At 32.8% G+C, this 71192-nt stretch overlaps 8 protein-coding genes and 1 non-coding gene across 12 annotated transcripts in view; 5 read left to right on the forward strand and 4 right to left on the reverse strand.

Moving 5' to 3' along the window:
• The first annotated feature begins 1706 nt into the window (after positions 1 to 1706).
• LOC110693599 (CBS domain-containing protein CBSX5-like) lies at positions 1707 to 5152 on the forward strand. The gene is made up of 2 exons (XM_021870735.1): positions 1707 to 2154; positions 4154 to 5152. The coding sequence occupies exons 1-2, from the start codon at positions 1832 to 1834 to the stop codon at positions 4974 to 4976; spliced, it is 1146 nt and encodes a 381-aa protein (XP_021726427.1). The 5' UTR covers positions 1707 to 1831; the 3' UTR covers positions 4977 to 5152.
• A 634-nt stretch (positions 5153 to 5786) lies between these two features.
• Positions 5787 to 9927, reverse strand: LOC110693598. 2 transcript variants are annotated; one of them, XM_021870733.1, is made up of 3 exons: positions 7903 to 9925; positions 7343 to 7433; positions 5787 to 6545 (listed from the first exon to the last, which is right to left on the reverse strand). In XM_021870733.1, the coding sequence occupies exons 1-3, from the start codon at positions 9784 to 9786 to the stop codon at positions 6355 to 6357; spliced, it is 2166 nt and encodes a 721-aa protein (XP_021726425.1). In that variant the 5' UTR covers positions 9787 to 9925; the 3' UTR covers positions 5787 to 6354. The 2 variants fall into 2 exon arrangements, with proteins under 2 accessions (XP_021726425.1, XP_021726426.1); XM_021870734.1 differs by lacking the exon at positions 5787 to 6545 and adding an exon at positions 6554 to 6912 and having other exon boundaries at positions 7903 to 9927.
• A 9412-nt stretch (positions 9928 to 19339) lies between these two features.
• Positions 19340 to 25919, forward strand: LOC110693601. Of its 2 annotated transcripts, none has more exons than XM_021870738.1 (5): positions 19340 to 19837; positions 21063 to 21213; positions 21312 to 21378; positions 21479 to 21713; positions 24987 to 25147. In XM_021870738.1, coding segments are annotated over exons 1-5 (537 nt in total). In that variant the 5' UTR covers positions 19340 to 19754; the 3' UTR covers positions 24988 to 25147. The 2 variants fall into 2 exon arrangements, with proteins under 2 accessions (XP_021726430.1, XP_021726429.1); XM_021870737.1 differs by having other exon boundaries at positions 19348 to 19837; positions 25020 to 25919.
• A 2483-nt stretch (positions 25920 to 28402) lies between these two features.
• Positions 28403 to 30962, forward strand: LOC110693600 (sphingolipid delta(4)-desaturase DES1-like). The gene is made up of 2 exons (XM_021870736.1): positions 28403 to 28628; positions 29890 to 30962. The coding sequence occupies exons 1-2, from the start codon at positions 28470 to 28472 to the stop codon at positions 30706 to 30708; spliced, it is 978 nt and encodes a 325-aa protein (XP_021726428.1). The 5' UTR covers positions 28403 to 28469; the 3' UTR covers positions 30709 to 30962.
• Positions 30963 to 31906: 944 nt separating this feature from the next.
• On the reverse strand, positions 31907 to 34126 carry LOC110693602 (tetraspanin-19-like). 2 transcript variants are annotated; one of them, XM_021870740.1, is made up of 6 exons: positions 33868 to 34126; positions 33312 to 33414; positions 33116 to 33196; positions 32746 to 32850; positions 32163 to 32458; positions 31907 to 32080 (listed from the first exon to the last, which is right to left on the reverse strand). In XM_021870740.1, the coding sequence occupies exons 1-5, from the start codon at positions 34044 to 34046 to the stop codon at positions 32192 to 32194; spliced, it is 735 nt and encodes a 244-aa protein (XP_021726432.1). In that variant the 5' UTR covers positions 34047 to 34126; the 3' UTR covers positions 31907 to 32080; positions 32163 to 32191. The 2 variants fall into 2 exon arrangements, with proteins under 2 accessions (XP_021726432.1, XP_021726431.1); XM_021870739.1 differs by having other exon boundaries at positions 31907 to 32458.
• Positions 34127 to 34356: 230 nt separating this feature from the next.
• Positions 34357 to 34429, forward strand: TRNAV-UAC. Its single transcript has one exon. It is a non-coding gene; the product is annotated as a tRNA-Val (tRNA).
• Positions 34430 to 35323: 894 nt separating this feature from the next.
• Positions 35324 to 44104, reverse strand: LOC110693603 (RNA polymerase II transcription factor B subunit 2-like). Its single transcript, XM_021870741.1, has 16 exons — positions 43946 to 44104; positions 43678 to 43809; positions 42018 to 42185; positions 41686 to 41754; positions 41031 to 41121; positions 40678 to 40778; positions 40414 to 40459; positions 40277 to 40336; positions 39186 to 39254; positions 38905 to 38988; positions 38744 to 38827; positions 38324 to 38409; positions 37846 to 37936; positions 36511 to 36591; positions 36051 to 36125; positions 35324 to 35956 (listed from the first exon to the last, which is right to left on the reverse strand). Exons 2-16 carry the CDS (start codon positions 43788 to 43790, stop codon positions 35822 to 35824), a joined length of 1353 nt encoding a protein of 450 aa, XP_021726433.1. The 5' UTR covers positions 43791 to 43809; positions 43946 to 44104; the 3' UTR covers positions 35324 to 35821.
• Positions 44105 to 45817: 1713 nt separating this feature from the next.
• LOC110693604 lies at positions 45818 to 55408 on the reverse strand. Its single transcript, XM_021870742.1, has 5 exons — positions 55014 to 55408; positions 51438 to 51491; positions 46817 to 46920; positions 46480 to 46518; positions 45818 to 46343 (listed from the first exon to the last, which is right to left on the reverse strand). The coding sequence occupies exons 1-5, from the start codon at positions 55105 to 55107 to the stop codon at positions 46206 to 46208; spliced, it is 429 nt and encodes a 142-aa protein (XP_021726434.1). The 5' UTR covers positions 55108 to 55408; the 3' UTR covers positions 45818 to 46205.
• A 15160-nt stretch (positions 55409 to 70568) lies between these two features.
• LOC110693605 (allantoinase-like) overlaps positions 70569 to 71192 on the forward strand; it is an 11311-nt gene continuing 10687 nt past the window's right edge. Inside the window, exon 1 of the mRNA XM_021870744.1 lies at positions 70569 to 70707. Within this exon, the coding sequence (XP_021726436.1) occupies positions 70624 to 70707 (84 nt within the window). The 5' untranslated portion in view covers positions 70569 to 70623. The remainder of the gene's footprint in view (positions 70708 to 71192) is intronic.

Raw genomic sequence — 71192 nt, forward strand, 5'->3', positions numbered from 1 at the left:
TAAATGGTATTTTAGGTCGGTTTACTTTAGCTTAATTTCACTTCAATTCAACTCTTAATTTCCTTCTCTCATAAAATATTCATTTCGGCTCAGTTCAGTTCATTTTAATTCAACACCAATCAGTTCAGTTCAGTTCAGTAAGTGTGAACAGACTATTCATAAGTAAAATTTATTTTACATATAATTACATGATTACCTTTATTAAAAAAAAAAAAAAAAAAAAAAACTATGAGTACGACATAGTGGCACATGGCCTGGTTTTGGACTTTACATATAAAATTTTTGTGTGACATGAAGGAGTGAGCTTAAACATAACGGGTAAGTTTATTGCAAGTTTTGAGCAAAGTCTCAACATGAGTCTTACTCAAGATTCTTGCAATAAACTCATCTAAGACTCATGTGAGTCTTACATGGAGTTTGGAAATCCAAACCCATGTCAAGACTTTACAAGGCCAATGAAAATTAGCCACCTCACCAACCAACAATTTACAATAATTTTTAAAAAATAAAAAAAGATATTTTACAAAAAAATAAAAATATTTTGAAAAGGATTAAATGAGTTTGGAGTGAGTCTTGAGATAATGTGTAAATTTGAAGAAAGTCTTGTATGAATCTGAATAATATATAAGTATTTTAAAGTAAGTGGAAAGCTGATGTGGCAGAGTCTGAAGTTTGGGTCCGAGTCTGGGGATAAACTCACCCTAAGCATGCATGGCTTGTACCATTGGCACTCCCTCTTTTCTTTCCTTCTTAGGGTATTTGAATACACATAAGAGGTAATATGTGTTTATTTATGGGGATATAAAAAGAAAATGGATAGGTTTATAATGTTTGTTTAGAGGGATCGAATAATGGGGATTATAGGTTGGATCTGGATAATGAGATAATCCCCTCGTCATCTCATAGATCCTATACTTGTGGAGAGGTGATGTATGTTATATGGAGGGAAATGGATTGTGAATAAAAAGTCTTATATGCCTTTAATGAAAAGTAAAGGAAGAAAGAAAGAAGGAATGCATTAAATATGGTGTATTAGTAACTTTGCTACTTATCTCATTTTCATTCTTAACTCATATCAAACTTAGGATTTTACTTATCCTCTGCATTTCTATCTTTATCCCACTCACCAATTTTATATTTTTATTACACACGCTTATATATCTCTCTTGTATTTTTATAATTTTATACTTCTATGCCAAATGATTTGATATACAATAAGTAGGTTGCCAAACAATAAAAGGCCAAACTAAAGTTAATAATTAAAAAAAAAAAAAACAAGTTCATACATACTTTCATCAAGACTAGATCATAGAAAAAAGTCGAAAAGAGAACCAAACCCGTTCAAATCAATCTGACTTATAATCATAAATTATTTAATTTTAATCAATTGGATTTCAGTTTCAAGATTAAAATATTAAAAGAACAAACCTAGCAATAAAACCTTGATCGAAAACGCGTCTACTCCGTATAACACTATTACCATTTCCAAAACTTACAAGTAAAACGAAGGTGATTAGCATGAACACAACACATTAGTACATTAATTAATTAAATTAAACAATAGTTAAAAATAATTTTAAAAAAATAGCCCAAAAAAAATGTTTACAAGAAGAAGGGCCCACACCTTTGATGACCGTAGTACGTACCTGTCGTCCACCCTGTGACAAAAAAACCCAAACCCCCCTTTATAAATATCCTTCTTCATTTCTCCTCTAAATTCTCAAATCCTCTAAAAAAAACAAAAAAAATTTCATCTCCAAGCTTCATTTCCGCCATTAATCCTTTCTTCAAGCTTTCTCTCTCCTCTCACTTTCTCTCTCTTCTGTAGTGTATGGCAGTACAACTATTCTCTAATGAAATATCTGACCTCTGTCTCGGGAAGCCGCCGCTGAGGCCTCTCCCTGCCTCCGCCACCGTCGCCGACGCTCTTTCACTTTTCCGGCGATCTTCCGGCGATCCTTCGCTCAGCGTTTGGTCTTCTCCGGTCGCCGGAGAAGCTTCCAAGTGCATTGGCAAGATTTCGATTGTTGATGTTTTGTGTTTTCTTTGTAAGGAAGAGAATATCTCGACTCCTTTTGTTGCTTTGATTTCTCCGGTTTCTGTTCTTCTTCCTGACGGTCCTCCTCTCGTCAAGCAATTGGATCCTACATCTAGGTATTTTGCATTCTAATTCTCTTGTTAAATTGTTTTTTTAATTGATTTGTGATTTTTGTTTTGAGATTTGCTAAGAAATGAATTTGTTGGTGATTAAGTTTTGTAATTACGATGTTAGATTTAATGCGATGCGTTTGCTTTTTCGAAGTATTATGAATAATTATTTAATGCGTTGTACTTGTATATAACATTGATCACTCTTAATTTTGTGTGATCTTGATATAATTTACCGCATACATAAAAAAATCACAGTAATATATTTCATAAATTAATACTCGTATTGATTTAAGAATGCACGACAAAATCACGATGGTCGATTTGTGATTTAATATTTGATCTAGCTACTCCGTATCACTAATTTGAAAAATGTGAACTAGTTTGATTTTACACATCGAGACCTATATTTTCTTGTTGAAATTGATTACAATTGTAAATTGATTGGTATTTTGAGATTTATTGGTGAATTTGGAATAGTTAGTCGATTATTAGACGGGATAATTGACTAGGCCTTTTATGGACGTAGGCCTATTCTCATACGTTTATTTTATTTTCAGTTCAGGTCAGATCCTAATTTTCTTCTCTTGTTAAATATTTATTTCAGCATAGTTACAAAATATGTGACACAGTTACCTTATTAGATTGTAGGGTTAAAATGGGGTTATCAAAGTAGCTTTAGACCTAATTGATAGTGATTTGATGGGTTATATAACTTTTATGTGCAAGCATGCAATGGATCACATAGAAGATTTGTTGTTCTAAATAAATGTCCTTTTTAGCTTTAGTGCAAGTTAGGTTCATATTTAAAAAAACTTTTTAATTTCGATGTTCTCCTATTAATTTTAGTGATTGTATATGTTTTTAAAGAGCTATTTAGATTCGAAGTTATTACGACACTTATTTAGACTAAAAAATATTACGACACTAATTTAGATTTACGATAGAGTGTACCTACACTCTAGGTACACCCACTTATTATAATCTTATTATAAGTGATGGGGGATCATTGGATCAAGTTCAGCCTTTAATACTTGTTGTACATCTTTTAATTGGCTTTTCAAGGCTTTTTTGGGTCAAAATTATCACAATTTGAATTATTGTTGTTTGGTTCGCTTTTTGGTGACTTTTGGGTCAAATTAGTGATAAATATTGTAATTTTGGATGTGGTACCACAAAAAATAAAGTTCACATGATGGAACACAAAAGAAAAAAGGACATGCAATCTCAAAAAAATCAGTGACCTTGTCTTATGAACATGAATGCATCATGTTCCCTGTCAACTGTCTCCCAAATTTCATAAAAAGTCCATAATGACAGCTGTGTATCATACCAGAAGAAGACAATTCTTTGATGTATGATTTGAAATTTTGCAACATTTGTGGCAGTGAAAAACAAAATTTCATTTCATCTGTTTGTATGGAAGATTTATGCTAGCTTTAATGGGAGTTTTCCTCTTCATTTCCATCAGATAGTAACCAAATATGAGAGAAGCCATCAGGCTAGTTTATGAAAGTCTGGTGGTGCATCCTACATTGGTTCAAGTACGTCTTCTTGCATTTTTCTCGTAGTACTTGAATTTCAATTGCTCCATCTGTCCTGAAGTAATTGTCACTTGTACAATTTTCCAATTTCTTGAAAATTAAGGCGATATTTCATAGATTTATATCACTTGTCGGATCTTGGATTCCCATGACACCCGAACTTGGAATAAGTGAGGAGTATACCGTGGGAAGGGACACACCTACACAACTATTACAAATTGTATATTGAACCCTTACAAGTAAACCTTTAAAATTATGATCAATTGGGACAGTGTGACAATTATTTCGGATGGAGGGACCAGTTATCATCCTTTGAAATATTGTACTAATCTGCTAAATTATTCCAAGCCTCTAATTGTGAAGATGAAATTCAGCAAATTTCTCCTGGATCACCATGTTTATACCTGTATGCACAGAATTTTTATCCTGACATTGCTCTTGTTTATCCTTTGAACTTGCAGTATTCTTGATGCTGTAGATTGCATCCTCGAAGGAGCTCAGAGTCTCATAGTTCCAAGGAAGAGCCGCAACTCTGGCAGCCCAAGGCAGAAGCTTTCTCAGAAACCTTCTGTGGGCCGCACATACTGTTGGATCACCCAAGAAGATATAATTCGCTTCATCTTCAATTCCATCAACCACTTCTCTCCCATCCCATTTAACTCAATCCAATCTGTCAACATAATTGAGGAGAAAATCCCATCTGTACATTACGACGATCCAGCCTTGTCTGCCCTCAGAGCAATCAACAACTCACTCTCCGGTCAAACTGCTGTGGCAGTGGTAGACGACGAGGGTAGATTGGTTGGTGAGATTTCACTTTATACTCTCGCTTGCTGTGACGAGACTGTTGCTCCTGCAGTTGCGACCCTTTCAGCTGGCGATCTGATGGCTTACATTGACTATGGTGGTGCGCCAGAAGATCTGATTCAGTTGGTGAAGGCAAGGTTGGAAGAGAAGAAATTAGATGGATTCTTGGAGCTCTTAGAAGATGATCATTCGACATTGTCAGTTTCTTCCTGTTTAAGTTCAACGTCTTCTTCCTCATCTGATGATGAAGCTGTTGTAAAAAGCATGCGCTCCAGATCAAATTCTGCACGATTTGCTAGGGGAACTGAGCCCATTGTTTGCCATCCTGGGAGCTCTTTGATTGCGGTGATGATACAGGCATTGTCACATCGTTTGAATCACGTTTGGGTTGTCGAAGAAGATTATAGCTTGATCGGCATTGTCACTTTTACTAGTATGTTAAAAGTTTTCCGGGATCGTGTTAATTCCTTTTCCTGATTTTCATTACGACTTATCAACCGTTAATCCTGTCATATTATGACAACGAGATTTATTGTACTATTAATATTGTTTGATTATTATTTGTTCGAATTAAGTACGATATGATTATGATATTGTGCTGTTGCTGTTGAGGAGTTCATCCGTAAAAGCTTTTGTCGTCATTTTAGAGGTAACTCCAAATGTCATCCTCCTTTCTAACATTGTAGAAGTAACTCAAAATGTCATTCTCCTTTCTAACTTCATCTTCAATATTTGAGTTAATATTGAACTCTCGTTTTCTTTGTTAGGTTTCTGTCATACTCGTAACTGATTGACAATAGTACAAAACTGAATTGTCATCTTCAACAAAAAAACCCATTTACAGCTAAACATTTATCCCAGAAAATTCGAGATCTTCCTAGAACATTTATCCCAGAAAATTCGAGATCTTCCTAAATACATCTCAGTCTTTTTCTTTCATTTATCAGATTCACCAGAAGCAGTGTTTTAATCACACATTCATGATTCATCCAATTCATAGATATTTTTATGAGTAGTAATACACACAAATCCGTCCCTTAAAAATTGTCTTGGTTGATTGGTTCCTTGTTAGTTTATCCTTTCGAGTTTTACATCTAGCTTCACATGTTAAAGATTGAAAGTCGAGGCGGCTTATGAGGCAAATATTGAGGAACAAATGGAGAGCCAAAATTTCTCCCTAGTAATATAGTAATTAGATGTACTTAAAAATAGACAATAGTGTATACCAAGCTGACACTCAGATATCAGATAGATACTGTCTGCATCAAGACCCTTTGGAGCTTAAGATAAAAGAAAATGGTGTAATTGACATTTGATAGAGCTACTCAGCTACTAAACAGTTCATCGGAAAAAGAAGAGTGATTTAAATTGGATAATCTATAATGTAACAAACTAAAGATCTATGTATAGTTTTAAAGTAACGAGCATCTTATAACAAACCAGTGCAATGTTTACTTGCAAGATCTGGCAAAATGTTTACTCACTGTTCTCCATCATAAATACAGTTTGCTATAACAATATTTAACCAAAAAATTATTCTCCACAAAAGAAATCCTGTTATGGAGTAATTAAATTATCTCGAGGCTCGAGCAGCAGCCAGAACTTGATTTGTCCAGCAGTAGTAGTGCTCAAGATATGTCCATCTTATTCTACAGTATACTTGTTACCTATGTTTATGTGTATATGATGTATATCTCTAGCATCATACCATGCTAGCATGGAGATATCGACAAATACCGACTGGAATTGAAGAATGGGAAAGAAGTATGGAGGTCTTGGCAGACGAGACTCATGGGAGTGTGGTAAAAGATGCTATAGCTCAACACTAACTACTGGCTTGTGATCTGAACGAAGATCACTTGTCAGTAAAATTGATCTCAGATATGCATGAAGATAAGGCTTTTCTTACTTGGAGATTATTAGACCCCATATTGACAGCATCCTCATAAAGCCTCTTAGCTTGCTGTAATAGCTTCACCTTGTCCCTAATGTTGTCTGATCGCAAGCGAGACCTTTGCTGCAAGGCCATACCCCATCTGAACAGAGCTGCAGCGTTTTTGTAAAATAAATAGAAACTTAGAATTATTATGTAAATAAAAGTTCTTGGTAATTTGAGACGAACATTCACCCAAACCTCACAGAATTTGAACGTAACATTATAAGCTTGTTGGCAGAGGTTGCCTAATTAGTGTCAAAGCCCCACAGGAAACATTGTCATGAAAGTTTTCAAAATTATCTTCAAAAGCAATCTTGAAACGAGACTAAAGAATTCAAAAACCCCAGCAACAGAAGTACCCATCACACTAAAGAGGTCATCTAGTTTTTTGACTGGTTGATTCTCACTTCTTGAGCATCAGTCGCCTAAGAGCAATCGCAGCAGCATGAATGTGCAGAATGCCAACACTACCAAAGACTAACAGAGATGCACGAAAGAGAACATGTTTAAGTCAATCATAATCTAATTATTCAATAAGTAAGAAACGCTCTAACTTATAAGTTATGACAATCATAGACACTATTATGATCTTCAAGTTTAACTTTACAAACACAAACATAGCACACGTCACAAAAATAATAATTAAATATATTAAGAGGTGGTAATTAGGAGCCCATCTAGATGTCTCACCTGCATAATCCACACACATTGTGACTAATAACATATAGAACTCAAAAAACATAATAATAATAACATTGTGACTGAACAATAACAATAACAAAGAAAAGATGAAAACTAATATATACATGCATACGGCGTGTAAACATATATAAATCACACAAACATGCAGAGACTCACACTTGAGAGGCTCCAAGATCTACATAAAGGAAGCAGAACCTTTGCTTACCTTCTGGAGCATAGTCATTGCTTCTCGACATCATAGCATTAAATTTGTCAATAGCAGCCAAGAACAACTTGTCAGCATCAAGAGCTGCTTCCTGAATTTGGGGCAGAAAAGACAAACCCATATTAAAATCTTAATAGAATACAAAAATCTATAATCAATGATCTACCTAATAGCAAAATGCATGTTCAATGGACTTTCCGACATGCAAGTGACACATATGAAGCTTAGAATCATTTGATCATCCCATTTTTGGGACCTATTGCCCAAGTGTCAAGAAGTTGTAATTCACACCTCAGCAAATAAGAAAGGTTTTAGTTTGCATTTGTTCAAATCAGGATTTCCAAGTTCATTCAATAGCTAACATAAGTCTACATATGTAATTTTAGGTGAAAATTATGGAGCCCAAGTGTCATACTCTTGTCAGAATACAGAGTAGAGTGTCTAGATAAGTATCTTAAGGAGAAAAATAAACCGTGTATCATAGAACAACAAACTTGTAGAAATAGATATAGGAGTGAGATAAATGCACAAAAATGGGTGACTTATGAGAGAGTTCTTACTGGACCAACGTCAGCAATCAGTTGTGCGCGGAAGGAAAGAGCAAGCCCCCAATTATACAAGGCTCTCACATCATTTCCATCAATTGACAGAGCCATCCTATATTTCCTTCCTGCTTCAACAAGAAGTGATTCACACTCTTCACATGCACTAATGAGACTATCTTCAATACGATCTTTGTTCTCCTCTAAAATGAATAAATTACTCCTTTGTACATCAAAATCATTACTACTAGACAGATGAGCTCTCAATTCTCTGCTAATCTTCAATTTCAGCTCTCCATGAAGAAGGTAAGTATTTCCCAACTGACCTATAGCCAGTAAACTCATAGGTTTCAATGCAATAGCTTGACCGAGCAACTTGGCAGACTCTTGAAGCATTTCCTCTGCGAGGATTTCATCATCTCTAGCCCTCAAACACTCCTTGGCTTGTTTTAAAAGATCTGTAGCTTTTCTGAGGCATTTATCAAACAACATATCGTCTGAAACTGCTGATGAAGAAAAGGAACTTGTGTCATTTCTTGATTGAGAACGATACTTTCTCGAATAAAGTTCATCATCTACATTCATCCTTTCTTCATGCAACCTCTCTCTGAAACGGCCAAAGTTAATATCTTCCCTTCCTTCAAAAGATTCATAAGCTCCATTTTGATTTTCGAAAATCTGTTGATTCTTCAAGGAACCCTCATTTTCCAGATGTTCTTTTGTAAAGTCAAATTCTGTATTTCTACTCATACTATCCTCTGACACCCAATTTTGAAATTCTGACATATTAAAACTGAACCGCTGATCACTAGTGAACCTTACATTTTGGTAATTATACTCATTAGAATTGTGAAGATCTTTAGTATCCATATATGCATCCATTGTATTCGTTTTCCCTCTTCGCAAATTTCTCTTTGTTTCTTGGTCTTTACCATCTAACCTATTCTTTCTACTATTACTAATTACAGTTGCCCTATATGGAACACTACCATCCACAGTAGGCACCACCGTGTCCGGTGCTCCCTCAGCAGCTCGCGAGTCCTCTTTGCCTCGGTCAGCCACATCCTTGGCCAAATTTTCCCTCTTGACAAAATTAGTTTTGTTAGATTTCAATCCACCAGCATTATTTCTAAAAAAATTCCCCATAAATCCAAACAAATCAAACCCTATACCACCATTTTCTTTCTTCCTCCTTCCGTTCTTATGATTCGGATACTTTCCCTTCTCTTGTCCTTCAATCAATATACCACCAACACAATCTTCAACTAAATTTCTGGCATTTGCAATCAAACCATCCATTGTCTCAACTGCATTCACACAACTCTCCAAATCACCAAAATCAATCCTCTCATACTCAATTGCATCCTTCATCACATTCTTTAAATCACTAATTTTAACATCAAACCCATCAAAAATCTCCACTAAACTTTTCAATTTTTCAGCATAGACCCTTATTTTAGACCCATTTAAACTCAAATTTTTGTGGGGTTTTCCATTAGAAAATCCAAAAGAAAACCCAATTGCAAAAACAATAGCAGCAGCAGGAAAAACAATGATCGATGAAACTCTGACCCTAGAAATGGCTAATGCACATACAAAACCCAGTATACACGTAAACACATACTTTTTATCATTAATACCAGATGAAATCAGAAATTTTTTGAAGTAATTGGACTCACCCAACTCGTCTGAATCAACCCAGATCCTGTAATCGTCCCATCCATTGTAAGAGGCAGCTGAATTTGTAGTACAAGAGGTTCTGATTGAGCTAAAGATGGTATTTTGAGGATTCGAGAGGCATCTATAATGTAGAATGAAGATGGATTTTCTGTATTTCAGAGAAAATGAAGGAAATTTGGTGAAAATTTGAGGTTCTAGGTGGTGGGAAATTAGAGTCCTCATTTGAAGGTGGTGGTGGTGGACCGGTGGTAGTGAGAGTTCCTGTATTACATTGCATAGGAATTTAGGATGGTATTATTCATTTTTCAGACCAACCGTTCTAGTCCTAGCACAACATATCAATTATCACAGCCTTTGATATGACACAACAACATGATAAAAATTGTGATACAGAAATAATGGTTTGATGTTAAGGGTTGAGAGAGCCCCAATTAAGGCCTATTTTCATTAACTGAATTGAATTGAAATGAGCTGAACTGAAATAAAATGAATATTTTATAAGAAAAGAAAATTAGGAACTGACCTGAACTGAATTAAACTGAAAATAAACGTATGAGAAGTTGAGAATAGGCCCTTAATCTATGATACTCTGTATTAATATTCTAGTTTATCTTCTCTTACAACTTTATTCATTGATTTTTGTGTCACTCTATTATTTTACTTTTATCATTTAAAATATAAAAGAAAATTATTAGACTGTGAGAGGAGAAGTATTCAGAGAGAAACTTAAATTTACCCGTAAAAGGTTTTACATTATTTTTAATTAAATACGGAGTACAAAGTAGGTTAATATGACTAGTGGTGTCAATTCGGATAACCGGATGGAGTTTGGGTCGGGTCTATTAGGGTCAGGTCTGTTCGGATCGAATATATTCGGGTCAAAATTATTCTTTTAACTCGGATCAGATCGGGTCAAATTCGGGTCGGATCAAATCCGAGTCATGGTCAATCTATTGTCGGTCGGATATGGGTCGAGTCAACTCTAGATCGGTTCACTTTCGGTTCGGATATATTCGAATCGGGTTCAGAGTGAGTTTAACCAGGTTATTTCGAGTCGGATGGATTTGGGTCGGGATGATTTCGGTTTAGTCAAGTTCGGTTTGATTAAGATAAGGTTGATGCGTACCATTGATTCATTATTGTTCAATTTCAATTCAATTCTTTTTTCAAAAAAAAAAAAATAAATAAATTCAATTCAATTCCTTTTTGTGTTTGGCTGGATTTTAGTCGAGTTGACCAAATTCATATCCAAATAAGGTTATTTTTAAACTAGAGTTATTACTGAGTTTTTACCTTATTATTAGGTTAGTATCAAGTCGTATCATATATTTTTATCGTTTGATTATTAATTACGAATTACGAAATTTTAGTTTTCTCCTTTGATCAAGTTATGTGTAATTTCTATCTTTGAGACAAATTGAAATTGTATAATTATTGATGACTTATAATACCTATATAAGTGAAACGATAAATAATGAGCTAGTGATATATTGACAAATGATAGTTACATATGGTGATATATATATATATATATATAAAAAAAAAAAAGAATGTCATCTTTTCAAGGTTATTATAAATCTTCAATTGTACAATCTTCAATGTCATCTTTTAGATGAGACGAATATAAAGCTTAGAAAGTAATTTTATATGATTGGTATGTACATGAAGTAAACATGTTACTCCAGATTATTTATTTGTAGTAGAATAAGTTAACTTATTAATAATTAGTAAATATAGTAGTATAAGAACTGGAATAAAAAAAGACGATAATTAATTGTGATCGGGTTAAATTCGGATCGGGTAAAAATCAAATCGAGTTAAAATCGGGTCGGGTTGATATCAGTTCGGGTCAAAATAGATCAGATTAGATTGGTTATTTTTCGGGTCAATTTCGGATCGGGTTGAGCTCGGGTCGGGTAAAATCGGTTCGACTTAAGCTCAGGTAGGGTCAAATCGGATTCGGGTTGTATTCAGTTCGGATCAAATCGATGCCGGGTTAAGTTCATATTGAGTCAAGTTCGAATTCGAGTCGAGTTTGATTGGGTTACATATCGGGTTTGGGTCTTGATTTTCTCGGATCAAATCGAATCTGTTACAGTTCGAAACGGATAATTTTTTTCGGGTTGGTTCGGTTTTGACAATACACCTCTAAATATGACAACCCCTCCACTCAACTCTTGGTTTCTTAGTTTCCTAAAGAACGCCCCTAACTTTTATTTTTAAAGTTAAGATGAAAGATCTTGCCGAACCAGCATCTTTTCTAAGTTTAGCTACCCCATCTTTGCAGGGTTAGCGTATGAGAGTAGAGGAAATAAGTAAAGTAATCCTTTACTCCCAAGTGAATGTAGGTGATGAGGCTTGAATTGGTAGCTTAATTGGTTGAAACATTTATTATTGTATGTCATGTATACACCACAATTCTACAAGTCACAAGTTCGAAATGAATAGGTAAGGTCTCACCGGCCCCTCGGTTCTCGAGTCTTGGCTCAACTCATGTTTATGTGTAAGAAGGTTTGGATTTAGGTCAAATACAAACTGATCCGAAATAAAATTTGGTTTTTAATTTTCAAATACAATATATTCAAAATTTCCTCATCAAATCAATCCGAATTAAAATTCGTTTATTTGGATCCGATTTGAAAACCCAAATTAAAATATGTGACAAATTTTTAAGGCCTAATACGGTTATAAAAATGAAAATGCGATTATAAAATTTCAAATCTTGAAAATATAGTTGTACATGATTAATACAAATATTGAAAACAAAATTTTACTTGTTTAATATTATATAATTTAAAAACATAATTTTACATGATTAATATCGACATTTTTTTAAAAAAATAACACTTTCATATTTAGATTTTTTGGATCCAAACAAGGTCAATTGATTCAGTTTGAAAATCCAAATTTGAAAAAAATTTCAATCCAATTTGAATAAGTAATTCGATTAGGATTTACAGATTTTCAGTTTTAATCTGAATAATGAACACTCATAATTTAGACCCTTAAGGGGTTGTTTCGATTTGCTGAAAACAACTAAACTGAACTAATTGTGGATGAGCTAAACTAAATAGAGTTGAAATGAATTGTGTATGAGAGAAGAATAAATTAGGAACTAAACTGATTTAAGCTGAACTGAGCTGAGCTGATTGGAGCTGAACTGAAATTAAGCTGAACAAAATCGGGCTTAAGTATTTAGATTGAGAAAATTTCTTAGAAAAAAGAATAATTATACGCAAACAATGTATTATTTTTTTGTCAATTCCAAGCTCAATTTGGATCGTTAAGGTCCAAAATGACCCATATCTTAATGAAATATTTTTTGGCACGCAAATCGAGGATGAAAATTTAATGACTGGCTACTAATGGAACTCTGACTAAAACCGTTAAGTGGTACTTCCTCCTTATTTTTTACTTGTTCCATTCTCCATGCGTAGAGTTTTAGGAGGTTTAGTAAAAATAAAAAGTAATAAAATATGATGGAAGTGGGGTTGGTTGAAAAAAAAAACCCTTAAAAAACACAAAAGTGGTTATAAGTAGACAAGAGAGAGTATGAAAATACTAATAAATTATATTGTTATAAAAGGACCCCTAGTGGGGAAGAAAATGGTAAAATATTATTAAAAGTTTCCAAAAAAAAAAATAAAACGGAGCAAGTAATAAAATACGGCCGCAAAATGAAAGTGGAACACGTAATAAAGTATGAAGGGAGTAGCAGCATCTATTTGTAGTTGTGTTTTTGTTGGTAGTAAAATAAATAATAATTTTAAATATATACCAATAGGTGAAGTAATACTATGGTAATAAAAGTATAAAAGTCGTAGAATTGGCCTTTGTCTTTTGTTCTTGGTGTTTAGAGAGCCATAAGGATGAGTGATGAAAATCAATATGAAATTGGGAAGGAATCTCTAATCACTTGATCTATGCCTTACTTTTTGAATTGACCTTTGATCCTTAATAAAAAATAAACCAACTTTTCTCGTAAACTTAAAAACATAGCGTCAACTCTCACAAGAAGGGAGATAAAACCGGTTTTAATTTTTTTTTTGTGTTGAAAAAAATAAAATAAAACGGGTTTTAACTCCCTCCTAGTGAGAGTTTGATGCTATGTTTTTAAATTCGTGGGAAAAATAACCCATTTTATTGGATACGCCACTTTCTATATATGAATTTTTTAATTTAGATGCATTACCTTTTATTTTTCTTTAATTTGTATTTCTATCACATAGAATGTTCTTTTTCTGTAATCTCCATCTCTAAAATTTGTGGTAATCGGTGACCATGATAACCGACGTCCAAAACCGGTCAACCGGTTACCGTCCCGGATGACCGCTTTTGCACGATGATTGACCGGTGTCCAAAATCGGTTACCCTGATGTTCAATCGGTTTTGCGTGCCAGTGCTGAGCGCCTGAAGTTATTAAAAAAAAAAAGATCGAAGCGAGGTGACGAATGAACTGGTTTTTCCGACCACTGCACCTGATGCCCTTTCATCACCTCCGTTCCTCGTCGCCGCCGACGTACGATCGCCACTTCTCTTCGCCTGCGGCCGGCTGCTGTGGCTGATGGTGGTTGGGAAGTGGTGGTTATGGCCTTTATGGGTGATGAGAGAGATTAAAAAATAAAAGAGAAATAGGGAGATGTGGTGGGGGGGTATAGTAAGGATATTAATGTCCGTTCACCTTAAATGTTGACGGTTTTGATAAAATTGTTTGCGGTATTTAACACCTCCTATAAAAAAGGCATCTAAAAAAATGAAGAAAATATATGCATAAATTAAAACAAATAAATAATAAAATAACAAAAAATTAGGGGCTTATTATCATCAACCAAAAAGTCGATAGCCTCTCGAACAAGGTTTTTTTAAGGGTTTTAAAGGAGGAAGAGAGAGAAGAGCGAAAAATAAAGAGGGGAGGTGGTTATTGACAATAGAGTTAATCAACTACAAACATGTTGACATCGAAATTTTATTAATTTTTAGGTATCAAATATATGTAAATAAAGAGATTATATTAAAAAAAAATATGCGACATTTATCTTTAGAATCTCGTAGAATATATGATTAATATTTCGTTAATTGCTTTACGACTGTCTATATTATAAAGAGGGTTTGGGCCCCGTTCACTTTACCTTATTTTTGCTTAACTAAAATTATTTTTACAAAAATAAAATTATTTTTACCGAACTTAAATTATTTTTACTGAAATGAAAGTAATATTACTAATATGAAATTAAATTTTTAACCAATTTTCTATTATATTTCTTCTTTTTAGGTACTAAATTTTACTGAACCGAACTTATTTTTACTGAATTGAAATTATTTTTATTGAACTGAAGTTATTTTTAAATGAACTGAACTTATTTTTACTTAAATAGTATTTTTTCTTAAGATGAAGTGAACAAGGTTTTAATGAGAGTCAGATTAAACAAGTCACAAAAACCCCATATCCTCCCTACTACCAAACATTGTAAGTACATAGTTGAATTACTCATTATTCCTTTGTATTTTCTTATAATACAAGTTTGAATTTTTATGATTTATATGCCAATCCAAATTTTCGATCCGAGAAAATGATTAAATGAAGAAGATCATCTACTAGTATGTAGTAGTAGACTAGTAGATCGCCCTTGTGCATTATACTAAGACAATTTGGGATTTTAAAATAAAAATTTAGACACCGGAAAAACTGGAATTTTTATGAGAAATGAAAGACAAATTGGAATTAATTAGGTGATTTAGTGACTTTTTTGACAGGAAGTGATTTAGTGACTTAATGAGCTTGTACTTAGTGGTGAGCTATCTGCCACCCACAACTAAATTGATCCAAAATTATATATGTCCAATTATATATGTCCAAATTAATCCTAAATTAAACCAACTGCGGTTGCTGGTTTCAAGTGTATATGAACTCCTGTTTTCGATTATTAATTGTTTTTTCGTCAAATTTTTTTAAAAAAATCGATTTTTTTTTTTTTTTTAAAGTAGTATGTCAAAAAAAGACGTCAGAGATGATGGCATTTGGACACCTCGCAAAGTTGACAAAAACAAACCGCAACATTAGTTGTATATATCTAGTATATTCTCGATCCTCCTTGTTTAATTTGACTTGCATTTATTAATCTTTGAATAAGATGCCATTAAAAATAAATAAATAAAAATAAAAAGTAGTTAATGAATGTTTAATATTTGAATTTGTAAAATAGTTTTTGATGAATGGATTTTATAATAAAGAATATTGTATTTATGATGAAATTCCGATAGTTAATTTAATAAACCTAATAAATTTTGAAAATCTATCACTTATCCGTTCTTAAATTTTAGTCCGCACCTAGGGATGTCAATGGGGTGGGACGAGGCGGATGTTGGCCTTCCCATCCCCATCCCCACCTAACATTTTCATCCCCATCCCCATCCCCATCCCCGTGGCGGGTCTAATATTCATCCCCATCCCCGCCCCGGTGGGTACAACTCCAAAATCATCCCTGCCCCACCCCCCCACTTGGATATCCAGCCCCGCCTAATCCCCACCGAATACCCGCCTAATCCCCACCCAAGACCCACCAAATTTCCGTGTCTCAAATACACAATCCTACATAATTAATACGGATTATAATATTAAAAAAAAATTCTTAACATTACACACATTTTTGTTTATAATATAAGTGCAGTACAAATATTATAATTAATATTTATTTCACGTAATTATTTTATAAAATAATATAAAAATATATAGATGTGGGTATGAGGTGGGGATGGGGCGGGTACGAAGTGGGGCGGGTGGGGCGGGGCGGGGATAGGACGGGTACAACTTAAAATCCACCCCCGCCCCATCACCCATGGCGGGTATCGTTTTCATCCCCATCCCCGCCCCACCGCCCGCCAAACCGAGACCCATCCCCGCTCCACTGGGGCGGGTCTCCTACTTGGCCCGCCCCACTGACATCCCTATCCGCAACCCTAGTTATATTACTTGATTTTTGCATTATTTATATATTTACCTTGACTATCATAATTTTTACCAATATATGAAACATGTAAACTTTATTTGGATTAGTCTTTATTTACATTTTCATTATATATTCAACTTTTATATTTTTTACATATGAAGTATTACTCATGTAATTACGACTGATAATAGTCAAAGTTGTACATTACACGTGTCATGTGTGCCAATCTTAGCAATTAACGAAGAGAATTTTTTTTAAAAAATTTGTTTTTATTTTTAAAAAAACCTTTTTTAAATTTTTTTTACCCTAATACCAAATCCGTGCGCCTTTGGTTACCTAACCGCGCCCACAAGAAGAAATGTCAACTTTAATTATCACTAAACAGGGAGTAATACATAATTTGCTTTAATTTTGATTAAGAAACATCAAACATGCATCATGCATGTGCTTCATTATGATCCAAAATTCTCTATAATTCCAATGGTGGTATAATGATGATTGAGTAATTTACAACCCAACTACTAAAAATAACGTACGTACTACAATTTAATATTATATATATAGATTAGAATTATATTAAATTGTAGTATGAATATAATGTAATTGTAGGGTATACGATTATTTTCAATTCAATTCAGTTTCAGCTCTAATAAATTTAGTTTAGTATAGTTCAGCTCTTAATTTCATTCTCTTATAAAATATTCAGCTCTAATCAGTTCAGTTTAGTTCAGTTCTAATCAGTTCAGTTCAATTCAATTAAGCTTAGTTCAATTTAGTTTAGTTTAGTTCAATTCAGTCAATGAGAACAGACACATAATCTAGCTTAATTTGGCGAATTGATGAGTTTTAGAATAAACGGTGCGGTGATTTTGAGTTGCGAGTGGTTGGTTGGGCAATTCATGGTTTTGGTGGATCCAAAGAATAGCTGCAGCAAAGGTGCATGCATGCATGACTCATGTCTTTGTATGTTTGCCGACTTGCCGAGTGCAATTGTGCTAGTTTTAAGAAGATATTGTATTTTGGGATAATATTGTAATGATTGAATCATTTAGCTAGTACTCCGCAATATTAATTCATATATAACTTTATAATTTTGAGTTTAAAAGGAATTGGCCAAGTAATTAAACACATTTGATACCCCACTTCTTTTATTTATTTATTTTTAAGGTGTATCACTTAGTATAAATGTTAATTAATAAGGGTTTTTTACCAATAATATCTTAGAGCGTGAGAGTACAATATTCGATGAATTTGGGGATGTTCGCATTTACTGAAATGAGATGAAATGGAATGAACTGAACTGAAATTGAGCTGAACTAAACTGAACTGAATTGAGCTGAACTGAAACAAATATTTTATGAGAGAAGGAAATTAAGAGCTGAACTGAACTGATTTGAATTGATTGGAGCTGAGCTGAAACTGAAGTGAACATGACCTTATAACTATAGAATTATGTTGATAAAAGGAGTGGAAATCAAAGTAAATAAGAGGATTTATCTAGTTCTAGTGTTTGTATTACTCCTACAATGCAAACTGATGACAACTCAACTTTTCATTTATCTATGTCTATTACCAACATCCTTACTAAAATTGAAATGCTTAAATTTCACTTTTGAATAACGCAGGAGAGTGATAAAAGGAAAGGGATAGAGATACCGACGATGTAATAAAATAAGTGTAATATTTTTTTAAAATGCTTTAATTTGATTTTTTTTATTATTCACATGTTATATTTGCCTTAATTTTTTTGCTATTATAAAATAAATAAATGTTATTATATAATATATTATTAGATTCGTCACATTGTCTACTTTCATAAAATATTTTTGTTATAATTTTTACTAATAAACAATTTAAAATATTAGTGGTTAAATTTACGTCTACAAATATACCGATCAAAATGATGCATTTATAAAAACAGAGAAAGTATATATAAAAGGGAATATGGATTAAAGGAGGGATGAGAAAGTATATCCTATCTCTCAAATTAAACCCTGTAACTAGAGAGGAGTATTAGTGTGATTGGTATAAGGAGTAAAGGAGAGATAATAATAAGGATTGGAAATTAAATTAAAGGAAGAGAAAAAGGAAAAAAAAAATATATATTTTAACCTTGCTACTTATTACATTCTTATTCACAACTCATACTTCACCAAATATGAGATCGATAATACATGTTATAACTTTATTCATTCATCAATTTTCTTATATTTTTTCATTTTTATCTTTCTTATCCATATCCCTCATGTCAAATGTACGTGGATTAGTAAGTTGATGATAGCCATTATTATAAACAAAATTTTGTAAGCATTACACTTTATTGATAGAAATAGACCCAAATAAATATCTCCATAGACATGATTAAGAATTTCAATGAAAGTATAATTTATAAATTATGTTGACAGAATAACAACTTATATAAAACTATATGACATTTCACATAAAAATAAGAAGCATCCTAGTCACCACTTGTCTAAGATATTTCTCCAAAAGATATTTATATATCCTAAAAATCTAAAATAGTACAAGTAAAAGTCAACAATAGGAGCTCTTGAAAGCAAAAGATAAGCTAAGAATCAAGCCACTAAAATAGTGGGGTGGCTTGTTTTGAAAAGTTTGGATAAGGCAATTCCACCATTTTATCATTATCCATCATAATTATTTTACTAATTTATTTACCCTTCATCATTATTTTATAATCACTATTATCATTATCAATTTTATCTTTATCATTTTATTGTTATTACATCAATAATTATTGTTTAAAATATTTTCTGACAGGTGATTTTTTATTTTCTTGAGTAAAACCTCTCAATGACATTTATTGCATAATTCCACTTGTCAACTTATCACATCATCCACCTTTTTTGTTTCTCCTAAAAAAGAAATAAAAAATCAAAATTACAAAAGAAGTTCAAAGAAGAACCCAGAAAAGGGCTAAGCTTTCCTTCTCTTTCAGAGAGAGAAACCTCATTCAATTCTGGAGAGTGAAAATAAAATAAAATTCATGTGTACTTTTTGTTAGGGTTTTGTTCTGGGTTTTTGTATTTGAAATTTTTATTTAAGTAAATTGAAGGATTTTTGGTTGAAAATCATCAATTAGTTGATGGGTTTGATTCAAATTTAATTTAATTTGATGGTGAAATTCTGGGTTTTATTCTGTTTTTGTTTTTGATTATTATTATTCTGGGGTTAAATTTGAGGGTTTTAAAGAAGAAACTGAGGAGATAGAAATTATTGGAAATGTATGTGGCTTCTCCCATGCGAAAGTCGTTCAAGGATTCTCTGAAAGTTCTAGAAGCTGATATTCAACATGCTAATACTCTGTAAGCCATCAACAATTACTTTTTTTTTTTTAATTATTCGAGAAATTCATTTTATTTTGGGATATATTCTGAATTTTCTGGATAAAGTTTCTTTTTTGGGATTTTTTTAATGATTGATTCCCCATTTACCCTCATGAATCTTATGATTCTGGGTTGTTTTTATTTTTTAATTTTTATTTTTTCTTTAGTGTAGAGAGAGTCGCAAAGGACAATGTAAATATAGACGAGATTCGATTCCAGGTCCTGGGCAATAGGCACCACCCCCGAGACTTTAACCAAAAGCTCTTATCCACTGAATTGTTGTTATTTTAGTGTACTGTAGTTTTATTTGTGGGTTTTAGATTGTTCTTAATCAGCTCTTCTGGTATATTTGGTTACAAAATTTTAGTACCTTTTGATCAACACTTTGTTGTGAATTGTATTCTATTTGATTAAGCTCATTAGTTTTCACAATTAACAATGAATTCACTTCCTTAAAGATGATATTTGTGAGACGGTGCAGTCGGCGAGCTGTCGGTTTGATGAATTGTTAAGGATAATATGATGATGATGTTCATTGTTTTTGAGTTATTCATGCATACCCCACTTACCTAACTGTTTGAACTTTCAATGAAGTGGGGTTGTTGAGGATAATGACATGGGAGATTTGTTTTTGAAGTTTCATAATTATGGACTTATGGCGTTATCGCGGTGGAGCCGTAATTGTTTGGTGCTTTAAGTTAATTGTGCAATTGTAATGCTGACCACTGTGGTAACTTTGTGGAGATTAATTTGCATTTGCTTAGAGTTTTCGATATTGCAGTCCCATTGGAATCGAGTGGTAGAGCATGTGTTTTGTTGAGCAATATGATCAATATCACTGAATTTGAGTTCTACATATTGTGATTGTGATCAATGTCACTGAAATTGATATTTGTATAAGATTAAGTTTTAAATTTTAATGATGGGTTTAGTTGGGGTTTTGGTTTTGGACTTTTAACTTATTATGGATTTAAAGCTAGTAATGCTTGCTGATGCCTATTCAACTGTCGGATTATCTTCAGCAGTATTCTAATATGCTTTCTTTTTGTGGTCATTTACTGTTTCAAAGATAGTGAGAGGTGCAAATTCCTTAGTTGACCAAGTTCAAGTATTATCTATGTAAAACGATGCTTGATATTTTGCTAGGTTGACAACTATATATATTTTTTCTTATTTGATTTTTGTTTTGTTATTGGTTTTGCAGGGCATCAGAATTTCCTAGAGAATATGATGGTGCTTGTCTTCAAATGAGAATGTCATATGCTCCTGCTGCCCATTTCCTGCTTTTCTTGGTCCAGTGGACTGATTGCAACTTAGCAGGGGCACTTGGTTTGTTGAGAATTTTAATTTATAAGGTTGGCTATTAATCTTCTAAATTGGTTTTTACGGAGTGGCTGTTTAATGATATGTGCAATGTTTTAACTTGTTGCTTAGCTGCCCTCTTTCTATGCAGGTTTATGTGGATGGCACCACTACCATGTCAACACATGAAAGAAAAGCAAGTATCCGAGAGTTTTATGGTAGGTGTGCTATTGTAGTTTTGTGTAATGCAAACCTTGAGCCACATATATGGCTGCTTTCCTCTTCTTTCGTATGATATATGTTCTTTCTTGTTGGCAGCGGTAATATATCCCTCATTATTACAACTTCAAAGTGGCGTTACTGATACCGAGGATAAAAAACAAAAAGTTGTTTGCATGGAGAGATATCGGAAAAGAGATGAAGAGGAATATAGGCAGTATACAGATATGGATATTGAAAGAGAGGAAGAATGTGGTATTTGCATGGAGAATTACAGCAAAATTGTGCTGCCCAATTGCAACCATGTCATGTGCCTAAAGTGTTATCGAGAATGGTAAGTTCAAAGTTTTCTGTTGGAGGGTTTTGAGGAAAAGTTGATTTCTTGAAAATATATTTTGTTTTGTATACACAATTTCGATAAGAGTCTAGCCAGCTAATCTAACAGCTGTGAAGCCTTCAATGTTAGTCTGTCTTTGAGACAGCTGCAGTTCTTACTTCTCTTGAAGACATTCTCTAGGCCCAAACCTTTTTGTTTTTTAAACATATAGTTTGCAAATATTAGCACATCCTCATGCTCTTTGCGGAAACCATCACCATTGCCCAAAAAGAGTATTTTTTTTCCACTTCCTGCCTCCCCTATTGAAAAGTTTTTATAGGTGATGGTGCTTTCTGCTATATCGGTCAAGGTCAGAACCTCTGCTGTCAATTTGCTAATGGGGTTTTTTATTTTTTAATTCTCTGTCTATTGATTGTTGAGGCTCATTTGGTGGATCTGTCACGTTATAGAAATGATGCATGTTCACTGTCCTATGTTCACCCACATTAACACTGGAACATCTCTCGAGATAATTTCTATTTTCTTTGACCATAGCTTTGTTGATCCCTTTTCTTTTTTCCTCTCACATTAGTCTATTTTAGTTGAGGGCATTGAGGTCTTCCAAAGCTACCTGGTCCTTCGAAGCTTCTGTTGGAAACAAGCCTGACTTGATGGTATGTCAAGGCTGTGTATATTATGTCTTCCCAGTTGTAATAGTGGTTAGCTGCTTTGGCATGCTGCCTTGGAAGTAGCTATTTTCAGGTGCTTTTCAAGCTTCTAAAGTCGGAGAATTTATCTTATTAGAGGTTGCTAACTGATCAAGTTGTAGGGGCCTTGGATGGTTGAACCTGATCTTGCTAAATAAATCATCTGTAGTTGGGACTTAAGAGTGGAGTTTATCTTACTGATTCTGTTTCCAAGTTGTTTAATTGGGTCATGACATCATGAATTTATGAGAAAGAGTTTTTTGCTGCTCTAGTTAGGTCATGGCTTTGACGATGCTGTGCCACTGCTACTAATGGGAAAGGGAAGAAGTGAAGGGAACTTGTTTTTTAGTGCAAATGGAGCACTAGAGCTATTAGTTGAAGAATAGTGCCCTTCAATGCTACTTGTTGGAAGTCTGACTGGTCTTTTTCTTTAATCCTCCCATTTTCGTCTGACTTTATCAAATAGAGGTGTAGCTTTTCTTAGGTGGTTTTTCAAATAAATTTGTTTTTCTGAGGCACCAACTATGCATTTTGATAATAAAATATCTATTATAAAAATGTTTTTTTCTGAGGCACCAACTCTGCTTGCTGAGAAGGATCTTTTAAAAAGGTATTTTTGGCCTGTCAAGAAATGGACAGATTGGCCTAGCCCATGATTCAATGCTGAGGTAACCTCTTTGCGCCTATAGTGGATTTTTCTCTCTCGTTTATAACCTAGAGCTGTTTCTCGTATCCAGCTTTAACTATACCACCAGAAAGTGGTTGAATATGCACTTATAGTAGTAGAGAGCAGAGACTCTAGGCTAGGGAGCTCTAAAATTCTGTAGATGGAGATGGCTGTTCTTTTGTCCTCTACTTGCTTACTTAAGTGTTACCTACGTGCCTGATATTGGGGTATAAGTACATGAACTGATTATATTAAGGTTTGTAACTCCTTCAACTCTTTGTTACCTTGGAAATTTTTTCTACAATTCAAGGTTTGATTGAAGTGCTTTGATATGTTACCGTCAAGTGCTTACAAAACGGCACTGTTGTGATTCTTGTGCTCAAACTGAGGTGACTGCAGCAGCCTAGTTTTCATTTTATTATCTCCTTTTCTTTGGAGCCTTTGTTTGCCGTTGCATAACACATAACAGCTGCACTTCTTGTAGTAATAGGCCTATTCAGTTTTATGTTGAGGTATTATTGCTGCTCAATGTGAGAAGCTGAGTTGACTTTAAGTAGGAGGCTGAAGCTGTGTAAATAAAATGTGATGTACTTGATGGTTCAAAGATGTTAACCAAGGGATGAGGATGAAGTCAATCAATCAAAGCCTTAATCCTTTAAGTGGGGTTGGCTATATAAACCAAATATGATTATTCCGTATTTCCGTATAGTCATCCACTAAAATCTTCCTTCTCCATCCCTTATGATCAAATGCCTCATGCTCATGCAAATCCATATACTTAAATCAGTATTTTTATTTCAAGCATATTGCTTGTGCATCGCCAAATTACTTCTATAAACTATAGAGTCGACTGACATAGGTACACCAGTCACGGTTGGTATATAGGTATATTGTCCTTTAAATGTTGAGGCCTTGAACTAATTTTGGATCTTGGATTAACATGCCTGTTAACTGTTCTTGAGGCCTAGAAATTTTTAAAGTTTTACTATTCAGCTTGTATGGTCAAAATAATATTTATGTATTCATTTATCTATTTTTTTCTTGGGGAGGGGTTGCTAGTCTGGTATTTATGTTTCACTTCATCCAATATTCCAATATACATGTCACAGGCCATTTTGTTGCAAAAAGGTCACCCAGATGTTTCAAAAGTTATAGAATAGAAGTTTCATAGCATCTCACTTGAATAGCCATTAAGTGCCACCCTAAGAAATAACAAGCCTCCCCATGATGTTGTAATAACTAATCTTAAGAGGGGAAATTCGGGAAGTTTAGTATTATTAGGTTTATAGTCCTTAGCTTTTGTATAAATAGATAGAGGGGGAAAAGGTAAAGGCAGGCATGAATTGGGTTATTGGAAATAGAGAGTGGCAACCTCAAGTTGCTAACAGGAGAGTTGTAGGCTAAACCTACTACCTTTGTAAGCTTTCAGCCATTATCAATCAAATTATCAAGCCTTCATCTTTATTCATTTGTTTTGTTAAATCAGAAATACTAAGCTAGAACACCAGTTTATTACAGATATCCACCACTAGTTCCTTGATCTGTGGCATGCAACATAGCGTGCCTTATTTATGCAATTATGTTGTGTATATTAATTATACAAGATCATCACATATTGATTTTTTTTGGCTGCTCATTTTGAGTCACATTTTCCTTGTTGCTGTTGTCAATGGGTTAAAAGACTTGATTGGTGTATGAAGGTTTTTTGAGTGAACTTATCAGTCTGCTACAAAATGGTAAGGCCATTTATGTAAATGAATTTTGGCAACCTTTGTATTTATATTAGGATAGACGAAACTTGGAAGTAGAAATAATTAATCTAAGAAGATTAACCTTGTTATTTTATAATCTCTGCTGTGTACTTCGATAGTTATTTCTCCCCTGATCACTTGAAATTTTCATCTGTGTTATCTTCAGAGCAGAATTGAGAGTGATTATTACATGTTGCAGGCGCTCAAGATCACAATCCTGCCCCTTTTGCCGAGATAGTCTGAAGAGGGTGAACTCTGGAGATCTTTGGGTGTTCACTGATAGTAGAGACGTGGTTGACATGACAACATTGACGAAGGAGAATCTTAGGAGGTTGTTTATGTATATAGAGAAGTTGCCCCTGATTGTTCCGGAATCCCTATTCGATGCATATGATTCACACCTGAAATGAAGGAAAGGACTATGGTCTGTTAGCCTGCAGTATTCTCGCTGTCGCAGCTGTGGTTAGCCTACAGTATTCTTGCTGTCGCAACAGTTGCTTTTAGACTATGGTCTGTTTAGATTAGTTAGAAGTGCAAATGTTCTTTTAAATGACTTTGCTGTCTATTCTGTGGTTAAATCTCATGCCTGATTTATTTGAAGGCAAGAGAAGGAAGGTTGGGGTGGTTTCCTGTTATGGGTTCCGTAAATTTGTATGTAGGTAAATGTGTACATGCTTGTACAGCTCTGTTATTCAGAAAAAAAAAAAAAGGGTAGAACTCCTTTCTTTTGTTTATATTCAATGCAGGAACCCAAGGCACTCCTATATTATGTTGTGATCAAATGCCTTTCATCTCTTTAGTTCTGCTGCCGCCAATGATGCTGAGCTCGCCAAGATATCGTGTAAGGCTGTAAAAATTATTCGTCCTGGGCGGCGAATTGGGTATACAAAAATTATAGATGTGTTGTACTGTATTGATAGTTCCAAATTTAGGAAATCTGAAAACTTCTGATTTTAAAATAGGATTCCTGATTTTATTTGGTAGAAGTGCTTTAATCAAACTTTGAAAATTCCTAAAAAGAGAAGCCATGTAGTATATGTCACATTTTTTACAAGGTGGTTTGGCCTAAAAGGTCTAGTACTTGTTCTCTTCACTTTAATTCGGCGTATGATTTTGTAGAATTCTTGCTTAATTTACATTTCAGTATGATTGTATAGCTATTACTTAATTTACACTTCTATTACGTAAATAAAACCATCTCAAGTGAGATATTACGGAGTAACTACTACCGAACCATAGAAGATAATTAGTACTCTGTAATAAACAATGAACTAATGATTCGCCTCTAGGCTTGAGTGACAATGGCAAGTTTGTAAACTGTAACAAAGTACCAAGAAAGATTACACCGCATCACACACTAGTATATTACGGAGTACTAGAAGAGATGAAGATTACACCTTTACACTTTATAATCAATCAAATTTTTTTTTTGAAAGTATTGTAAGTTAAGAGCAATGACACGTACCTCGTTTTAAAATGAGTTTGATGGTGTTTTATAAAGGGAATATACAAATTCAAATGGATTTTGAATACTTGGAATTGATTTGGGTTTTTATTTGTTTTTAGTGGATATTAAAAATTGTAGATTCAAATTCCTTTGTGATGGTACATTGATTTTGTGGTCAATAAGCTGACATATCTCTGTTTCATATTATGGAGTATTTGCAATGATTTGACATAAAGTTTGAGAGAAAAATGTCAAATTGTTGCAAATAATATGAAACGGAGGTAATACAAATTTAGTGGTCGATTGATTGGCGAAATGTATAAAGTTGTGCAACTTGTGTTTTGATACAAATTTTGATAAACCCTGCCTCTCACTCAATCACATTACTCCGCAAAGGCTTTGTTAAAGTACTATCTCTGTTTTAATTTAGTTGACACTATTCTATTATCATGCTTGTTAACGCACTTTTTTAACAATTAATATCTTTAATTCTCGTCATTGTAAAATCATAAAGTGTATATTAATAAAATATACATTGAGACGATTCAAACAAGATCCCACTTCATTATATTTTATATTAGATATAAATCACAAAAAGCGAGTCAAAATGTAGTTTGCGAATATTGTAAAAGTCAAACGGTGTTAACTAAAATAAAAGGAGGAAGTATAAGTTACGAATAATTAAATGGTTTCCTTCTAGTTTGTTCCTTCTAATTCTACTCTTTGAAGATGATATAATTTTGAGCTCCATAATATGTACCTTTTATTCCAAGGTATGATATATTAACATACATTTGTGATTGTATTAGGGGTAGGGATAACGAATTCATATTAAATATGTTGAAGATTTGAGACATGTTTTACCTTATCTTGGAGATGCGTCATAATAGTACCTTTATTTAAAAATAAGTGCATCACCTTAACTAACACACATCAGTGCACAATTTGTCTTTTACTCCCTCCGTTTTTAAATACTTGCTCCATTTCTCTTGGACACGCATGTCGATGCTAATCTTTGATCACTAATATCTTTAATTATTAATATGTATAAATTTTAGCAATTGAAAATTAATAATCTATTCATTGAGATAATTCCAACAAGTACCCACAAGACTGTATTTTTTTTATGTATAAATCATAAACATTAGTCAAAGTAGGACAAATGAATAGTACAAAAAATAGAAATGGAGCAAATATTTAAAAATGGAGGGAGTAATAAATATTAAAACTAATTCACTACTAGTAACATATATGGAAAACTCATTCATTCACCTATTATGTTTTTCATTTTTTTTTATCCTTTACAAAAAAAAAATCATCTAATAACAAGCCCCCCAAGTTCTCATCATCCCTCCCGGTTTCAAGGATATCTCAAGTGGTTAGAAACTTTCCTCCCACTTTTAGAAAGTAGAATAAATATTCATCATCCGTGTTTGTGCTCGCTTAACACAAAAAAGAAAAAAAAAGCCCCTACATAGCCCTTAAGGCTACATATAAACATTAAATTTATACTTGAAAATCGTAAAAAGTTAAGAAATCATCAAAATATAAACATTAATAACACTGATTTACGCGTGTTTTTGTCATAAATTTCTAATTTTATACAATTTCTAAGAGTATATTTAATGCTTATATATAGTCCTTAGAGCTACATATAACATTACTTTTTAAATTTCTATTACAAAAAAAATTGTTACCTTGTAGATATTATATTGGATTGCAACTCTTATCATGTACTTCAGTACTTGTAAGTTGTAAGTTGTTATAAGTTGTAAACTTAAACTTGTAACATATCAAAAAAGACCAATCTTTTCCACAACTTACCATTAGTCCATTACCATACAAAAGATAATCGAATCAAACAAGAATAAGAATAAGATACTTTTTTTTTAAGGTGAAAATAACCCAAAATCCCTAGCTATTAAACCCAAGTTGAGAAGAGCAAACCACCTCACATGATTGAAAGCGAAAGATGAACGTGATATCTTGCTCATTCTTCTTACAATTTTACAAATACTTGTATTTTTTCGTCCATTATAATAAACTCACGACGTTTTCCCTCCTTTTTTTTTATCCAAATATAGTTCCACCACCTTTTTTTTTCTTTCTTTTTGAAGGCTAAATATCAACAATTTTTTCAAAAAATAAAATCCCAATTTCACAGAAAAAGAAAAAAAAAAAAAAAAAAAGGGAAGGGGGGAGATGGGGGCAGGATTAGGGGAGGAGAAAGAAGGAACAATGGCGGAAGATTTCTTCTGGTCATACACAGATGAACCTCATGCTTCTAGAAGGCGCCAGATCCTCTCTCAATACCCTCAAATTAAAGAGCTTTTTGGCCCTGATCCTTGGGCTTTTGCTAAGGTTATTAAAGATTCAATCTTTTATATTTTTTGAATTATTTTTTTGGGTTTTTATTGGGTTTAATTCATTCATATCTAGATCCGAGTTAATGGGTGTTGGTTATTTTTGTGATTTTGTATGATTTCTTTGATGGGTATTGGTTAATTTTGTTGATTTTTGTGTATTTTTTGATGGGCATTGGTTAATTTTGTTGGTGGTTATGTAATAGGGGTGAGATTTCTCTGTTTTATTGGACACTGTAAAGTTTATCATTCATCTTTGGTTTAGATCTTCAGTGATGGAATTAAACATTGATTATGATTAATTTGTTAGTTATTTGGATTAGTTTAATTGACCATTGGTGATTGGGAAATTGAAATGTAGCATCTTTGGATTTAATGCTGATTAATATAGTTGATTATATGATTAATTAGATTCATCTTTGGTTGTAAAGGAGTTGCACTTGATTGGGCATTATATGATAGGAAATATGCCTAAAGTATTATGTGGTGTTTTTGCTCATTTTGTTGCTAAATCACAATTAGCTGAATTGCTGTTGAAAGTAACGGGTGTTGAGTGAATTTTATTGGATTTCCATTGCTTTGATGCCTATTCTTGTGTGAGTTTCGAGTAATGAAGTTGATTGTCGAATCGATTTTTCCTCTGCATCAATGAAAGATCTAAATCCTTTTTTTTTCCCCTTCTTACCTCATTCTTCAAAAACACTCTTTTGCATATGGTTCATCTCCGCGCTCCATCTAGTGCGCAAGGAAATTCTACTAACAAGATCAAATTAGTGTAATGTACTCGATCAAGTGTGCAATGACTTCTCTTATTAACAAGGTCAAACTAGTGTAATGTACTCATTACTTAACCTTCCATCCAAAGTTAGTCACATGGATGATATAACGAGAATTACCAATGTGGCAATTAAATTCATGGGAGGGAATAGTATAATGGAAATGTCAGAAGGATTGAATTGAACCAAATTGATGACAATGTCATTTTTTTGTGATAATCTTGGAATGCTAGACTCCGGTTATAGGTCTGTTTCATATTGAAGGTTGAAAGTTGCAATCTTGGAAGGTTTTTTTTTTCAGTTGTAAATTGAAATCACCAACAGATCTTAGTGTTTTGCTAAACCAATTCAATTTTTGTTCATGTTAAATCGACGTTCTATTGTGAATTATTTCTGATTCTGTTATGATCAATCTGACTGACATATGGAATTACCTCATTTAGGTTTTAACCTTTTGATGTTTTTTTTTTTTGGCATCTGCAGATTACGATGGTTGTATTGACTCAGCTTGCAACTGCTACTCTACTTCATGATGCAAGCTTTCTTAAAATACTAGTAGTAGCATACTTTTTTGGATCATTCCTTAACCACAACCTTTTCTTGGCCGTCCATGAGCTCAGCCATAACCTAGCTTTCTCTACCCCATCTTACAATCGTTGGCTTGGAATTTTCGCAAACCTGCCTATTGGTGTGCCAATGTCTATCACATTCCAAAAATACCATCTTGAGCATCATAGATTTCAAGGTGTTGATGGCTTGGACATGGACATTCCAAGCAAAGCTGAGGCCTATATGGTTCGAAATGCTTTTACCAAATCCATTTGGGTAGTCTTACAACTCTTCTTCTATGCTCTCCGGCCTTTATTTCTCAAACCAAAGCCGCCTTGTTTGTGGGAATTCACTAATTTGACCATCCAAGTGGCACTTGATGCCTCCATGGTCTACTTATATGGCTGGAGATCTTTTGGTTATTTGATTGCCTCAACTTTCGTTGGAGGTGGGATGCATCCCATGGCCGGTCACTTCATCTCCGAGCATTATGTCTTCAATCCCGATCAAGAAACATACTCTTATTACGGCCCTTTGAATCTTTTGACATGGCATGTTGGCTATCACAACGAGCACCATGACTTTCCGAGGATTCCAGGAACAAAGCTTCACAAGGTGAAAGAAATTGCACCCGAGTACTATGAAGGGCTAGAGTCATACAAATCTTGGAGCCAGGTTATATACATGTATATAATGGATAGAACAGTGGGGCCTTTTAGCCGGATGAAGAGAAAACCGAAGAAATCAGAGTAGTGATTGATTTGTTGATTTTTTGGTTCTGTTTTCTTGATTGAATTGTTATCTCTTATTCTAGTTATGATTTGTTGACATTTTTCCACACTTTTTTTGAGAAATGTAACATCTCAAGGGTTTGGCATAGGCGTATGCTGTATCTGTAGGTCAGAGAGGATGCTAATGTATTCATTATTTCATTCATATTTACTTGTATCTACTTATTCTTTCACCATGATTGCTCTGCTGGTTACGGAATATCCAATTGAACTACTCACTTTGTTTGTAATTAATAGTCGTGTTGGTAGTGTAAGTTTGAAATCGTACATGACTTCCTTAGTTAGACTGAACTTAATTACAAATTTACTGCATATTACCAGCTGAAGCATGAAATTCTGTTAACAGTTTAACGTAATGGCAACAGAACCTTGTGTGCTTTCTCTGGTGATGTGGTGGTTCCGTTTGAAAAAACATCAGTTTCAGGTCCGGAATTTGAAATTTAACATCCTAACATAAAGGGTACTAATACTAATGACGCGTTGGTACTAAATGACGATGTTGGTAATGAGGTATGCGTAATTTTGCACAAATATATACTCGATGCAAAATTATGTGGCAATAAAGAGTCTATCTTCATGTGTGTAGTGAAAGGACGCTAGACTCATATTCAGTGGCGAATTTAGAATTTATCTTCAAGATTTCTTAAGTACAGAAGAATTAAAGATCAGGTGTAATATCCGTGCACAATACAGACATACAGTAGTACTAGTTTAACGTTGTTACCAGTATTTTTTAGAGAAATTATTGGTGCTGTGGTCCCTGCAAATTATGCCCACGTCCAAAATATATTCAGTACCAAACATATGATCACATAATAATGAGCACATCAAATGCAATTTCAATGACTAAAATCTTGACTAAGGGCCTGCTCTGATTTACCGGGCTCAACTGAATTGGAGCTGAATTGAACTGAATTGAGCTAAACTAAATTGTTTATGAGAGAAGGAAATTAGAAAATGAACTGAACTGGACTAATTAGAGTTAAACTAAACTGAACTGAAATTAAGCTGTAGAGAACATATCCTAAGTTATAATAATACTCCGTATTAATGATTGTATTTGCACGACTACAACAAATTTAATGTGACTGTGACTTTGTATGACATAATTAAAAATATTGTATACAATACATCAGTTGCATACAAATTATTGCCAAATATCAATTGCAATGAGTAACGTTTAAATCCATACATTTTATCATTGTTATTCCAGTATAATTTTAAGGAATTTTTTATTCCTGCCTACTATGTTATGATGGTTTGAATACATCTATAATCATATCTTTTCTTTGAAATTCTTAAAATTCACTTAGCAATAATAGCTCATATATTAGTAGATCGATCAGATAAAACATTGTATAACTATAACAATTTCATTATATTTCAAAGCCAAAAAAAAAAAAACAACTTCATTAGATTTTACAAAAATCATCACATAATAAATATCAATAAACAACCTTAGGAGCAGCTTGTACAGCAGCAGCTACGTACTCGCCCTTCTCACTCCCTGTTACATAAGGGGCATAACCATAACCGTGCGTGTAGGGTGGTGGTGGATAATATTGTGGATCGGGGTGGCCGACGGCATACGGTAGAGGAGGAGGTTGAACTTGATGATCTAAGAAAGGAAGGTTAGCTTCTTCATCTTCGTATTTCCGGTGTGATTTGGATCGCATTGATCGAATTACTATTGCTAGGAAGAACGAAAGAGCCTGTAACAATAAGCCAGTTTATATATGTTGTTATTTCCGCTAAAATAATAAACCAGTTTATTTATTGTAAGTTGATAAAAGTTGACACGATCAATGACATACTTATTAAAAAAAAATCAAAAGAAAGTGGACGTTTTGTGTTTTTAGTTCACATGTTACCAACTTACCTTAAACTGGTTAATAACTCTAATTATCATATGATCGAACTTGTTAACACACTCATATTATTGTTAATTACTAAATTTTAATTAAGTTCTAATCAAAAGTATTAAATGTCGAAATATAACCTGAGAGAATGCGATCAACACGCCTAAACATTTGAAGTTATTGAAGTGGTCATCGACATAATCCACGAAGTGATCAAATCTTTTTGTGCGATCCTTAGGGATGTCCTGTTGCATCAAAACAAGATTATTTGACGTACTATAAATAAACAATTTTATTATAATTACTTAAATGATCAACCTTGAAAAAGGCAAACTCTTATATGAGACGAACTTACAATAATTTATTACAACACAGGAATAATTTTTATATTTTAGCCTACAAATATGACATCATAATGCTTAATCTGCTTGCAATAAGTTATTGTAAGTCCGTCTCTACTAAAACACCATTGAAATAATAACAATTGAATGTCGCGTAACGTTTTTGTACCTTATCCCATTTGTCATTTAGGCATATATCTGCTGTGATCAAACTCTCCACCAAAGTAAGAAAGAGCATAATCCCTAAATACTGCAGTAATATTTGAATTATATATTAGATCAAAACATATATATATATATATATTGATTATGAAGAATATTAAAGTTGCAAGTAGGATTAATTAAAATTTTGTTTAAAAATGTACCAAGGAAAGTAGAAAATTGTTCTTCTTCTTATCAGCTCCTACATGCCCTATGCATGCCGTGGAACAAAATATGAGTCCGGTAAATATACAAGCCCACAAAAACCTGCAAATGTTCCAAAATAATTAGTAACTAATAATCGGGTCATTTATAATTGTCGTACAACAATAACAAAGCCTTAGTCCTAAAATTGTACAACTAGTTTGCCGTATGGTTGCTAATCGCGAGGCAAGTGAATGAAGAAGTTGTATAAAAAAATCAAATCGGACCAGACTAGAACTTAAAAATTCAATCATAATCACCGAATATTTAAAGAATGCACATAACCCAATTATCTTTTAAGAATTTTAATAGCATATGATCAAGAAAGTTAGAAACACCATGATGTGAACAAAAAAATCTAAGAGAAATTTAGACCACTTTATAGAGAGATGTTAAATATTTTTTTTTTTAAAAAATAATATTATATTGTAGCTAATAAGCTAACATAATTCCCTAATAATGTACCATTAAAAAAAAAAAAACCCTTAAAATGCTTGTAATGAAGGAAAAATTTACCAAGAGAAAGGATATTTATAGTATTCTCGTAAGCAAACATAAATCATCCAAACACAATACATAAGAATTGCGATCCCGGTCATCGCCATGACCGAATTGGTGAGTTTAAATGATACTTTGATGTAATTTATGGCAGCTTTGTCCATGGAAATAAGGTTAGGGTATTTTAAACTTGACATTTGATGAATATAAGCTTAAAAGGGTTTACGTGAAGTGTGATATGCAAGATTGTTACATGTTTGTATGCTATATATCATTTTCGGTCGCTCTCCAAAAAATATATATATTCATGTAGATTTTGTTAGGTTGATAAATCAAATTAGTAAAATGATTGCATAAGTTAAAGTTTTCAATTTCATAGAAATTTCCTTAATTTCATTGTTTTTCGAAGATGTTAAAAGAGAGAAACTTCCTAGAAATTGGTTAAATAATGTCTTTTTATGTGGTCGTTAATTATATACTATATGAAATGAATTTGTTTCAAGATGAGTTGCTGTGGTGTAGTGGTTATCACGTTAGTCTTACACACTAAAGGTCCCCAGTTCGATCCTGGGCAGCAACAAATGTTTTAATTTTGTATTATTTTTTTTAAATGAGCTTTGTTTATAAAAGTGAACATGAAAAATTATTGACAAAACTCTTATTTTTCTGTTCTTTGCAAGCTTAATGAATTGTTAATGTATCAAAATATTAAGCCAACTACAATTTGATTGCTTAAAGGAATGTTTTAATTTTGTATTATTTTCGTTTGAAATTAATGATTGTGTATCAAAATATTAAGCCAACTACGATTTGGTTGCTTAAAGGAATGTTTTACACGGTACTCTCTTCGTTTGAAATTAATGGTTGTGTTTCATAATCTTCAAAATAATATTAATTAAGGTTATATTAGGTATCCTTACGACATATACCCCGTCGAGTTCTTTTTAGTAGGCATGTTCTAATTTTGTGCACTATTCATAAAACTTATTTTGAAATTTATTTTTATTTATTTATTTTTTTTTGAAAAATTTAATTATTTATTTATTTTTTCTATTTATTTGTTTATTTTATTTTTTTTGTGATTTAAAAACAGTCACGTATGATCTTATTAGATTCATAGCAATGTCATTTTTCAAATATTAATTAACTTTTTTAAAATTTTTGCTAATACTAATTAAAGATGTTTATATTTAATACTGCATTGACAAAGAGGAAGCACATAGTATTAGTTTTACTTTTTAAAACCTATCTTTATTGATTAGAACTGATTTTAGCCAATACTTAATAATACCTTGATTAAAAATGATTTTTCCATATTTAATACTGTAATTGTTCTTTAAAGCTTTTAATTTTTAGTAAATTTTTTTAGCATACTCTTAAGGTGAAGTGAATGGACCTAAGTTAATCATTTAAATTAACTATAAAAATTCTAAAAGTTATTTTCATTAGTGCCAAAACGAAGACCACAAAGAAAGAATATGCAAGATGACCAAACTGAAAATTGGCAACTCAGGCAGACTGAATTTAAACTTACACTTTATTACTCGGAATCAAATCAAAACCATGAATGGGCTAGCACTAATTCTCGACTCAGTTCGCATCGCTTTTGATATACGGTATATTTACAAACAAGCATTGTCCACAACAAAATACACTTAATACAAGCTCTTGGAACTGATTTGTCTCTCAAAAAATCCATTTGCAGCAGAGTTTTCAGGGGGTTGGAAAGCTTGGGATGAATTTGGATGAATGACGACAACAGAATAGTTCAAAATATTGGCGAAATGACTATCCTCCAGAAAGTCTCGTCTTCATGCACAATTATGTCTCCCCTTTTAGCATTGCATCAGATTCAGTTCTAATCATCCCATCAGTTTAATCAACAAAAGGCCGCGGTGCAATCAACTTTTACTTTCAGACCACCACCTCTTTTTTCCCAAGTTTTTCATTGACAGTGGAATGTATATGACTATTATTTTTGGCGGCGGAGATACTCTCGCATTTCAGCATGTAGCTCAGCTTTTACTACTAGTTGCATCTTTTTCGAATTATCCCACAATAGAGCTCCATATTCCCGTGCAAAATCACAAGCGGACTCGAATAGATCCTAGACAAAGAGGAACAGAGATTAGAACATAAGGTCAGTCAGATAAATTATATGAAAAGATAGCCAAATCATTTAAATGGGACCTCGTCTTCACCTTAGACGGAAATTCATCATAAAGCTGAGCAGGTGACATTTCAACTCGATTTAAATCTGATTCCCATAGCCTAATCTGTCAAACAGTACAAGTATCTAATTAAGAAATCCTCTTGATGCAGAGTCTTAACATGTAGCACTAATGGTTCATTCAATATGAGATAATTAAGGGGATGGTGCCATTTAATTTAGGTGGCAATTACTATTAATGAGAATGCAATGAAGAAAAAACATGTCGGCAAGTGGACATACATTACTCTAGATATCCAAGAAGGAAATTCCTGCGTGAATCAAACAAGAATAACTCCCTAAACTTACTAAGTCATACCAACTAGGCTGCGAGAGCAAAGCACCTCACTTATGAACCTTCCCCCAAGAGCAACAGTAAATGTTGTTGGGGGAAAAACAATAGTGTAAAGCATTCATCAACATGTCAACATCAAAAGACAAGATATAAAAACCTGATCTGTGACATTTTCTGGAACAGTTGGTACTTTTTCAGCTACACGAGGATGTGCATTTTGTTGAAGAAATGAAACTATCTGCAAACAGAAACCAAACATCAGGAATGCAATTAGGTCCTATCAGAAATCCCTTAATTTCACGTCTATAATTCAAGCATACAAGTGTCATCTAACAAACTTTTATTACTATTTCTCTTACTGCTTTGCCCTCCCAAGGCATTCCTTTAACCACAGATTATGTTATAAACAGGTTGTATCAATTAACACAATCACAATCACAATCAAAATCAATATGGACACTAATACAGCATAAATTTTGTCTTCTCATGTTAATAGATCACAAATTGTCTTCTGACGCTAAATATGGAAGCCATCTTAATGGGACAAAAGACTCTCTCCCCCCCCCCCCCCCAAAAAAAAAAAAAAAAAAAAAAAAAAGATATCTCAATAAAAGATCACAATGATATGTTCACCCAAATCTGTTTTTTTTTTGGTTGATGGGACCACCCAACTTTCAATATCAACAAGAGAACCCTCACATCTCTTAACCACCTCTAACCCATGCCCAAAGACATGCAAGTTACATGGTCCAAGCAAACAACAGTGAGGGATTCAGAGAAAAAAATCCTGGCCATCTCTTCAAACCATATACACCCAAAAAAAAAAAAAGGCAGAGGACTTTTACTACCATCTACACTGTAACAAAACCATATCTCCTGCATGTGGTCCTAATAAAGGCTGCATATTAACATGACCAGAACAGCCAAGTAAATACTTCCTCCGTTTTTTATTTTTAAATGCATCACTTTCCTACAAAAGAAGTTTTAAATTAGTTACACCACTTTCCTTTTTAACTAAGAAATTCTTTCTACCTCTCTCCTAACACATGGGCACTATTTATTTTTTCTCTCTACCTCTCTCTATTCCAAAAATTGACTAGAAGTCCGTGAAAACTAAAGTGATGCAACTAGAAAAAAACGGAGGAAGGTTTTGCTGAAAACCTTAAGTGCTGCTTTCTAAAACCCCATTAGGAAAATCCAAGATGCATTTTTTTTTCCCAGCACCCTCCTTCGAAGGCACAAAAAGTTGACAAAGGGGTTTAAAGAGTAGCTTCCCGAGATTGCTTACTGTAGCTTGGAGGTTTCAGGCGCACAACTCAGGCTGTAACAATACCAAACATTTGTATCCAATCTTTACAAGATTCTGTTGGACCAAGCCAAATCTTTTATAAAGAAACAAAATGGCTAAATTGCAAATTTTGGAGTTTTATACACTTGTTAAGCAAAGCAAAGGAATTCAACCAAAGAGAAATCATGATGAAAGAATCATTGCCTGTTCTGATGTAATGCCATTTTCAAAGGCATTATACAAGCTTTCTTTAGTTATCGCCCCCACAATCAGATTAGGAAGTTGGTATTCTATCCTGCAAAAATGAAGTATATTTGCTGAGATTAGAGCAAAGAATCCAATCTATCTATATAAGCAAGCAATTTTCAGAATAATGGTAAAGTAACAACTCTAACAAGACATATCTTAAGGTCAATATCAACAACCATGTAAAATATCAAAAGGCCAGCACATGAGCTTATCATTGATAGCCAAAGAACAAATCCACCATGTAAAATATCAAAAGGCAAGCACAAGAGCTGATATCATCGACAGCCAGAGAACAAATTGGACCACTACAACAATTTGTGAATATTTAAGTTCATTAGGAACATAATTGCTAACCACTAGACAGTGGGCCCTAGCAGCCTGGAACAATTAACAGAAAAGGGAGAACTGTTTTTCAAAAACATACTGCAAGTACCTTGCAAAAAGACGCATAATCTCACAATGTAATTTAGACGTAGAATAGGCATACATCCTGAAATTTGTCTCCACAACCACATAACCCTGGAAAAAGAAAACTCATTAAAGCTAACTAGTAGGCCAAAGGTGAAGTCTTTGTTTTGAAGGAACATAGATCAGCACCTAGGGAAATAAGAATAATTGAAGAAATAAATTAATTGAGATGATGAAATAAAATAAATAAAATAATAGAACTAAAAATAAAGTAAGATTAACAACCATCAGATTGACCATGGAACAAAAAATTCAGAGGTTGGGATTTTGGGAATGGACATTATGGAGGTACAGATTATCAATAGTTTAAGATGAAAAATATTAAGCATCTATGTCCAAAGAGGGGTGAGGGGCCAAACTCTACAGTTAAGTTTCAGCAAGATACCTGCTTCCTAGTTGCTGTATCTGATAGGCTGACTGAAAGAGTGGTAGCCAACTTTGTTGGAAGGAACCAACTTTCTTTCCTTCCCTGAAAAATCACATGTATATCAAATCACTGGAGCATGTAATACCTAAACTATGCTTTGGAAACGCAGATAAACAAACCTGCTGAAGTTTGACTAATCCCAAATCACTGAGGTCTTTGATTGTATTAAGCTGAACTTCATTCAACGTGTTGATATTGTAAGCCTGACAATTATCAGCCCCAGGTGAGACAAACACCAATTTTACCAGCTTTATTATTGAAATAAAATTTAGATACTAGCAGTGTTTTGGAAATCTTCACTGCAGTTCGAATTTGGAAAACCTTATAGAAAGTACTCCAAAAGCAAGTGCTTGGAAAGTTCTCTATTCAGACAATGCTTTCAGAAAATTGGAAATCGTACCTGCCCTGTTTCGTGAAAACTAAGCTCCAGCAGAAATGAAATTATTGTTGCTGGATCTACACCACGTTCCTACAGACAATTCAGCACATGGAATGATAATTATGGTTGCCACCCTGTATGTGGTGAACTATTCAATAGCAAGCATTGAAAAAAGCTACTCAGCCAGTAATCAATGATGGAAAAAATTCTTCTCCTACATCAGCCCCACCCCACCATCTGTATGCTGTGTTTCTGTGGCTAGATCACAACAACACCCTCCAACTTTTAGAAAGGAACAGTAGCATATGTATGCCAATAAGGGATAACTTTTAAATCATAAGTCAATAAGTGGAATGAACTAGACAGACCTAGATGAAAAGGCCAAAAAAAAAAAGGAATTTTTAGGCACTGTACAGAACACATTGTGTGCATATCAATATTACCCTAATGCCTCTAAAGAGGCTCCTGCATAGGGCAAGATATGCTGATTAGATCTATGCTGCTCCACCCTGTTTGTGAGAAAGACAAAGAAGTTGTTTGCATTCAACCTTAAAATATGCAACAACTGTCAACTACTTCACATCATATAAGAAGAGCAGACATTTTTATGGTCATAGTGATTTAGTCCACTGTGATCCAGAAACCAAATGATAGAGGATATTATTAACAATATTCAAAATAATAGGGTAGTAACATGTCTTTAACTGTGGTTTTTACAAGTGATCATCAAAATCAGATATTCATATCATCGCCCTCCATAGAGTTTGCATGAAACACAAGACATCTACAACATGAACAGTGCATGGTCGCATACTCCTATTTTTGAACTGTAAAACACTAGCTTTAGTCTTCCATCAAACTCTGCTTTCCTATGTGATACTAGACATGAAACAAGCATTGTGATTGACAGTGATCTTTGAATGCTTTTAATAATCACAAATTAATAAATAAGATAATTGAGTGTTCATGAAAAGAAAGTCATAAATCTACTTCTGTTTTTCTATTTTAATTTGGGTTCTACTCAATAGATGCGTAGATTAAATTTGTTTGGAAAAAGTGAGTGTACATCAGTCTATTAAAGCAGCAAGCACAACAGGCAACATAGTCCTTACCTCAGCATTGGCAATATATTCCCTGATGATATACCAAAGTTGTGCATTTGTGTCCATCAGCTGTGAAAAATACAGATTATGTATTAAAGCAATATCTTAAGAATAATTGGAAGAAGAAAAAACCTCCGTGAACATACCAGGAACTGGAAGCCATACTCAGTTAACCTTGAGCCTTCTTTCTCTCTGTGATTATAACAAAAAATGTAGAAGTATGGTGAAATAGCATACGAGACAAAGCATCCCCTTCATCTAATAGTAGGGTTACAAACTAAGATCCGAGGATACAGGTCTTTTGCATTTCTTTGAAATTAAACAAAAACAGATTCCAAGTCAGCAAACAATTAAGTTTTAATACACAAATCAAAAGATATTTAGAGTCAGCATAATAGAGGTGAACTAACCTTTGACTTAAGAGGCCACGTTGGAAAACTTTCATCATAGAAGAACTGAAGTTTGTCAACTTTTCTGCTTCTTTGGAGCTGATAAGATGCAGCAGGAAACGCTGATATGAAACCGAGCATTGTTAACACAACCAAGGCTCGTAATAACATATAATAGGAACCTCTAAAAAAATAAATTATAATATAGGCTACAAGAAAATTATAATAATCTCTACAAAATTAAATTATAATAACCTAGATTAAATTATAATATAGGCTACAAGAAAGATCATCAGGATGTACATTGCAAAATCATCACTGAATCGTAAAAAACTTGCGTCATAGTAGGAATTTGAGGCACAAAAACTACACACCTCCCACTGCTCAAGAGCATAGATCTCTAATTCCTCCGAGCTTGGGAGTATCACAGCATTTGAAGCCATTGGTTCCCTTGGTAATTTTCCACTGCAACAACCAATTTAATTTACACATAGTTCGATTAGAGTTTTACTTGGTATTTGAGCATCCCGGAATCAAGTGGGGATCTACATGGACCACATAAGAATTTTTCCTAAAATCACATTGAAGCCATATTAAAGACAAACAGGATAGCAAAAAAACATATCTTTACTCAGTGATCCAACTAGAAAAACATATTGGCAATTTTTATGCAATTAATAATAGTGAGACAGATATTAAAATAGAGCCTTGATCAGCATTTTCAAGTGATAATACTCAAGAGATCTGCACAGCTTAGCAACAACTGACACAGGATTAAGCTAATAACTTAAAGCCTACTGAAGCCCATTGAATTTTAATCAATGACTAGCCACACTAAACGTATATTCAATTATAAAAATATAAATTAAAAAAACAAAATGCAGAAGCTGTTATATTTCATAGCGATATGACCACCTTCTCTATCGATCTTACCCCATCCATCCCCATTTAATTAAGCATACAGGCACAGATTGTAATTAAGAGGGGAAACAAAGGACTAACATCAATCATGAAAAAAGCTTCAATTACCCATATATTAGCTGCTTCTGAAGGTTAATCTGAAATTTTTTATTCATTTCATAACTGGTCTCCTTTTTCCTGCAAACAGAATATGTAGAAAGCTAACATCATTAGCCAATTTTCTTACTACAAGTCTACAACCATCTGCCAAAAAAAAAAAAAAAAAAAAAAAAAAAAAACAAACAAACAAAAAAAACCTATTAGTGTAAACATTTGCAAGTATTATAGATAAAAGAGCAGCTTAAGGTTCAAAAGTTCACTTATTCTCAAATGAAAAGACCAGAACTTACAGTCTACAGATACTTTATAAAATGCATCCTATAACTTCAAAGGCACACTACCTATCAATGGTTTCAGAAAGAACTCTTAGTTGAATCAATCGATCAATAGCAGCTCTGTGCTTCGAAAGTCCATCTGGAAGAACCCACTCTTCCAAGGACTTGGCAGGTATCGGAGTATCAATGTACAGCATCTGCAATACATACTTCTTGGCCAAAGGCGACAAGGACCTGGTTCACAGACCACATCAGCTATGCATAAGTATAACAAAATCATCCATCATAAGCATGTTTCACATATCCTCTAACATATAATCTTTCCCACTTCACTTGGCAATGTTGGCATTACATCTTTGATGACATGGGCAAGGATATTTTAAGGAATATCAATGTGATTAGAGTAATGTTTTCTCAGATTACAAGCTTCCCCCAATGAAATGCTAATGATGTTGTATTTTTGTTAGAAAAAGTGCAAAATTGGAATAGATTTGGATATGTGCATATTTAGAAGACATTCACTTCATTAATTTCAGGTTACACAAAACATTTACTTTATATTTGAAGTAGAGTGTTGTGTGTGTGTGTGTGTGGGTGGGTGGAAGGGGGGGGGGGGGGTTCACTTCCTATGATCCTTAACTTTAATCTAGGGGGAAGGGAAGAGAGGATAAAATATTAAAATGTGATCCATCCAACCGTCCTAAAAAATAACATTTTGTGCAAATTAATAGGCAATTTATGAAATTAATTGACAAACATATACAGTCAAAATAATAGTAATATAGTCGTCTCAGTGACTGACTGATACTCTTTACTTTACTAGATAATTTAAAAAGATGCAGTCTGTCTTATACATACATACATACATACATACATATGTAATAGCTGAATATACAATCACAAATCTTAATTTGTTTTGACAATTGGTCTTAGATATCAGCAGAACATTTCTGGGGATGAGGTTCTTGTGCAGGCACACAAGAATTTGAACTCAAAATCATGGTACAACTTAAAAAACTCTTACACCTCTCGCCTATGGAAATTCAGTTCAAAAAAGACTCAACCCAAGCAATTCATTTTCCCAAAGAAATACATGCCTTTCTTGGTCGGACCAACCCAACCGATGATTTCCAATCCAGCCAAAATCCCTGCCTTTTCCAGCATGACAGCAAGGATTCCTTCAGACATGGCAAACCTTTCGAGTAGCCAAAGGGCTTTCAGGAGTAAGATTAACTCAAGCTAAAAGGTACTCCGTAGGAAACTAGCAAGTAACTAACTTCCACCTCACTTGGAACTTGGGAATGTAGATACTTACATATATCACTATGATCAAACAAAACTACCAAATACGAGTACAAACTTATTCAAACTTCATTTTTTAAGCAACTCAAACTTCCCCAGACCTCTCAAAAGGCAAAGCATATATCAATTTCGATATCGAATGCGAAAGTGAAAATCTTTACCACTGTTTCCATACTAAAGAGACCCTGATTATGTTCACTGATAAAAATACAATGCACAACAATTATCTATAGAACAAGTACAAATGATCAACCAAACATTATCCTTACTTCTAAGCAAGTTTCTGCAATATAGGGCATTTTCAAACTACAACAATTGACTATAATTCAAAACAATTAACCAATAATAACTTCAAACAAATAAAAAAAATTAACTTCAAACACACAAAAATACATAATATAAAAGAAAAAAAATTAGGGAATACCTAAGAATGGCTTCACAAATAAAGGGGTTAGCGTAAAGCAAATCGAGCTTAACAGCAGGCAAAGAAGCAACCATATCAATGAAATTCTTGGCTATAATTCTAACTTGCGGCATTGTAAATTAACAATAATTTCTGCAAAATTAGGGGAAATTATGTCAGTGATCTTAGGTTTTTGTGACAAAAGGTTTAATTTGAATAAAAGAAAAAACTTGAATAAATTTCATAATACTAATAGTTAATGGTATAAATAAGAATTAAATTACAGAACCTGGATTATTATGGTGCAGTGATGCCGATGATGCGGAAGGTTGGGCACTGCAGGAGTAGAAAGAGGAAGCTCGAATTCCTTAACTGCGTTTCTTTTTACAAAAGTTTTGCATTTTGTGTAAGTAAGCAGCAGTGACTCGGTTTATTTTGAGGACGTGTTCGGCAAAATTAATTATAGCCGTGGCTATATTGATGTTAGCTACAAATGTACTACGAGTACGTTGGCGATCCGGGATTTTGGAGCTAGTGAGTCACCCTGAATTTGATGACCTGTAAAAGTACCAAAAAAATTTTGAATCCATCATTTCGGAGCTTCGTGACATCTTATGATTCTTATCAAAAACCCGAAGAGCTTTCTCTAAAAATCCAAAACTCACATACATGTAAAGCAAATTGTTATGAGAAAACCCAAATTTGACAACATGGGCATGAATTCGCTTGCCTTCTAAAATCCAATTATCAATGCGACAAGCTCTAACAAGAGAAGGAAACGTGAAATTGTTAGGCAAAACAGATTCCTGCAACATTTGTAAGTACAAAATCAAGCATTCCCTATCCAAATTAGTTATAGTCGTGGCTATATAGATGTTCGTATACACGTTGGTCCGCCCCTGCGTGTTCGGAAAAATTAGTTATAGCCGTGGCTATATAGATGTTAGCTACAAAATATAATGTACTATGTAGAAATTATGTAATATATAAAGTGTGTAATGGTGTAAATATATGTTGATGGTTAGCGAAAGTGTTTGGTACAAACTAGCTATTGAATTAGTATGTAAGTTTGAAAGATGAAAAATTTAAAGGCGAAATTCATATGTTTTAAAGGTAAATAATTCATATTTTGTAGTGAGTATCTTTAAACAAACACTAGTGCAAAAGCTATTTTTGTTAGCTTATATCACAAAACACTAACCTCAAAAGCTTAAGGAAAGCTTAAAGTTATAGTCTTTTAAGCTTTAACCGTTAATCCGTTACTTACCCAAATAATCCGTATTATATTATTCATGACGTAGTGCTTTGACTTGGTTAAAACACTAAAATGTACTTCAAAGTTACACTTCATTTTTAGTGAGAATAATAATAATTTAATAAAAATACCACTTACTAACATTTCATTTTATTATTTTCATTAATGCCAAAAATTTCATTTTGTTCCCATCAATTTATTACCTACCCTCCCTAAGTATTTCGTCATAATTTGGTTGAAATGCACCCTAAATATTCTCATTCTCAAACCTCTTTTAATACTCATCTCAGCAAACAAACAACACTTTTTTTTCTTCATTTGGAATAAAAACTCCCGCTTTCGCTCCCAAGGCACAACCTCAATTCTCACATACCAGACACCCCCTTAATTAAAGCCTAAGGGTCCAATTCTAGTCCAATTGTCATTGTTTATAAAAGGATGTTTTATGTTGCCCATGAATAAGTGAATCACTGAATTGTTTGTACCAAAATAAGTTTCTTTTTTTTTTTTTTTTTGTGATAAGGGGCATTCCAAAATTAGTTCGAACTCCAATTATTTGATGCAAACATATTATTTGGGCAATGTATTGTGAGGACAATCATTGTTAAAAAAAAAAAAAGAAGTAGCAATATGACTATAACCACAATTTTTGTTAAACAAAGATAGATTTCTTCATTTTCTTCACATGGTAGATTCACTGCTATTCTATAGTTCCATCACCAAGGAATAAGAATTGTACTGGTTCCATAGGCATTACAGCACTCCGATCAGTCGAAAGCCTGAAGAACCTGCGTTTTTTAAAGAGGAAACACCAAGAAAAATCAATAGCTGCTAAGGTCCCTCAGGGGGGGCCTTAGCCACTTGACTAAAGATATACGAGTACTGTGTATCAGGAACACAATTACATACTCAATTTCTTTTCATAGCGCGGTTAATATTTTAATGGAACAATAACACAATCCAAGCATCCAACTTTTAGGAGTTGAGGATCAGCTAAGGTTTCTATGTATAATGCTAAACGTCTCGGAATTTACAAAATTTCCATCAAAAAAAAATTTCAACCAAATGAGAAAATTAGAAACTGCTGCAGCTGGCCGAAGCATGATAAGTTGGAAAAAAGGATCAATCCCTTCTCCCGCCACAAAAATGAAGACATGGGAGAAGAGGAAATAATTACTGAAAGGCCCAGCTGAAAACCTTTCTGTCAAAAAATAATTGTCTGCCTATTTTTAGAAGTGTTCTAAATCTAATTTACCCAAATGGGTTCACTATTAGTATGACTCGAGATAAGAGGTTAAGCAGAAGTGCCAGGCACATTATCCTCAACAGGTGCTTGTGATTCAGCAAATTTTTTGGTCGGCTTTGGCATTGGAGGAGGTTTACATGGCCTGTTTGGGTGGCACTCTTTAACCTTCTCGGCGGGCACCTCAAACTGCAACACAGATTAACAAGGGATAAACCCATAAAAAATTAAATTTGAATTCTTTCATATACATTATTCTACATATCACGTATGAATGCAGAGTGGAAAAGGCACGGTTCCAGTAAGCTCAGGGATGCCAACTGACCTTGTAACCACAACCGGTGACACAAGCATGGAAACACTCCTGTAAACACAGACAATAAGAACGCATAAGAGAAGTTTTAGTTAACTATGAAATCACATTTCAATATGGAACACCACTTATATAATCATTTTTCAAGGTTGATAATTCCCCCAATAATATCCATTTTTAGATGGCCTTTAAATGTAATTTCAGAAGTAATTGCAAACACAAAAATGGATTGTTGAGTTACCAGGTAACCACAGTTTGACATAAAGATCTGTAGCATCTGAGGAGGGGGTTGTTTTATCAACAAAAGCATATGATGAGATTAAAAGTTGCAGTTAGTAAGAATAGGAACCTCAGAGTAACTTGCATCCCCAGGAGAACGATCGATATAAGCACTCCATTGCTGGTCCTTTAAGACTGGGTCCTTGTAGCATATCTGGTCACATTCACTCACACCTAAATGCCATTAAAAGTAGATCAACAGCTTTAAAAAATAATAATAATAATATAAATTAAAACTGATGCAGTAATTCTACACAAGGGTTAACATCAATGGCCGTTTTCTCCTTGGAGTTGCAAATGAAGTTGCTTACTCAGCATGATTTCAAAAGGCAATATATGACAGCAAATTTCCGTCAGAAAACACCAATCAGTGGACAAGTACAAAACAATGTTGTAGTGATACTACCAATAATATGTAAGCATTAACTCTTTTTGCCCAAACAGGAGAGACATACAAAAAGGGTCCAAAAGACATATACTACGCAGATATGAGTGCATTGGTGCAGCACTAGCAATGGTTGCTTACTTGCTTATACTGCCTTTTTACATGATTGCATGAAATAGCCTATACATTGGATTTTTTTTTTTAAGAAAAAAGAATTTTTGCAGGTGACAAAGCGATGCACTTTATAGAACTCCCCTTAACCTTAATAGACATTAGACATTCATGACTCATCAAGCTTTTTAGCCAGATACTATAGAAAGCTTCCGTTAAATAAAATCAACGTATACACAAGCCCAACCCTTCATATAAGTGGTGTGTTAGTGTTTAACACCATTCTACTCGCCTGATCAAGCGATGTCTCAATCTTCCAATAATTACCCTTTCAATACAAGAGTATATATGCAGCAACAATCAATATTGGACTTTCGGTAACCTGAAATATTTACAACAGTTACCTAATTTTGTTATTTAATGATATTCCAATGCTTCAACCAATACATATTAAATAGGAAATGTTATTGGGTTTGAGATAATTTCACGGGAACTAAAGGGAAGACACTACGCCCACGACTTTATACTGTCAAAATTATGTCCCAAAATTTACAGATTGTTCTCCAAGAACCCAAAGTACGACAAAGAACACAGAACATCAAAATTGAAGGATGCCTTTATTGCAGAACTGCAGGAACTTGGGAAGACTTAGCATTGAGAAGTTACCCAGGTATTTGACAAACAAGCACTTTCCAGGGTTGAAGACTTGGCCGCGTCTCAAATCTCAATAAGGAATCCTTAAGTCATATGATGGCTTCTATCTAGGGGTCCAAAGCACAACATGTACTAAAATAATCAGTTGAGTACTTGAGTTAGTTAGGTAAAGTCTTTCAAAGAACTTCCCATATATCTCTAAGTTTAATCTTATAAATCATGGGGTGAAATTAAACAGTTGCAGAAATAGAGTTTGAGTGCTGATATGTACTGATAGGGAAAAGAAAAGAAAAGAAAAGAAAAGAAAGAAAGAAAAAAAAAAAAACACTATAGAAGTTGCATAATTAGTTGGTTATTGTCAGAAGTTGCTTAAATAGTTACAGAAATAGGAATTGCATAAATAGTTTGTTATTGTCAGAAGTTGGGCAGAGGGAAGGTCCGGAAGGGTAGTAGTGGTAAGTGGTAACCAGCAAAGTAGTTTGTTAGTGGAAAAATTAGGAAGCAGCTCAGTTGTGGCCGCTGATTTAATAAATATAGGGAAATACTTGTATGGAAGTTACAATGATTGTAGTGAGAGAAAGTCTACTGGGAGGAAATATGCCCCTCAGTGTGGTTGAGTTGTAATTTGTATATAGTACTCTGATCATCTAATACAAATTTCTATCAAAATGTTCACTAATTTCTTCATTTTGTCTTTATAAGCTTGTTAATTGAATTAGCTGGGAAAACCAGATTCTTTTCAGAAATAGATTTTATTTAAAAGATTAAAAATTAAAAAAATAAAAAAGATACGAACTCAAATATGATACTTCACTAGATCACAAATGTTAACTTTCTAATTCCCATAGCCATAAACAAAATTAATAGCAATGAAGGTCAGTCAAACAACAAATTTTTCTTTCTCCTCCCCTCACATGACCAATTTTTCTTTCTCTCTCCTCCATTCCCATGCCCAAGGTCGACCACATACGCGGATCTACAGCAGCCGGCAGGCCAAAAAAACGACACCCTAGTAGCAATTTAGAAAATTGGGGGCATACAAATTAAACCCTTTAGGGAAAGGGATTTGCTCGTACTAGCTTAATGATGTAGCAGCGGTCGAATGTTGGTGCAGCGGCCTGTGGTGGTCGGTTGGGGTCGATTCGTAAAAGCTAGTGAAGCTAAAGGTGGTGTTGTGGGTGGTAGCTAGTGGTGTTGCGGCGGTCGAATGTTGGTGCGGCGACCGTGTGGTGGTTGGCTGGGTCGATCGGTGGTCGGTTGGGTCGATCGATGGTCGGCTGGGTCGATCGGTGGTCGGCAGGGGTCGATTCGTGAAGGTAAAGGTGGTGCTGTGGGTGGTAGTAGAGGTTGCACGGTGGTGATAGAGGGGAGAGAAAGGGGGTGTGGTTGCTAAAATTACAGTATTACCTTTGGTGTGGTAGCTAAATTTACAAAATTAGCCTAGATATTAACAAGTTTTGTTGATATCTGATATCGACTTATATTTACTCGTTAAAATTGCACTCCCTTTGTCTTTAAATAAGAGCCCTATTTTCCTAGGCACGCAAATTCAAGAAAGAAGAACTAGTGGGGTTATTGTTGATTGAGGTTAAATAAACTTCATATTAAATATGAAGGTAATGTGAAATAATTTATTGTTTTAGGAGAAGTGAGAAAAAATATAGTGGCTAATGGGATTTTGAAAGAAATTAGGCCTTGTACCTAAGAACAATAATATGGAGTAAAAATGATTTCAATTCAGTAAAAATAAGTAAGCACAAATAAGTTTTGTTCAGTAAAAATTAGACACTTCAAATAACAAATATAATAACGAATAAGTAAAAATAAGTTTCAAATTTCAATCAGTAAAAATAATTTAAGTTCAGCAAGTATTATTGAAGTACAACAAAGAAAGAATTAATTTTAGCAAAAGAAATTTAATTTTAGTTAAAATAATTTAATTTCTACAAAAATATTTAAGTGCAATATACATCAAGAGAAGTGATTAGGGAATTTGTATATTATTTAAGTATAAGAGTTTGGGAAAATATAAGCATTTATTTAGGGACTAACATAAACACGAATTGAGTACAGATTTTCACACCACTTAGACGACCATGTTTCGTAGAGTTGAAAGAGTTCAATCAATCAATCCATTAAAGTCTTAACCCCATAAATTGAAAGAGGTATGATAAAAAAATATATGTCAAAAGGCTATACATACGGTTCCCATACTCATGAATCATAAACACAATGACAATAATATATACAATCCATTGCATCTAATTACTACCTTTGATTGGAGAGTTCTTAATTAACACTTGCTATTTGCACACAAATTAAATGTAACTATAGATACAGTGTTGATGTGGTGAATGGATATAAAATTAAGGCGGATAAAGTAAAATAGGATAGGGTATGAGGGTAAAACAATAAAATAAAATTAAACAAAATTAATGGAATAAAGTGAAAGTGTTAAAGAACTTTTGAAAACGGACGATATAAGAACAGAGGTTATACTTCCTCTGTTCCCTAAATATTGTAACATGGGGATAGGAAATGGATTTTGAGAAGAGGAAAGAGATAGAGATGAATAAAGATAAGGACCCATGTGATAAGAAGAGAGAAAACAAGTGCAAATAGAGAAATGTTGCAATATTTGTGAAACTATCTAAAATAGTAATTATTGCAATACTTGTGGAACAAAAGAAGTAGAATATATTAAGAATAGATTTCATATACAATTTACAATAAGTGAACATTTTTGTTTGCCCTTTATTCTTTCTTTTTTACTACCTGGGTAGCAATTCACATCATAACCTAAATCTTAAGTTATAAAAACTTTGCTTTATTACCAATTCGTTATAGAAGATAAAAGATTGTACATTGCAATTTGACGCAATTAATTTATCAAATTGAGCCGACAATTCTAGGCTTCAAAGTGGCAAATGCCAAACAAAAGGAAAATTTGATTATCATCCTATTTCCTATCTCGCCAATGTGATGTGTTACTTAAAACATTCCTTCTTATTCACTCACTTATCACCCTCTTTAAGATACTAGTCATATTGCACTACCTACAATGCCTTCTTCCCATAAGCCTGAAGCATTACATAATCAATTTTCTATAACTATACAGCCTGTTAAGACAAGCAATCTATTCTTAAATCAGAGTAAGAATCTAATATCATAATAGTTATTCCTCACTTCATGAGTTGCTCAATAGTTACCAATTTACCATTACCTATAGTCAAATGAGGGTAAGCATTGTTGCATTTACATCCATATATATACATTTATTAAGCAATAAGCTAACTTCCAACTCACTAAAGCATGGAGTTTACCTCGTACCTGTGCTCCACAATGACAACAAGAACCATCAAAAAAAGAACGATTCACGTGTAGTATAAAATGTAATAACTCAATTAGACCAAAAATCAAGCAAAGGAAAGGTGCTAAAACATACGAAGTATATAAGCACATTTGAAGATGACATTTTATAGATTTAGTATATACATCAAAAATTTAAATTCACCCAGGATTAAGGAAGAGTAATACTCACATTCAGCCCATGTGTCCCCATCTGCACCACATCCCTTTTTGCAAAATACTCTCCCTACAAAATACACAAAATAACACGGAAAATTATGGTCACAACACTAGTCTGGGTAGCATTAATCATCAATGAGAACTTAAACAAAATTTACTACTCCTATCAGTCAAAAGTAAAATGAAGCAACCAGAAAGATATGACAGATATCAAATTACTAGTTGCCTATAAATGAACCACCACAAAACTATTATGTTTATTAACAAGAAGTTAAAGTTGCTTCACACATTTTCTGCAGCTTCGAGTCTATGACAACTTCCTCATATATAATAAAAGTTCAACCACAAACTTATAAGAGGTTTTAAGTATTAAAGCTTTCCTGCGTGGAGACATATAGAAGCAAATCTATGTTAGAAGTGAATGAAACAAATCTTAAGCAAATCCATATTAGTAGTCTAGGCTTTTAAACAGACAATCACTTTGAGTCCTCAAATACAATGAAACATCAAATAACATATTGAATATGTGTAGAAGAGTCAAAAAAAGTATATGAAGAATAAATAATTTGTTGCACAAGGGGGCAAAAGAATCACAACCCGACAAAGAAAATACCTCTCTTAAAAGACAAATGTAAGTCAAATCTCTACCAAAAGATGATCATGATAATTTTTTTTACTACATCAAGCCATCTAACATCAACTACACTTTGCATACTATAAGGCTAAGCTCAGCTAGGTTCATTTGATTTGTCTAAAATTATTTTTTTCTAAATCTATCTAATTTTTTCTATACTTAATTCGTTTTACTAAACTTATCTTTTATTTGTACATTAGTACATATATGAACTTGTTTTATTTGAGTTTTTTTAAACTTATTTTATTTGAATTTATCAGAATTTACATTGCTTGAATTTATTTGTACTTAATTTGTCTAATTGTGTCTGAACCTATTTGTAACTAGATCACTCTAGCGCATTCTATGACTACACGTAACAATCACTTTTGGTTCACGTAGCCGACCCCGCTTATGGGATTAAGGCTCTGATTGCTTGATTCATTGATTGATCAATCTCGTGCGATGCACAATTTGAACCAATTAATTTTCTAAATTTTTATTTTTTTTTCATATCAAAATTAAAAACAAAAAAAATTCCCAAAACAAATAATACATTAAATATTTTTTTAGAAAAAAAGATAGAGCTTATAGAAAATTGAATGATGAAAGGTATAACTGAGGAAGAAAAATTAAATTATTATTGTTAGAGAGAATACACTATTTTTCAGAAATTGATACTAATAATAATATAACTGACAAGAATTTTTATAAAATAAAAATCATAAAATGATGACATCATTTATAATTTTAGAGGGAAATGTTTTAATTACAACATGATATGTGTCTGATTTTAGGATAGGATGATGTCAGCGCTATTTTAGTATTAGTTATAGATGGATAAGATCATAAGATAAAGTAAGTTAAAATAAAATGAAACAAATAGACCCTAATACACAACACACCAGTATGTACTTGTTAAAGAACAGATTAAAAAGAACATGGACTTCATGCATTGAACTTAAATGATGAATAAAAATAAGTTAAGTTATTTAGCAAAATGAGTCTAGACGAGGGTTCAACAAAAAATATTTGATTTTCAGCAAAATTATTTTGATTCAGCATTTAATCAGTTGAGGTGTATATAACATGTAACTTCTACTTTGTGAATCTAAGATCATAAATGCTGATTGCATTTGTGTGTGATGGTATCACACTCTAACAATGTTTAAACTTCTAATTCAGCCTCCTCCTCATAAACTTATATGTGCTTCAGCAATCTCACATTGGTTTGGTTTTTTTCAAATGGAAATTTACAATAACCAATTAACCATACTATTTTCAAAGTGAATAAATGTGAGTATTCTTACTTTTACAATGTTTGGTTGTTGATAAGGAAAGTATGGAAAAGTAAAAATGAGCAGATGTAGGTAAATATACAAGTAATATATTGCTTGTTTTGTTTTCCATAGTTTTTTTTCAAAAGAAGTGATGGAGAAATTGAGGAAAACTAAGGAATTCAATATTTTAACTTAATAATACCCTATACCAAACAAATGATACTTTTACTCAGTTCTCCTTAATAGTGTCATCTTCTATAGAATCCTGTGGATTTTCTTTTCTAAAAATTTCCATGTATATACTTTACCTCATTAAATTTGTTCCCAAACCCACCACTGAACCAGGTCCTTTTGGTGTTCTCGTTGAAACATGCAAACGTGTAACATTATAATCCAACTCTCAGCATAGAGCAAGAACGAGGAAAAGCCTTAACTAATCCATTGCATTATTACATAATGATTTAAGTTCAAATTTTACATGAACAAATCTAAACAATCACATGATTAAGTCTTTGTTGCATCTCAGTTTTAATGTTACCAATTACCATAGCCGAAAGAAATACAGAATCTTCAATATTAATACACTGAAGCAGTGAAGCTCCTATATAAGAATCAGCACTACCAGCAATAAACCAGTAGAATTCATGTACTCATCATGACCAATAACAATATCTTTGTACGGAAATGGGTAAAAATCCAAATTTTCCAGCACATAGATTTTGATAGAAATGCAAGCACTAAAAAAGATGAAGATCATACAGAATTACAGATGAGTAGATGACTATAGCAACTAAGAAGAAAAGGTAAACAAAATGGACATAAATCATGACTGGAAAGACACAAGGGTTTACGTATGGCAACGAATCTATCAATCTATCATCCAAGTAATAACACTCTATGTTCTTCCACCATGACTAGTGAAACCATAATATTCAAGGAAGAATAATTTTGTATTGACAGGATAATTTTCTCACATAGGGTTCATGAGGAACCATAATGGCACATGAGCAGATTAGCCCGCAGGTTTCAAAACCATATCTATGGTACAACATCCTAAACAAAACCAATACCTCGCATCCCCATTATGTTACTCGGATACTCAATTTACCTCAAGTACATGGGCATTTCAACACTTCATATTGGATCAATAAAATCATACATTCTCATAATATAGTCAAGTCTAGCACTTTGACACGTACTCATGTCTAATGTGAGTTTCCACGTCCGAGTAACATAGCACACACATATTTTTAACAAAAGGATTTCCTATCTTCAATTTTTCAATATTGATCATTCAAGAACATTTACTCTCAAAAAACATGTAATTCAACCAAATAAGCTCACCAGAGCAAAAATTTAGCTGCTTCCAGCTAACAAGTGATAATGTGGATACAAGATTAGCCCAATTTCAATAGATTAGCAATAACTTTTAAAATCACCAAAACACCACTATTATAAGTTACAACAGAACATGAAAAGTTAAACTCAGTTTTGTCATAATAATCTAAAACCCACAAAAATTATCCCAGCAAACAACAAAATGATTTAACAATCCATATCAAAAAATAACAAAACCCCATAAAAAATTTCAAGGAATTAAACAAAATAAAGAACAAGAATACAAAAAAATAATCAAAATTAAAATAAAATAATTAAATTAAAGAGAAAAAAAAAACAAAAGGAGAAATGGAATTACAGGGAATCTGGGTAAGAGCAGCAAATTTGTGGGTGCATTGGGTGCTGCAAGGTGATGTCCATTGCTGAGGAATTATATCTCCTATCTCTTTCATTGGATTTTTTTTTTTTTTTTTTTGGGTCTCTATTCAAGAAATAATTTTGTATAAAATTTCAAATAATGAAAATCAATCACTCAAAATCAAATCAAATTTAAGGGTTTTTTTTTCAAAATTTCTCATTCCTGGTACAAGATTTTGACTGGCCCTAGAGAAATTGAAAGAGGGACGAAAGAGGGGAATTAGTGGGAGGGTGGTCCGAGGAGCGATGGAGGCAAATAAGGGCATTTTTGTCATTTAACTTAATGGCCCTCAACAACGAGTTAGGAGTTAAGCCTTTCCTTTCTCGGTTTTCCCACGAAATAGAGAAATGGTGGTTGGTTCAAAAGTTCAATATTCATAGACTCATAGTAGCAGTCATTGATCCATACATCCATATGTTTTTTTGGACTTACGCCCTCCTCACTTCACCTCATAAAATAATATTGAATATTTAGTATAAATAATTTCAGTTTATTTCAGTAAAAATAATTTTAGTTCAGTAAAAATAATTTTAGTTCAGTAAAAGTAATTTCTTTTCATTAAAAATAAGTTTTTATTTTTTTTTGGACTTAGGCCCTGCTCACTTCACCTTAAAAAAATAATACGGAGTATTAAGGTCCTGTTCTCTTCACCTAATTTTTGCTAAACTGAAATTATTTTTACTAAAATTAAATTATTTTTACTGAACTTAAATTAATTTTACTGAATTGAAATTATTTTTACTGAAACAAAATTATATTTGCTGAAATTAAATTATTTTTACTGAACTTAAATTAATTTTACTAAACTAAAATTATTTTTGCTGAATTGAAATTATTTTTTACTGATTTTCTATAATAATTCTTCTTTAAGAAAACTGAATTTTACTGTACTGAACTTATTTTTACTGAAATGAAATTATTTTTACTGAACTGAAATTAAAACTAATTAAATTTAATTTCAGCAAAAATATAATTTAATTTAATTTCAGCAAAAATAATTTAATTCAGCAAAAATAATTTCAGTTCAGTAAAAATAATTTCATTTCAGCTAAAATATGTTGAAGTGAACGGGGCTTTATTTTCATAGTCAAGTATAAATTTAGAGTCAATCTTTGTAAGATTTTCATCTTTTGGGACTATTTAATTTTTTGTTTTACAATTTGGGAACTTAAGATAAGGGTCTATTCACTTCAGCTTAATTTCAGTTCAGTCTAGCCCCTAATTTCCTTCTCTCATAAAATATTGATTTTAGTTTTATTCAATTCAATTCAGTTCAACTTCAATCAGTTTAGTAAGTATAAACAAGCCTTAAATTTCGATCAAAAAGTAACTAAGGGTTATATATATATATATATATATATATATATATATATATATATATATATATATATATATATATATATATATATATATATATAAACTCATTTGCTTGAATTGTGCGAAGATCTTTTGAAATTAGTTGTTGGATGTGTTAATAATTGTATAGATTATGTATATTTGTTTGGTGATTGTTTGAATTAGGGTGCATTACTTGCTTAGATCATCTGTGGTTAGGGTTTAGTTGAAAATAGAGTGTTAGTGTAAGACCTTTAACATATGTTGTGTTTGGTGAATGTATGTAGGATTAACATGGACGAGCTAGAAAATAATCACCCTTTGCTAGGCTTGGATGTCCATCAATTTCATGTTTTTACAAGGCTAAACCCTGCTGCAACACCCGCGACTTTACATGGATGGGTTGGTGTTTGGATAATGATGACCCGTTGGATGACCGCATTATTGGAGGAAGTAACTTCGGGGTTGCTTCTTCTCCTTTATATGTAGAGGCTTTGGCTTGCTTGTATGGGCTTTAATGGGCTTTCGATCAAAAGTTGCATTCTGTCACGGTCTTTACTGATTCCGTTAATCTGGTTACTCTTCTGCGGGGGGATGGACGAGGTGATGTGGCTTACCTTTGGCTCATTCGCAAGATTCAACAACTAGGCTTGAAATTTCAGTATTGTTGTGTCCATAAAGCGGATCGTCAACGTGTTCTTTGTGCTCATCAAATTGCGGGAGAAGCGGCGGTTAATTTTATTTGTTTTAGTATTACTATTTAGTCTGTTTGTATCCCTTGTCAAAAAAAAAAAAAAAAAAAAAAAAAACACCCGCGACTTTTATTTTGGATAATTACAACTGAATCTTTTTGTCTTTTATTTCATCTATAAATTTGGAAGATAAGATGTCATGACCTATCTTCTTTGTTTATATATTCATTGCAATTACTAAAGGGACTCCTCTTTTTTTTTTTGGTAAAAAAAATTACTGAAGGGACTGAATTTTTTTTTTTTTTTAAAAAAAAAAAAAATCCTTGATGAAGGGATTGATGAGTTTTTTTTTTTCCATTGAATTAAAATATGGATTAGGTGACCCAATAGTTAATTATAGGTTCCAAAAGGTGAAAAAAATAATAGGAAGTCCAAAATGGTGAAAAGTGATCCTAACTTTATACTTAACTCCTTATTTTCAACGTTGGCTTATTATTTAAAATAGACAAAATTAATGAACATTTCGAGGACATTGGATTAGATAATTAAAAATAGAAATATTAGCTTGAAATATTACGCGTTATTTTGGCATGTATTTCCAAATTAATACCATTTTAGAAAATATGTACGTAAAGGGTTATCCAACACCTCAGGGGTATTCACTAGCAAGATCCTTTAAAATAACAAGCCCTTACCTTTAATATGGCATTTGAGTTGTATATACAGTGGATGAAAAACGGGAATAATACTCACGATGATGTACTGTTGAAACTTTGTTTGTAATGTTATTATGTGTTTGGTTCAACTCTGGAGTATTTTAATTTTTAATTATTGTTGAAAAATGTGTATGAGCTAAACTAACCTACATGGTAATCTTGAAACCTCAAAAAATTGAGATATTAGGGTTTGAGGTATGGGTAGGTATGTCAAGTGGGCAGGGAGAATGTTGGCTTTCCGATCCCCATCCAGCCTAACAATTTCATCCCCACCTCCATCCCCGCAGCGGGTCCAAAATTCATCCTCATCCCACTCCGGCGGATATAATCCCAAAATCATCCCTGTCCCATCCTCCACTTGGATATCCATCCTCATCTAATCCCCACCTAAGACCTGCCGAATCCCCACCTCTCAAATACAACTATTCTAAATAATAATGATTAAAAATTTCATTGTTAAACTATACATTTTTTTTTGTTATATATAGTATAAGTCTATTACAAAGTATTACACTTTTACTATATTATTTTACATGATTTTTATATAAAATAGTTTAATAGTATAAAAGTATATATTTTTATATAATTCTTTCTATATATATATATATGTGTGTGTGTGTGTGTAATAATATATTGATGTGTGTATGGGGCCAGTGGGGGTAATGAAGTGGGGATGGGGGCGTGTACAACTAAGGCTGTCAAAAACTGACACGACACGTAACCTGACACGATCCTGACATGAAATAAACGGGTTTGGGTCAAGAATTCTCGACCCGTTTACATAATTAGGTCGACACGAACATGACACAAAATTAAACAGGTTAGGTTTGGATTGAAATTTTCAACCCGAAACAGACACACATAACCCGATTATATAAATGGGTTGAACGTCAACTCGTCACACGCTTAATCTATTAATTAAGTAGTAAAAAAAAAACTGAATTTTTTTATTTAAAACTTATAATTTTGTAAATTACCTTGACTCCATTTATATATTTTGGTAACTTAATTTTTGGCGGTTGATTTGGCGAAAAGCTTTACATCCTTGTGGTATCTTTTTCTAAACATCTAGCTTTATGGCCTGTTCTCATACGTTTATTTTCAGTTCAGTTCAGCTCTAATAAGTATAGTTCACTTCAACTCCTAATTCCCTTCTCTTATAAAATATTCATTTCAGTTCAGTTCAGCTCTTAATTTCCTTCTCTTATAAATATTCATTTCAGTTCAGTTCAGTTCAGCTCTAATAAGTTCAGTACATTTCAGCTGCGTTCAGTCAATGAGGACAGACCCTTAAACTGTTGTAGTTTCTTTAATGATGTCAGACTTTTTTTTTTTGAATTAAATATTAATTAGTTTGTTACAATATGTGGGTAAAAGGTTACACGGATAATAACCTGTTTAATAAACGGGTTAGGTTTGGGTCAAGGGTTTTCAACCCATTTAATAAACGGGTTAGGTTTGGGTCAATGGTTTTTCAACGCGTTTAACATCGACACAAACACGAACCTGACACGATACAACCCGTTTGACAGCCTTAGGTACAACCTAAAATCCACCCCCGCCCCATCACGCATAGTAGGCATGATTTTTATCCCTATCCTTGTTCCCGTCCCACCACCCGCCAAACGAGATCCATCCCCGGCCCATCCTGTTGGACTTAATGATTTTGATGATGACACAACCTCACTTACTTACAAACTAATAAGTGCTTGATTGTTTAAGTGTGTACTCAGTTACAAAGACTAGGAGAATGAAGTGTCTTGTAAATATACCATGAGGAACAAGAAGGCCAGAAGCAGAGCTAGCCATAAAGAAGAGTTCCCTCTTAGAAACTGGTGCTTCAGAATTGAAGACTGGAGAAGTGAAGGTTCCCTCAGGGAACAGAAGCTTCAGAGAAGAAGCCTCATCAGAGAAAAGAAGTTCCTCACAAGGAACAGAGGCCTCGGAGTAGAAGCTTCATCAGAAAACATGAAGACTAAATATATTTTTATATTTTAGGATTTATGTAAGTATAAGATATTAAGTTGCATTCGAAATATTGTGTGGAATTGGTCTTAAAAAGATAAAATTGTGTAGGCTAGTTTTTAGGAAAGTGGTTAAGTTTTTAAAGCTTATCTTTTTTAACCAAAAAGATTTTATCTCTGATTTTCGAAAATATCTTTAGAAAACAAAATCTCCCACGTTTTTCTAAAAGCTTGCGGCCTACTCCTCCATGATCTTTTTTAAGTCATGGTCTTGCACATTGAGGGAGTTCATGTTTCCTTAATTTTAGGAACATGATCTTCTTAGTGGGTTGGAGTAGTGGCGTTGTGGATTTGCTGCACAAAGAAGTTTTTCCTAAACGAATTTTGGTCTATAAATAATTGTTGATTTCTGTTGGAAAAACTCACCCTTGCTCACATAAGTTTTCAAGCTTCAAATTGAGTCAAGTGTCAATTCCACACAAGTTCATTAGAGTGTTCTTAGTGTTCTTATACTAGAGTTTGTTTATCTTTCGAGTTGTAATTTGGGGAATGGGGAAGTTCGAGTGGACGTTTGTGTATGAGGAAGAGAAGTAAGAAAGAGAAGAGAAAGAGAACAGAGAAGTGAGAAGAGAGAAAGAGAAGAGAAGAGTAACAAGTTGGGTGACTTGTTCCTCAGGGTCTCAAGTTCGTAGAGGAACTTGAGTTTGAGTCTTTAGCTTGTAATAGGATAATTTGTCCTATTATAGTGAAGATTCTTTTCCCAAAATCCCAAGTGGTCGTGGTTTTTCTCCTTGTTAGGGCCAAGGAGTTTTCCACGTAAAATATCTCTTGCATTCTTTAGTTCCTTTAGTTAATCTTTCAGTTCCTTTAGCTAACTTAATTTTAATTCCGCAAAAAGTTTGGCTAAATTCTCATATTACAATTCAACCCCCCCTTCTTGTAGTATTCATTAAAACAACACATCCCCATTTCATACCCAAGGTAGCAAATGTGAATTTTTTTTGGCTTTTTTCACTCATTCACCTTATTTAATAAATGTGTTGTCAAAAATAAATGTGTTGTCAAAATTGCACTTGGGTCAGTTGGTTGTGGCCAAAAAGAACAAACAAAAAATGCTTTAGCAAATCTCCTTTCCAAAAAGAAAAAAATACGTAATAAATTTAAAAAATAAACAAAAACAGAAATGGAAATGGAAAAGAGATTCAACTAGCAAACGTCTCTCATTGGTCATTTGGTCCACTGCATGATGGAGTGTCTTGATTCCTTTCAATTTTTTCCATTCAGTAACAGTCATGATACGCCGTATCCAAAAAATTCCAGAGGATTCTAAGCTCATCACAATTTCCACCAATAATACAATCGTCTACATAATTATGCTGTTATGCATACTTGCGTTTCAACCGTGCTTTGCACGGAAATTTATAATTATTAATTTAAAATTAAAATTGTATAAGTAAATTTACATATGTAAATATTTTAATGAATTATAAAATAGTCTATTTATCAAACAGATATTTTAAAATAGGAAAATTTAGAAATAATAATCCCAACTTTGCTTCGTTTTGTTTTAATAATCCCAACTTTGGATTATTCTACAATAATCCCAACTTTGGGGGGTGTTTTGTTTCTTCAATTCCAAACCGGTCAACAAAAGTCAATGACCTGCTATCACAAGTTACGTGACACGTGTCACATTGTGATTGGTCCAAAATAAGAAAAAAAATTAAAAAAGAAAAAAGAAAAAAGAACTTTTTAAAAAAATGAAACCCCTACCCAACCCCGCCACCACCGCCCACTGCTCACCGGAATCCCATACCCCAACCGCCTCAATCCCCCTGACCTCACCGGAAAACCCACCCAAATCTTGTTTACCGCACCGGCGAACCCACCCCAACCCTCCAGTGTCCAGTCGCGCAACCCCCCATTCCCGTAAACCCTCTCTCCTCGAAAAAACACTGAAATCCTCCCTCGCCGCTCCAACAGCCCACGAAACCCCTCCCACCACCCTCGAATCACTTGGGCCAGGTGATTCGAGGGTGAGGGGAGGGGTTTCGTGGGCTTTTAGAGTAGCGGAGGTGGATTTTAGTTATTTTCCGAGGAGAGAGAGGGGGTTTCCGGGAATGGGGGTTGTGGTTAAAGGGGAAGGAAGGGGAGTGCAGCGACAGGACCGGGGGAGGGGTGTCGGCCGGCGGGAGAATTGGGTGGATTTTCCGGTGGGTAAGGGGGGATAAGGGTGGCTGGAACCGCTGGATTGAGTTTCCAGTGGGTAGTGGGCGGTGGGGCTGGGTGGTCAGGGAAGGGTTAGGGGATGGGTTTTCTTCTTCTTTTTTTCAATATTTTTGGCTAATTAGAACTCAACACGTGGCATTTATGAAAAAAAATAAATGAAAATAACCTTTTTAACCGGTAATCGGTCAGAGGGATTGAAGAAACAAAATACATCCCAAAGTTGGGATTATTGTAGAATAATTCAAAGTTGGGATTATTAAAACAAAACGGAGCAAAGTTGGGATTATTATTTCTAAATTTTCCTTTAAAATATGTATTTGACTATATATTGTATTGTATTGTGAAAAGATACATTCATACATCAAATATTTTATTTATGTAAATTAGAAATTTTGTTTTATACTTAAGTTTATACTCCCTCCGTATTTAAATACTTTCATTTCTCTATGCGCGGAATTTTAGGAATAATTGGATAAAGTAATAAAATATGGAGATAGTGGGTTATGTGAAAGAATAAAAAATTGTAAAAAACAAAGGTAGTGGAGATAATTAGAAAAGAGAAAATGAATTAAATATCGTAAAAGTTTTTCAAATAAGAAAATTGAGCAAGTATTTAAAAATGTTCGAAAAAGGAAAGTTGAGCAAGTATTTAAAAATGGAGGGAGTAGCCGGCAATAAATATTAGGACGCATTCAATCTTTCATTTATGTATAAAACTAGATGAAGCCCGTGCGATGCACGGTTTGTTTGAATTTTTTAAAATAATTTTTTTTATACATATTTTTACATGCTAAAATTTGTTATATGTTTAGATAAAATTCCTAATATCAAAAGATAATATTTTATATTTAATTAATTTAAATTGGAAAATCTTATTCGCCAATTTTTCTTACGTGGCATTTGAATTATTTAATTATAAAAGATTTTGATAATCTCCTATTTAATTGGTTAATACTAAAATTTATAATCCTATATGGCACACTAAGAAAATTAGATCCTATGTGGCTCTCTAAAAACTCGGGAAAAAACTCCCCTTTATATATATATATATATATATATATATATTAGATTTGTTTTTATTTGGATTTTCTTAAAAAAAACAAATAAAATAAAATATGGGACGCAACAGGAACTAACATGTGTCATTGTAGGTGTGTCTTTTAGTATAAAATAATAACATAATAATAACTAGTTTAGATTCCGTGCAATGCACGATGATTACTACTAAAATTGAATTAAATTTTCTTATTTTTTTATGCGTGATTTAACTTAATTTTCTCTATTAAAATTTTCAAGAATATAGATTACTAACTAAATGCAGAATAATTTATTTTTTTAAAAAAATTATATTCCAATTTTATCCTTGTTTTAACTTAATCCTTTACACTTTTTTAAAATGATTAAAATTAAATCTTGTACACTCCTAACTATTAATCAACCCTACTATATAATTTACAACCATATTCTAACGTATTCAATCTTGAATCATATTTAATATTCAATACTATACAAATTCATAAACAATAATGAAGTGCACTACGACATTTTCTTAAGGTATGAAAATTATGTACTGTAAAAGATGAACAAACAAACGAAATAAAATTTCCATCTTATACAGCTAAGATTTTTGAAGGTCTCAAGCAGCCCCCTGTACGATTTCCAGGGGTCTCCAATATCCCCTGGCTAAGATTTCATGGGGTCTCCAGTACTCCTCGGATAAGATTTCCGGGGGTCTTTAGTCCCCCGGATAAGATTTCCAGGAGTAAATAGTACCCCCTCGAAAAACATAGACGGGGTACTCAAAATGAAAAATAATTACAACGATTCAACAAAAAAAATTTAAACAAAAAAACATAAGATCGGATGGTTTATGAGCGGTGAACGACTTCTTCGTCTCTAGGGCTCAGATTGAATCATTTTAAGAAAAATGGTGAAATGAAATGAACTTTTACAAAAATTGGTGACTGAAATAATGAATGAAATTAAACAAATTGGCGAGTAAATGAATTGCAAAATAAAAAAAATGTAAAAACTAAAAGCCCGATGAAATAGCGAATCAATTTTTTTCATTTTGGAAAAGGGTATTTTAATCTTTTTATTATTTTCGTATTATTAATTAATTTATGCATTTAGGTTATTTTGTACTGCATTTAGTACTTGCGGTACTTTAATTTTCAAAGATTTTATTATTTCAATAGAAATATAGAGATTGATTATTATCATCAAAACTTTCTTCTTGAAAAATGTTACCGAAGCTTGAGTAACAAAGAATTTAACAATTGATTTTATGTTGCCACCCAATCAAATACATAAAATAAGAATATTCTATAAAATTTCATTTAAAAACTAAGCAAAGACTTTTTGCATAAACTCAATACATTACCATTGTGACAAAGCTAAATTAATATATATATATATATATAATATATATTATATATATATATATATATATTTGTTATGCATTTGCAAACCTACATTAGTAATTCATGATATTACTACGTAATACTGAGTATATATATATGTACTGTTGTAGGTGTGAATTGAAAGTTTGATTTGCGGTTTGTATTATAGCCAAAATTAGATTCAATCCGAATTAATTTGGTTTTCGATTTCTCAAATCAAATTCAAACCGAATTAATATTCCGTCCAGTCTTTACCAAACCGAATTCATTTGGTTTTCTAATTAGAATCCAATCAAAACCAAAATTTGTTCCCTTCTTTCGCAACATTCAAACCCGAAACCCAAACTTCACCCAAAAAATTCTTGTAATCATTCAACATTTTCTTGCGACGTACATTCTTTATTTGTGAGAGAGTGATACACTGAGAAAGGAGAATTGAGAATTCAGATTTTTATTTTATTTATTTATATATGAAAGAGGAAAAGAGTTGGGATACTTTGTAAGAAAAATGTGCTTTATGAATTGGTCGATATTTCGGTTTGTGATTCGGTTTTCAATTTTTTAAACCCCAAATCAAATCAAAACCATAATCCATATTTTTAAAAAATTTAATTCGATCCAATTTGCATCAAAACAGATTATCCAAACCAAATTACTAATTCTATTTGGTATTTGGTTCGATTATGTTTTAGGGCCTGTTCACTTCAACTTAATTTCAGTTCAGTTCAGCTGTAATTAGTTCAGTTGATTTCAGCTCCTAATTTCCTTCTCTCATAAAATAATCATTTCAACTCAGTTCAGCTCAGTTCAGCTTAGTAAATGTGAACAAACCCTAATTCGTATTACTTTCACCCCTATGTACTTGTGCATGATAAATGTTAGAAACATAAAAGTGTTTTCAACGATATTCGAAGTTATAGGAAATACTTAATCATATTTAGTTGACGTAAAAAAAAAAGTACAATCTCATTCGTTTCTAAAAGAAGGTTATGTTTTGATGATTTCTAAATTAAAATCGTACTCCATCCGTTCTCTTTTAATGATTACGTTTTAATTATTTTTTTACCGTAGATTAAACTAATTAGTACTCCGTACAGAGTATTATTTTTTACACATTATCCTCAGATATACTTACTTTACGTGCAACTATCCCAATTATTAAAATGTTTGCCAACTACCATTTTAATGCAAGTATTATTACATTTACAAAAATAATAATTTACCCTACCTATCTACTCCTAATGCATATGTGAAGAATATAGTCAATGATGTATATATGAACAAAATGCAAAATTCAAACATCTATGATACAGAGTACAATTTAATACTTCGTATATACTACAGGCTATAGACCCTATAGTGCTAAACAATTTAATTATAAAAATTTGATTACTAAAGTAAATTCTAACACCCTAAATGCTATAATGTGTAGGATATAAAATGATCGACGGAGTTTAAAATTTGATATAATTTATGGTTTTAGACAATTTTACTGTACATAAAGTGCTATCTATCTAAAAGCGAGTCAGTGTGTGCATGATTTTAGTTTGATAAGTCAATAATACGTCCATTTGCTTAAGAATTAGGGTATTTGGTGCATTTATATATTTACAAACCTCATCAGGGGTACATAGTGCATTTGAAAATTTCCAAAGGTATACGATTCATTTTTTAAAACCATGGGATACACAGAACAATTTCACAATTAATTAAAACTTGTTGATTTGGACTTTTATTCATTGTTATGAACACAAATACAAGTATAGTACTCGTATATAAGATGATGACCCCAGTGCATGGATCAAAAGTCCATGCTAACAAAACATGTTTCTTTTATTTATTGCTATTAAACACAATGTATGCTCCGTACAGCCGTACTACATACTCATAAGTTAAATGACGACCCCCGTGCATGCATGGATCTAAAGTCCACACAACTACTACTACACAAATTAATCATATGTTTCATGTTTTAACTTTCAAGTACGAGTATATTTTTGAAAGTGTGCACCACACTATAAATTTGGAAAAACCTATACATACTCTCCTTTTAAAAAAAATAAATTATTAACTAATTTAGGGTTTGTTTTGATTTACTGAGTTGAACTGAACTAAACTAAACTGAACTGATTGAAGCTGAGCTGAACTGAAATGAATATTTTATGAGAGAAGAAAATTAAGAACTGAAATGAACTAAAATGAAATTAAGCTGAAGTGAACATACCCTTAGTCCCGTGTTTTGCACGGATTAAATAGCTATTATTTGTTTAAAAATAGTTGTCAATTCTTTATTTAAAAAAAGTGTAATTATTATCGCATTAAATAAATTTTGAAATAAATATTGTATTTATTTAATTAGTCTTGGAACTTATGTGAATTTAATAAAGGAAAAAAAATGATATCAAAAGTAATTTAGGCAAAAAAAATTTCAATAAAAGTTGACATGTGACCCTAAATAATATCAGCATATTTTTGTTTTAATAATAATATACTCCCTTTGTTCTTTTATTAAAGTCTCACATTTCGCCTAATAGTTATTACTCATATAATAAGAAAGAAATGATAATCTAATAAAAGGACAGAAGGAGTACGAAGTAGATTACAGGGCAGAATCTATCATACCATACATTCCAATTTCCAAATTTCCAATGTTTAGTGGAATTTTCTCTAATTAATATCAAATAGGCGATATTCTATTCTACTAAATAAAAAAATAAGGTTTCAAAAAAATAAAAATAAAGGTACATGCATACACCACGTTGGTCTACTGTTGGGTAAATATTTGATACTCTGTAGAATATATTCCAACAATTAAAATCGTTAAAAGATTGAATACGGAGTACCAAATTGAAGGGGTACTATTTACAATGAAAATAGCAAGCAATAGAAAAACTAATCGAAAAGAATATACTACTTTCATTTTATATTATTTGTAATGATTAGACATTTTTCTCTTTATTTTATATCAAATCGTTGTAAATAATATGATACGGAGGTAGTAAAACAAAATAAACTTTCTCATTAGTCCAAACACTGTGTTACTTCCTCCGTTCTTTTTTACTTGACCCGCTTGACTTTTACACTATTCACCACCCCTCCTTCAACCGTGTTTTGTGAATAATATGTAAGGAAAAACATATTTATGTTATGTTGATCATTTTGAATTCGTCTCAATAAGAACTATCATAATATATAACTTTTATATTTTTTAATTATGGAGAATTAAAGTTATTAACCGTTAAAGTTTTGTATTAGCAAGCGTGATAAAAGAAACAAGTCAAGTAAAAAAGAATAGAGGAAGTATATATTTAGTCGAATATAAATAAAATTAAAAGATATGGAGTCGCTAGGAAATTAGATTATATCTAGATAATTAAATTATACTTTTTTTTGTCTTTTATAAATTTTTTTGAACATATATAATACGGAAAAATGATTCTAAAATCTATTATCAAAAAATTAATTAGTGGTAATAGAGATTAGAGAACACTATTGGGGGGCATTTGATTCGCATAGTGTTATGGGTTTGGAATCAGAAATGTGGTATCTAGTTAAAACTTGATACTTGATACCACGTGTTTGTGGTTTAATTCTGGAATGGAATCTCTCACTGTTCCTTTCTTTTATTTGATTCTTAAGGGAATAGAATGAGCCAAACCCACCCCCAAGATTTCCAAACCCCATACATCATGGGTTTGAGGTATTGATTTTGAATTAAGACTTTTGACAACCAAACACATAGTATGAGTTTTAGTCATACTACTACATTTTAAGCCTAATGCAACGCCTAAATTTGTCGCATTAGAGCCCTTAAACCGTTGTCATAGGCCTAACACAACGCCTCCATACCGTGGCATCCGCTGGCGTGGCATTAGCCCTAATGAAACGACAAAATGACCTAACGCAACGGTAACACTAGTGTCGTCGTGTTAGCTATATATCTAATGCAACGGCACCCTTATAGCTGTTGTATTAGCCATATTTAGCTAATACAACGATCATATAAGCTAACGCAGCGGTTAGGTATATATATATATATATTGGCAATATATAATTATTTTTTTTGAAACAATATAGTATATGCAAACCTAAGTACATAAGAAACTATATAAGAGAGAAAGCTCAGAGTGCGCGTGAATGGAAAAGCTCGGTGAACACCTTCCATGGAAGAGAGAGAAAGAGAGTGGGGAGAGAGATTTAGAGAGAGGGGAGTAGATAGGAACGCGTTTGTGGAATAGAGGAAAAGAAGTACTGTAAAAAAAAAATCTCGGGAATCACCAATTTCGGAAAACAGGCTGTACCATTGTCCATTGTCGTTGCAATAGATTTCGGAAAACAGGCTGTACCATTGTCCATTGTCGTTGCAATAGCCTTCCAAGACGTCGTATTAGCCCTCCTAATGCAACGGATTATTAAAGCCGTTGTGTTAGCCCCACCTTTACATTTAAAATGTATTAGCCGTTGTATTAGACTTATCTAACGCAACGGTGATAAAAGGGTTGTTGCATTGCGATCATTTTAAATCCATACCTCATACCTATATTTTGCGAACCAAACACCCCAATAATGTTGTATAATGTTACATACAATAATCTTATCCAATATGAAATTTATTTATACTTTGATCCACGTATAAGGATTAGAATGATGACCACTAATCCACTTGTTTTTCTTAGCTCATTTAATTTGACAAAAGGAGAATTAAAAACAGTTTTAAAACATTTGTATTATTCTAAGATACACATGCATATTTCCTGCATTAACTGCCATACTTAATATAATTATATACACACACGGGTGTATTAGTGTATATATGGTGGCCAAGGGTCGGTATTTTTTTGCATTTGATGATTAAATGAGTAATAATCATTAAAATGAGCAAATAAGCAATACCTTTAGATACATCGTGTATCTTAGTGTAAGTAATATACTGCCTCCGTTCCACAATGATGGTCTTGTTTGAAATATTTGACTTTTTAAAGAAAAAGAGAGAATCTTCTAAATTTCTCTTAATTTATAAGATCAAATATGAGATCTAGTTTGATTTGTCTTGGGACTTTAGCCAAAAATAGGTTTTTGGTTGATGTGATCATTTGACATAACTGATTAGCTATCATAGCATCAATAGATAGCTACATAAGGTCACGAGTTCAAATCTTACCTACTTTTTTTTTTTCAAATTACTCCCTAAAATACTTAATTAATTAGTGTTAGGTTTTTTTTTTTTGTTTTGTTTTTTTTGGCAATATGTATTTGATGTCAAGTCACTTTTGCTCCTTTTGTTTTGTTTGTGTAATTACATAAATTATGATGTAATATTGTATTTAAAATCTCTAAATCGAGACAAACCTAACCAGATTTCATATACTACTTCTAATTTTTTTTAGTTGCAACTTTGGAATGTTTTATAAATGTAAAAATAATTGTACTACCTTTGTTTCGCATTATTTGCAACAATTTAAGCGGAGATAGTATATAATTGCAAATCAACAACGACTAATAAAAAAAGGGGAAAAAACTAAATAAAAAGATTAAGGGTGTGTTCTATTCACCTGATTTTTACTTATCTGAACTTATCTTAATTTATCCGATCTTATATGCACTTATTTGAACTTATTAAGCCTGAAATAAGTGGAAATAAGGTGAATAGTTTAGGTCCTAAATACATATAATCGTATTACTTTTTGAGGATATTACCCTATTTTTTATGAGTTGCCATATATTTTTTTTTTCTTTTTTCTCTCTTTTCAATAATTACTAACTATTCATAATTTTTTCCTATATATACTAACTACTCCGTATTTTTTTTTTTCCTATTTACATACTAACTATTCCGTATTTTTTTCCCTAACCCCACAGACACAAATGTACTTAGAAAGTTTTACAATTTACAATTTTCTTAATTATTGTGAAAAAACCCTTTGTATTGTGTGATGAAGGAAATATATACGAATAATTATGAGTATGTATATTATTAAAGTAACCTAATTTATAGTCAAGTGGGCTTTATTTAAAAGAAAAAAAAAACTTAAAAATATTGTATTAGCCAAGTGGTTGTCTAGTGTATGTAGGGCTATCTTCATTCTTTAATAATTATGATCTTGTGCATAAATATATTATCATTATTATTGATTCAATAACATTCATTCATTCATTTCATTATAAAGAGGAGTGAGTTTGAAAGAGAGAGAGAGATAGAGAGAGATAGAATAATGGAGTTTCATAAACGAAGCTTACTCTCTTTGCTTCCTGTTCTTGCTTCCATTATCTTCTTCTTTCTTAAGTTCTCTATTAAGGTTTGTTCTTTTTTTCCCTTTCCTTTTTTTTTTTAGATTTTTTTTTCTTCAACATATTGCATGTTTCTATTTGAAAGAGTTATCTCTGCCCTTTCGAATTCCCTGATAATTGCACCGTCTAGTTAAATTACGTGAGAAAATCAATTACTGACTTATTCCATTTGTATTACTTCCTTGCATTATAGTTGACGGATTATTATAATTATTAATTATCGTGACTGTTTTTACGGTACTTTCTCTGTCCTTTAATTCCTCATATAATAGAGAGAAGTAAAAATTTAATTAATGGAAGAAGGGAGTAAAATAAAAGTTGGAATGTTATTTTATTCTATAGGTTACCATAGACTTATGGAGTACGTATGTATGTATTTTTTCTGGTACTTGTAATGTTATTGGTTAAGTGAATTGAATCTTGAAAATTGATTTAATCTTTATTTATTGCTATAATACATTTGACGGAATATATTTTTAATAAGTTAGACAAT

This window comes from Chenopodium quinoa, unplaced genomic scaffold (genome assembly GCF_001683475.1).
Source record: "Chenopodium quinoa cultivar QQ74 unplaced genomic scaffold, ASM168347v1, whole genome shotgun sequence".
Classification (NCBI taxonomy): domain Eukaryota; kingdom Viridiplantae; phylum Streptophyta; class Magnoliopsida; order Caryophyllales; family Amaranthaceae; genus Chenopodium; species Chenopodium quinoa.

Coding starts and splice junctions, on each gene's coding strand:
- LOC110693604 (XM_021870742.1), bottom strand. CDS start 55,107: ATGAAAGAGATAGGAGATATAATTCCTCAGCAATGGACATCACCTTGC. Junction 46,921..51,437: donor TGGGGACACATGGGCTGAAT/GTGAGTATTACT, acceptor AATGGCATTTAG/GTGTGAGTGAATGTGACCAG. Junction 46,519..46,816: donor GGGATGCAAGTTACTCTGAG/GTTCCTATTCTT, acceptor CTGTGTTTACAG/GAGTGTTTCCATGCTTGTGT.
- LOC110693602 (XM_021870740.1), bottom strand. CDS start 34,046: ATGTCAAGTTTAAAATACCCTAACCTTATTTCCATGGACAAAGCTGCC. Junction 33,197..33,311: donor ACAATTTTCTACTTTCCTTG/GTACATTTTTAA, acceptor ATATTACTGCAG/TATTTAGGGATTATGCTCTT. Junction 32,459..32,745: donor TGTTGATCGCATTCTCTCAG/GTTATATTTCGA, acceptor TTATTGTTACAG/GCTCTTTCGTTCTTCCTAGC.
- LOC110693598 (XM_021870733.1), bottom strand. CDS start 9,786: ATGAGGACTCTAATTTCCCACCACCTAGAACCTCAAATTTTCACCAAA. Junction 7,434..7,902: donor TGATTGCTGACGTTGGTCCA/GTAAGAACTCTC, acceptor CCCCAAATTCAG/GAAGCAGCTCTTGATGCTGA. Junction 6,546..7,342: donor CAATGACTATGCTCCAGAAG/GTAAGCAAAGGT, acceptor AAAACGCTGCAG/CTCTGTTCAGATGGGGTATG.
- LOC110693599 (XM_021870735.1), top strand. CDS start 1,832: ATGGCAGTACAACTATTCTCTAATGAAATATCTGACCTCTGTCTCGGG. Junction 2,155..4,153: donor CAATTGGATCCTACATCTAG/GTATTTTGCATT, acceptor TTGAACTTGCAG/TATTCTTGATGCTGTAGATT.
- LOC110693601 (XM_021870737.1), top strand. CDS start 19,755: ATGTATGTGGCTTCTCCCATGCGAAAGTCGTTCAAGGATTCTCTGAAA. Junction 21,379..21,478: donor AAGTATCCGAGAGTTTTATG/GTAGGTGTGCTA, acceptor TCTTGTTGGCAG/CGGTAATATATCCCTCATTA. Junction 21,714..25,019: donor CTAAAGTGTTATCGAGAATG/GTAAGTTCAAAG, acceptor TACATGTTGCAG/GCGCTCAAGATCACAATCCT.
- LOC110693603 (XM_021870741.1), bottom strand. CDS start 43,790: ATGCCGCAAGTTAGAATTATAGCCAAGAATTTCATTGATATGGTTGCT. Junction 39,255..40,276: donor AATATATTGCCAATGCTGAG/GTAAGGACTATG, acceptor AATTGTCTGTAG/GAACGTGGTGTAGATCCAGC. Junction 38,989..39,185: donor GTTTTCACGAAACAGGGCAG/GTACGATTTCCA, acceptor GATAATTGTCAG/GCTTACAATATCAACACGTT.
- LOC110693600 (XM_021870736.1), top strand. CDS start 28,470: ATGGGGGCAGGATTAGGGGAGGAGAAAGAAGGAACAATGGCGGAAGAT. Junction 28,629..29,889: donor ATCCTTGGGCTTTTGCTAAG/GTTATTAAAGAT, acceptor TGGCATCTGCAG/ATTACGATGGTTGTATTGAC.